General features: G+C 51.4%; 2 protein-coding genes across 8 annotated transcripts in view; both read right to left on the reverse strand.

Moving 5' to 3' along the window:
- Positions 1 to 21,257: 21,257 nt before the first annotated feature.
- Positions 21,258 to 45,243, reverse strand: TRAF1 (TNF receptor associated factor 1). Of its 7 annotated transcripts, XM_027550673.1 has the most exons (9): positions 44,809 to 44,859; positions 43,243 to 43,352; positions 41,132 to 41,537; positions 38,869 to 38,953; positions 29,964 to 30,029; positions 29,045 to 29,455; positions 27,208 to 27,385; positions 25,105 to 25,253; positions 21,258 to 22,559 (listed from the first exon to the last, which is right to left on the reverse strand). In XM_027550673.1, exons 3-9 carry the CDS (start codon positions 41,269 to 41,271, stop codon positions 22,341 to 22,343), a joined length of 1,248 nt encoding a protein of 415 aa, XP_027406474.1. In that variant the 5' UTR covers positions 41,272 to 41,537; positions 43,243 to 43,352; positions 44,809 to 44,859; the 3' UTR covers positions 21,258 to 22,340. The 7 variants fall into 7 exon arrangements, with proteins under 7 accessions (XP_027406474.1, XP_027406475.1, XP_027406473.1 ...); XM_027550674.1 differs by lacking the exons at positions 43,243 to 43,352; positions 44,809 to 44,859 and adding an exon at positions 45,033 to 45,243; XM_027550672.1 differs by lacking the exon at positions 43,243 to 43,352 and having other exon boundaries at positions 44,809 to 44,901.
- A 21,143-nt stretch (positions 45,244 to 66,386) lies between these two features.
- Positions 66,387 to 70,528, reverse strand: part of C5 (complement C5) — a 117,044-nt gene continuing 112,902 nt past the window's right edge. Inside the window, exons 40-41 of the mRNA XM_027550679.1 lie at positions 67,475 to 67,613; positions 66,387 to 66,913 (exon numbers count right to left, since the gene is read on the reverse strand). Of these exons, the coding sequence (XP_027406480.1) occupies positions 66,775 to 66,913; positions 67,475 to 67,613 (278 nt within the window). The 3' untranslated portion in view covers positions 66,387 to 66,774. The remainder of the gene's footprint in view (positions 66,914 to 67,474; positions 67,614 to 70,528) is intronic.

Consider the following 70,528-nt stretch of genomic DNA (forward strand, 5'->3'; position numbering starts at 1 on the left):
CCTTAGCCTCTTTCTTTACACTCTTGACCCTTAACAGGCTGCTGCTGCTGCGTCACTTCAGTCGTGTCCGACTCTGCGACCCCATAGACGGCAGCCTACCAGGCTCCCCCATCCCTGGAATTCTCCAGGCAAGAACACTGGAGTGGGGGCCCATTGCCTTCTCTGCTTAGCAGGCTAGAAGGACCCAGATGGGAATGGAATCCCATGGAAGAGCAAGCTTGGTGTCAGCTTGAAGGGCTGAGAGGTCTCAGAGTCACAGGAAGTCAGCCAAGGGAATACTGCAGACAGTCTGATCCAGGGTCCTTACTGAGGGTGATTTTGACCTCCAGGTGTCATTTCACCACTCACTCAAGAGTCAGTCCCAGGAGCGAATGTCTGGTTGGCGGAGGTTGTGTCTTTCACGCCCACTGTGCAGGCGGGAGGTGCTGGGGAGGCACTGGGCTTCGCTAGGCTTCTATGGCGATGGTGCAGCGGGACGTGGGTGCTACTTTTCTTCTGGCCTCACAATGGGGCGATTCCCTCAGAGGAGAGAAATCAGGTTCGAAAACAAGGGCAGATACTGGACAGATAAGTGGCAGCTAAACCTCTTAGAGCCGTCGTTCAACCTAAGCTGATAACGGTTGGATGGTGTTGCTTGGAAAGGGCAGGGAGAAGTGGACAGAATGTAGGTTCTGAATGTGGCTGTGCTGTGCTTAGTCACCCAGTGCCCAGTCACTCCTCGGTCCATGGGGATTCTCCAGGCCAAAATACTGGAGTGAGTTGCCATGCCCTCCTCCAGGGGATCTTCCCAACCAGGGATCGAACCCAGCGTCTGAGCTTCCAAGGAAGCCTGAATGCGTGTGACCCAAGGTCAAGTTCTACCGCATACTACTACTGTGACTCTGGGCAGGTTACCTAACCTCTACAAGTCCTCCTCTGAAAAAAATGGGAATAATAAGAGTACCTACAGCTCACAAAATTACACGTGAAAACACGTTCTAAATGACCGAGCGTTTTGAGCTCCAGAGGGCCCTGGGGATGGAGTAATTGTGCCTGAGGCACCTTCTGATCCTGGGGCCCTGCTCAAGTCTGGGTACCCAAAAAATACCCCCAGTGCTTGTTAAGTGAATGGATAAAGTGATCAAGGGATTAACATCATCTTCTGACCTGAGTCTCAGCTTTGCAGAAAAAACCAGGCAGATGCTGTTGGACTCCAATGTGGGTTGTGTGAGCTGAGCTGCATTTTATTTTTTTAACAACCTTTTGACATTTTCATTTTAATATGTGAAACCTGGCTACTTGTCTCAGGGAGAGTTTATGGAAAAAAAGCTTCCAGCTGGCTTTAGGATGGCCCATAAAAATGTACTGAAAACTTTGACCAGTTAGAAATTAGGAGCTGTTGGATGATAGAGCTCAGTGACGCCATAAACCCTGGTGAGGCCCACAGTATTTCAATAATTAGCTCTCTGGGCAAGAGGATGCGTTCTTCATTCCTTTCTGGTTCCTAGTCAAAGGATGGGGCCCAGAATCAGCTAAAGAGAAACCACAGCTTTCAAATAACCGACAAACACATCTTTAAACACAGACAGCTTGTGATTCAAACGGTTTCAAAGGCCATGGGGGAGGGAGGGTTTTGAAGAGATTTAACTGTAACAAGTTGATCAGAATAGGCACACCTCTCCTTCCCTGCCAGCTTTCCAAATCCTCCCCCTCCTTCAGTTCAAGTCTGACCTCCTCCAGGAAGCCCTCCTTGATAACCCCAGCCTATTATGGATTCGTTCATCCATATGCTGCCTGGACTTAAAACCCTGCAGAAGTTCCTCTGAGCCTCGGGGCCAAGTTCCCTCTCCTTAGCTTGGCATGCAAGGCCTTTTGTGATTTGGCCTCTTCCCGCCGCCGTGGTCTTGTCTCATATCCTTCCTACCCTTGTCTGGGCTGCGCCAGACCGCCTTCCCCTCTGTCTCCTCCCAGCCTCCCTTTGGGCCTCTCAGAGCCTTGGATTGTACCCTCACTTTGGCTGGGATGTTCCTTCTTCTTCTTTATGTGGCTGGATGGTATTTATTCCCCAAACTCAGCCCAGGCTTCTCCTCCGGAGGATGGGGTGGTGGAGGGTTTGAGTTCCCCAGCCTCGCTTAGTGGGTCTCTGGGGGATCCCAGAGAACATGTCGCATTTACCTGGATGATCCACCGACTTGCCTCCGCCCTCTCCTGTGTCCCGGGCGTCTTCCTCGCCTCAGCGTCTCTCCAGCCAGCAGCAGAGCTATCCTGGGGAAGTGCTCCTCTTTAAGCCAGGCCCCTCACACCTGACAAGCACCACTGTGGCTGACAGCACCTGACTCAGGACTAACCCCAGCGACTCAGAAGAGCATCTGCCAAGTTCATGATCTTGAACTCGCCGCCCCACTGCCTTCGCCAAAAGTTGAGTTGGAAAGAACACTACTCATCCTTTTATCTGGATTGGTGATGTTGAACAGCTGTACAACCGCCCTCGGGTGCCCCCCAGGCTTCCAGCTTCCCAGGAGAGGCCCCTGTACCTCGACGCCTGTCAGACTGTCTGAGCCTGCGCCCCGCACGCGCTCAGATCCCAGAAGCCCGGCCCGAGAGCCCCCACGGTAAACCGGTTACCGACTGCTTCCGACACGCACTGCAGGGACACAACTCAAAACACCCCAAACCTAGGCTGCAAGCTCCTGAAGACTTGTAAGCCAGGCAGGGACGTTGCAAACAAAAGGGCCTTCAGGGAACCATGGGGGCTCATTGGAAAACTACTCAGCTTGAGCCAGTTCTTATCCTCAGGGAATGTGGGCCCCGGGTAGTCAAATCCTTTTTTTTTCTTTCCAATCTGGCTTTTTAGGTGAAATTTCCTAACCATTTAAAGTTGACAACGAATCCAAATCATTTAAATATACTTCTCAAGCCAAACTAGAGCTTACCTGAGGACTGCGGGCAGCTAGTGGCATGCCAGTTTGTTCTAAATGTTTCCTATAAAGGCTGCAGGGGGATTAAACTGGAGGGTGGAGAGGGGCCGCCTCGCCCTGTGCTGTGATCTCTGCTCCGAGCCGCTCTGGGACCCGGGCCAGCACGGAGTGGGCAGAGGAAACAGCGCCCGGGGCCTGCGCTGTAGGAGCAGTAGGGACGCCGTTTGGGGACGTCGCTCCTGAGGGTCCATGGTGTGCTTTGCATGCCCGCACCCCAGGAGAAGGCCTCTCTGGTCTCAGGGCCCCAGGAAGGTCTTCCTTCGCGGTAGCCCCTGAGTCATGGGTATCTCACAAACACTGAACCTCGTGGATTCAGTTTTGGCTGCTGGAAAGCTCAGGACAATTTGGGGTCTGTCCCCCGTCACGCAGAGGACCCCGTGTGCCCCCTTCGGTCTGCCTGGCTCACTCCTGGATTCCTCAGACCTTCCCAGCTTCTGTTTCCATTTGCTCCTTGTCACATGACCACGCCTCTAAAATTTTATTCCCTTGTATATCAAGAAGTTATATTAAGTGTTTTCTGGAATAAGGCATGCTATAAATACAGAAGCCCTTACAGAAGAGTAGGTGCTCAATGAGAAAAAAAAAGAGCTTGCTGAATTGATAACTACTTGAATGATTCATCTACGGTCCCACCCAGGCCCGGCTCGGAGCAGGTGTTCAGGAAAGGCGGGGCAGGACAGTAGAGAGGAAAGCGACCGTTTAGAGATGGTGAGACAGGAGCCCCGTCATTTCCTAGCGACTAGGGTCTCGGCCAAGTTCTTTAAGCTCTCTCAGCCTCAGTTTCCTTGTCTGAAAAAAGGGGATAATCTCAGCACCCACGTTCTGGGAGTCATTAGGAGACCTGATTGAGGCTTTATATATAAAGTGCCTGGTACATAATAGACACACTAAATGGCAGTTGTGATGATTAATTATAAACCCCCTCATGTATCTGTGTCTTTATTTAATAGTCTAATTAAAATGTGTGCAGCACGGGTGGGGTACTCTCGCCCTGCTCAAGTCTGCTAGACTCTGAAAAAGAAGCCACAAGTATCCACTGGGGAAATAAAATGGAGTTTCCGAGAAACCCTCCATTTCCTCAACTCTCTGTCCCAGCTCTCTGCTGACCAGGGTACCCTGGTTTCAGCGGTGACACACTAGCTTCCTGTCCAGGTCAGCAGCTGCCCCATCACCTCTTCCTAGAATGCTCGGCCCCTGGCCTGCCTTCCCCATCACTCAACTCCCCAGCCCTACTCCTGCACATCCTTTCTTTTGAAAGCCTTGGGCAGTTTTCTCCAAGCCTTCCAGCTCTTGTTTGGCTCTGACTAGCCCGTCTCCCAGGGGTCACTTACAGAAGAAAATTCATCATCGACAATCACTTGTTCTATTGCTTGACGGGTGCACCCTCCCTTGGGAAAGTCTGTGTCCCCCAGCGTCCAGGAGGAGCGCTTAGAGAACTGCGTGTAGCGCCGTGTGTTGTGGGGGGTGCTCCCCAGAGGGCGAGACAGAACAGAATTCTCTAATATGGGTATAGGGATGGCAGCCCATCTCACTTCCAGTGGTGAATGTCAGGTCTCCCTAACCACTAAATGTGTATTCAGAGGGGGTGCCATAGTGTAGGCAGCGTTCCCAAAGTGTGTCCTAGACCAAGGGCATCGGCATTAACTGGGAACATGTGACAAATGTAAATTCTCTGGCCCCACTCCAGAAATACTGAGCTGAAAAAAAAAAAAAATCTGGGTGGACCAGCACTCCTTTCCCCTTTTTTGGCCCAGCTAAATGGCTTGTGGGATCGCAGGTCCCCAAGCAGGGATCGAACTTCAGCTCTGGTAGTGAAAGCATGGAGTCCTAACCTCTGGACTGCCAGGGAAGTCCCCCAGCACTCTGTTTTAACAAGCCCTCAACCTGGACTAGATGCGTGGCAGCTTGCTGACCTCTGGAGTGGAGGGAAGGATGGAGCCTGGATTCCAGTTCTGAGCCTCAGTTGTCTCCTCTGTAAATAGAGACCATGCCTAAAGCAGGGGCCATCTGTCAGGGAGATGAGATTGGCCTGGGACTCGTGGCCACACAAAGTTGGTGCTCAGCCATCCCTCACCCAGTCATTCATTAAACCAAGCCCTGAGGGTCAAGGATGAGCTGACATTGAATCAATGCCAGACCCCTAGAGTCCTGACTCTATCAAGGATGGGAAGGGAGACCTGCTTAGAAAGTTTGGGGGCACCCTACATGACCACTTCATGATTTTTATTTTATTTCCTTTTTAAAAATTGAAGTATATTTGATTTAAAATGTTGTGTTAAGTACTGCTGTGCAGCAAAGTAACTCAGTTATATGTCTGCAAAGTGACTCACTCATATACATATAAAGTGACTCATATATATATATATGTATAAATATGAAATATGAAAAATAAGATGAAAGAAAAATCTGGATATTCTTTTCCATTAGGGTTTATCACAGGATATTGAATAGAGTTCCCTGTGCTCTACCGTGGAACTTTTAATTGAAATATTTCTATTAATTTTCTGGGCTTCCCTGACGGTAAACAATCAACCTGCCAATGCCGGAGACTTGGGTTCGATCCCCGGGGCGGGAAGATCCCTTAGAGAAGGAAATGACAACCCACTCCAGTATTCTTGGGACTCCCATGGACCAAGGAGCCTGGCGGGCTACAGTTCGTGGGGTTGACTCAGTTATTCAACGTTACTTTCCTACAACAAAGCAACCCAGCGCTTTGGTTCCAGCGGCCCCTGGGGCCACTGGCCCTTTCTCTCCAGCCATCCCCCGGTCCCTGGTGGGGCTGTGGAGGGAAGAGACGGAGCATCAAGGACACCCCTCCCACCTCCCCCGCTGGCCTTGGCAGCGCTCTCGCTCTCGTGGAAGGCAGCCGCGGGAGGCCCTCTTATCAGGCGCTGAGGCCCTGGCTGCCTGCAGAAGGCCTGGTGAGGTCCAGGAAAAGGCGCCTGGGAGAGCCGAACCGCGCGTTTGGAATGCGCCAGCCGCTCAATGCATTCCATATGGGTGCGGGTGCGGGCGGGGCCGGACCTTGGCAGTCAGCTGCCCCCGCATTAGGCCCTTGCCAGCCCCGCCCTGCGGGGAGGCACGTTTATTTGTGCTCATTTACTGCCTGTCTCCCCTCCGCCCTGCGCTGGGATGTGGAGCCCTGATCACAGAGCCTAGCCCGGTGCCAGGAACACAGACGTTGGGAGGATTTGATGAGTGAACACCTAATAAACAGCTTCGTGGTAGAAGGCTTGAGGGATTCTTCCTCTTACGTAAACCCAGCACACAATCCCTCAGCACGCTCAGCTTCAGCTAACATTCCGGGGACTCTTCTGTGTTCCTGGACTTTCCATGTGTCATCCCAGCTGCCCCTCATAACCCGGCTGGTGGGGACTGTGCCACCCGGCTTTGCCCATGAGGATGGTGGAGCTCAGAGCTGGTGATGGGACTTGCCCGAGGTCTCACAACCAGCAAGGAGCTGGTCGGGATCTGCAAGCCAGTGAAAGAATTACAGTTCCAGGGCCCTTTCTGTCCAAACTCCAAAGGGAACGAAACTCCTTTGAAGATTTAAGGTGCTCTGACCTCCTGGGCTTTGTCCTCAGTCAGGTCCTAAGACCCCTGCAGGAAGGAACTAACACCTTAAGAAAACAAGACACGGAAACCTCCAGCAACCTTAAAAATTTTTTTTGTTTCAACTTTATTTATTGATGTATAAATAACAGACTTGTTAGAGGTTTTGAGCTTTCAGATTTAAGGTTGCCTTAAAGAGGAGTCTGCGGTTTTCGTGTTGCATTTATGTAACAGCTTTAGAGGCACCATTGCTTGATTAACAGGCTCTTTGGGTAAAACCCTGGAAGCTCTCCAGTCAAAATCAGGAATTTGATAGTGAATGAAACCCAATACCATTATTCAACATTGATCTGAAAGTTTTAGCCACTGCAGTAAGACGTGAAGCAAGCACTTAGCAAAAAGATTACCACTTCTTAAGGACTCTGAAATTGGAGTAAATATCTTATTTTACCGAAAACTCATAGCACCTTAACAAGATAGTTATTTTATATATTAGCATTATTTCCGTTTTTTTCCTTGTAAAGGAACTGAAGTAAGATAATCAGAAACTTTCTTATATTTATCCACCAAATGACCCTTGTGGCTATAGAGTGTTACTGCCATTGTAAAGGAGACAAATTATGCTGATTTAAAGAGGGTCTTTGTCCATCTTGAAAACCAAGAAAATTCACTGAAAAAGCTACTAGAATAAATAAGAGAATTCAGCAAGATGATTGGATATAAAAGACAGCCACTGTCCTGTATATCTATACCATCTACATACCAACATTACCAATTGGAAAACATAATTTTAAAAAAATGTCAGTCATAATACATCAATAACTAACCTTAACAAGAAATGTGAAAAGCTGAGAAGACAACAGCAAATCTTCTCTGAGAAACAAAATAAATTAAAAAATAAATGGGGCTCCATGGCTACTGTGGTCTTGGATGGGAAAACTGGATGTTGTAAAGATGTCAACTTTTCTCAGGGTAATTTGCAAGTTTCATGAGACTCCCATAAAAATCTCTGAAATATTTTTTATTGTGTTTGTTCCAACTGGAAGAATAAGAATTTTAACATGTTGAAGAATACGAGTAATAAAAAAGGGTTACTCTGATGCATGAAGGAAACTGGCACCCATCACGTCACATTATAAAATACACTTTGAAGCTGTAGTAATCAAAACAGCAAGGCAAGGGTATAAGGAATGGATAAGGCATCAGAATCCATTATCAATGTATCTGGTAATGCATCAACAAAAACGGCCCAGAAACAGTCCTTATCATTTATGGGCTTCAGTGTATAATAAAGGTGGTGCCCAAATCACCAGATAAAGGAGGGATGATTCGGCCTGAAGGCTAAGACAGTCGGCCAGCCATCTGGAAATTAAGAATTACATCAGCGTCTCACCTCTCACTTAATATCAAATAAATTACTGATGGAGGAAAGAATTTAAATATGAGTCCATAAACCTTAAACGAAAATCTAAATGAACATTTTTCAACTTAATTATTTTTAACCTTGTGTTTGGAAATAATTTAAGACTCCCATAGGGACTTTCCTGATGACTCAGTGGTTAAGACTCTGCACTCCCAGGGTAAGGAGTGAAGGTTCCATTTCTGGTCTGGGAACTAAGATCCCATATGCTGCATGGTGTGGCCAAAAAAAAAAAAATTAAGCTTCACATAATGTTGCAAAAATAGTACAGAATTCCTGTGCACGTCATCACATGGTTCCCCCTAATCATAACCTCTGACGTAACTATAGTACACTTTCAAAACAAAGGGACTGAAGGCAGTGTGACACTGTTAACCAACTATGTGCCTTATTTGGATGGGATCATTTTAAACAATAAGAAATATAACTCTATTCAAAAAATTAAAATCTTTAGTGTATTAAAAATCATGAAAGAAATCAGAAAACCAAATAGCAAAGTGAGAAAAATACAATAAGTATGACAGTTATTACCATGTTTGTGATAATAAAAAAATACTAACATGTATATAGAAATTTGGAAACAGGGCACGTGTAGACAATTCACATGAAGTGTAGATAGTTACTGACCGTATGAATCAGGTTTATCCTCCCCAGATACAAAGGCAATTGAAAATGCCATTTTGCATCTAGTATATTAACACATACAGCAACACTTGGATGAGATATATATACCTCAATACAATATAGTACTTGGGAAAATTTAAATTAATATATCATTTCTGGAAAACAATTTTCAGTGTGTAAAAAGAGCCCCCAAAAATAAAGTCTGCCACTGTTTCCCCATCTATTTGCCATTAAGTGAGGAACTAAAAAGCCTCTTGATGAAAGTGAAAGTAGAGACTGAAAAAGTTGGCTTAAAGCTCAGCATTCAGAAAACTAAGATCATGGCATCTGGTCCCATCACTTCATGGGAAATAGATGGGGAAATAGAGGAAACAGTGTCAGACTTTATTTTGGGGGACTCCAAAATCACTGCAGATGGTGACTGCAGCCATGAAATTAAAAGAAGCTTACTCTTTGGAAGGAAAGTTCTGACCAACCTAGATAGCATATTGAAAAGCAGAGACATTACTTTGCCAACAAAGGTCCATCTAGTCAAGGCTATGGTTTTTCCAGTGGTCATGTATGGATGTGAGAGTTGGACTGTGAAGAAGGCTGAGCACCGAAGAATTAATGCTTTTGAACTGTGGTGTTGGAGAAGACTCTTGAGAGTCCCTTGGACTGCAAGGAGATCCAACCAGTCCATTCTAAAGGAGATCAGTCCTGGGTGTTCTTTGGAAGGACTGATGCTAAAGCTGAAACTCCAATACATTGGCCACCTCATGGGAAGAGTTGACTCATTGGAAAAGACTCTGATGTTGGGAGGGATTGGGGGCAGGAGGAGAAGTGGAAGACAGAGGATGAGATGGCTGGATGGCATCACTGACTCGATGGACATGAGTTTGAGTGAACTCCGGGAGTTGGTGATGGACAGGGAGGCCTGGCGTGCTGCGATTCATGGGGCCACAAAAAGTCGGACACGACTGAGCGACTGAACTGAACTGAACTGAACTGATGGGACTGGATGCCATGATCTTCGTTTTCTGAATGTTGAGCTTTAAGCCAACTTTTTCAGTCTCCTCTTTCACTTTCATCAAGAGGCTTTTGAGTTCCTCTTCACTTTCTGCCATAAGGGTGGTGTCATCTGCATATCTGAGGTTATTGATATTTCTCCCGGCAATCTTGATTCCAGCTTGTGCTACTTCCAGCCCAGTGTTTCTCATGATGTACTCTGCATATAAGTTAAATAAGCAGGGTGACAATGTACAGCCTTGACGTACTCCTTTTCCTATTTGAAACTAGTCTGTTGTTCCATGTCCAGTTCTAACTGTTGCTTCCTGACCTGCATACAGATTTCTCAAGAGGCAGGTAGGGGATGGCTAAATTTCTTCTGTCCCCTCCATATAATGGAACACAACACTGTCATGATAATAATTTTTCATAGATCTTTAATGGTATGGAAAAATGTTAATAATAATAATAATATGAAATGGAAAATGAAAGATAAAGATTGGTATACACATATAATACCAATTTGAAGATTGTGTGTGTGTGTGTGTGTGTATTTGGTATATATTTATCTATCTGTATCTGGCAAGAAATGCACCACTAAGTGAATAGTATTTATTTCTGAGCAGTGAGACACTTTTCTCTATTTCTCTCTTCCATTTAAAAATAGTGAGCAAAAAAAAAAAAAAAGAATAAAAATAATGAGCAGCTATCACTTTTATATTATTATTTTAAATGGCTTTATTGAAGTATGACTTACTTCTCATAAAATGCACCCTATCTTTATATACTTTTAAATGATCATGTATTTTGTCCATTTAAAAACAAATTTATGTTTAGAGAACAGAACATTATTTAAAACTGAAAACAAGTCTTCTAGACTGTAGCTGTATCAGTTAGGGTTCCACCAAAGAAACAGAAAAAATATATATAAATGCCACTGAGTTGCACATTTAAGTGGGTGAGCTGTACGCTATGTGAGTTATATCTTAATTATACCTTCCTAGGACTGTTACCCAAAACTTCCTAGCTCTGCCCCTCACCAGCCGTGGCTTTGAAGACACCTCACCTCCCTCCGCCTCGGTCTCTTCCTCTGTTGAATGGGGATGATGAGAACAGTGACCTCACGAGCTGTGGGGTCTTTTGACACGAGGACTCTGAGCCCTGGGGAAATACTACCAGTAGCAAGTGTTTACCCAGGAGGGCTCCTGGGTGCCTGACCCAGGGCTGGGCACTTGCGCCCAGGACCTCACCGTGCCCTCTAACTCCCCGGGTTGCCGATGGCGCAGTGGAGGAGGGGGAGGAGGGCCCCAACAGATGGGCAGCAACGGAGCCCAGCTGTCCTGGGGGCCGGGCCTGAGTTCTAACCAGAAGGCCGCCCCGGGTTTCGAGCCGTGCTCCTTTCCCTGTGTGCTGGTCCTCTCAGGATCGGCTGTGTCAGGAGAGGTCAGCTGCACACCCTGGAGCGAGGCTTCATCCGCCTTCCTCCCTTCTTCCCTCCCTCTCCTTTTCGTTGGCTTAAAATACTTTCCAAGGTAGAAAATGCTCCAGAGAAAGGCCCCCTGAGAGGGGTGACTGCCCGCCTCCCTGGGCAGGTCTGGCCTTGGGGAGGGACACTCAGACTTGCCCTGCCCGCTCCCAGACTGGAGAGCCTCTGAGCTCGGCCTCATGACAGACAACATGAGAGGAAGACAGTCTTCATTTGCCAGAGATGCCGCTAGGCCAGCTTCTGTGCTCTGAGAGGCCCCCGCGCCAGGGAGTCAGCTTCTCCTGAGACCCCCGTTGGCGGGGAGAGGGCAGACCTGGGGCTGGCCCCCACCCAGCAAGCCTTGGAGCCAGCTGTGCAGAGGCAGTGAGTACAGCTGCTAAAAATAGAAGTCACGTCTAGCAGGGACATGGGCTGGCCCGGAGGCAGGGCTCAGCCCAGGCAGGTGGGAGTGGGGGGGGCGTGGCCGGGACTCTTGCCCACCACCAAGGTCCCCAGTCTGCAGTGTGTGTGTGTGTGTGGGCGGTGATTCCCTTACCCAGCGTAGGGCCCCATCCCCAGCTGCAACAGCGGGGTAGGGCCTGCCCCTCACCAGGGCAATGAGAAGAGCCTTCTAGGGATGCTCAGTAGACGTATCACGTGAGCGGCATGTATAATTTCTCAATATCCACACTAAACAAAGACCAGGATAAATTAATTTTAATAAATTTTATTTAATCTAATATAATGAAATGTTGATTGTTTCAACGTGTCATCAACATAAAAAATATTAAGGAGATCAATGAAATCCTCTCATCATACCAAGCCTTCGAAATGTGGTGTGTATTTTAGACTCGTGGTTCGTCTCAGTTTGGAGTTGTCAATGTCAAGTGCCTTATTAGTTTCCAATTAACACCTAATACTTTGAAACAGCACAAAGTCATTATCTTACAGTGCCGGAGGTTAGAAAGGTTTGGAAATGAGTCTCATGGGACGAAAGTTAAGATGTCATCAAGTGCTGTATTTCTTCCTGAGACTCCAGGGGAGAATTGGTTCCTTGTCTTCTCCAGACTGCCTTTCATCCATCCACCCACCCATCCATCCATCCATCCACCCACCCATCCATCCACCCATTCACCATCCACCCACCCATTCACCCATCCATCCATCCACCCACCCATCTATCCACCCACCCATCCATCCATCCATCCATCTACCCATCCATCTACCCATCCATCTATCCACCCATCCATCCATCCATCCATCTACCCATCCATCTACCCATCCATCTATCCACCCATCCATCCATCTATCCACCCACCCATCCACCCACCCATTCACCCATCCATCCATCCATCCACCCACCCATCCACCCACCCATTCACCCATCCATCCATCCATCCACCCACACATCCATCCATCCATCTGTCCACCCACCCATCCACCCACCCATCCATCCACCCATTCACCCATCCATCTATCCATCCACCCCCCCCATCCATCCATCCACCCACCCACCCATCCATTTATCCACCTATCTGCCGGGAGCCGGCATATTGCATATTGAGTGCATATTGCATATTGAGTGCAGCACTTTCCACAGCATCATCTTTCAGGATCTGGAATAGCTCAACTGGAATTCTATCACTGCCGGGAGCCAGTGTGAGGAACTCCGCCCATGACAAAGGTCATGAGGGAGGAGGCTCGGCATACGCAAAGGCGGGATCGAGCCTCAGGAGTCCCCCATCTATCTATCCACCCATCCGTCCATCCATCCATCCATCCTCCCATCCATCCATCCACCCATCTATCCATCCATCCATCCAGCCAACTATCCACCCTCCCACATACCCACCCACCCATCCATCCATCCATCCACCCTCCCATCCATCCATCTACCCATCCATCCATCCATCAACCCATCCATCCATCCATCCATCCATCCACTCACCCATCCAGCCAGCTATCCACCCACCCACCCATCCATCTACCCTCCCACCCACCCATCCACCCACCCATCCATCCATCTACCCATCCATCTATCCACCCATCCACCCATCCACCCACCCACCCATCAACCTATCAACCCACCCATCCATCCATCCACTCACCCATCTATCCATCCATCCATCCACCCACCCATCCATCCATCCACCCACCCATCCATCCACCCACTCATCCATCCATCCATCCACCCACTCACCCAACCATCCATCCATCCATCCATCCACCCACCCATCTATCCATCTATCCACCCACCCATCCATCCACTCACTCATCCATCCATCCATCCACCCACTCACCCATCCATCCATCCATCCATCCATCCACCCATCCACCCATCCACCCACCCTCCCATCCATCCGTCCACCCTCCCATCCATCCACCCATCCATCCATCCACCCACCCATCCATCCATCTACCCATCCATCTATCCACCCATCCACCCATCCACCCACCCACCCATCAACCTATCCACCCACCCATCCATCCATCCACCCACCCATCTATCCATCCATCCATCCACCCACCCATCCATCCATCTATCCACCCACCCATCCATCCACCCACTCATCCATCCATCCATCCACCCACTCACCCAACCATCCATCCATCCATCCATCCACCCACCCATCTATCCATCTATCCACCCACCCATCCATCCACCCACTCATCCATCCATCCATCCACCCACTCACCCATCCATCCATCCATCCATCCACCCACCCACCCATCCACCCATCCATCTATCCCTTTCTCCATCTTCAAAGTGCATAATCCAAACTCTGATTCTGTTGTCACATCTTCTTTCTCTTTGCTTTAGTTGTCTCTTTGCCTTCTCTGACTCTAAACCTCTCAACTCTCTCTTATGAGGACCCTTGGGATGATACTGAGTCCACTCAAAAATCCAGGATGACCTCCCCTATCTCAAGATCCTTAATCACACCTGCAAAGTCCCTTTTGCCATGTAAAGTAGTGTGCTAACAGATCCGAGGATTAGAATGTGGGCACCTGTGGAGGGCGTTATTCCGCCAGCCACACACACTTTACAGCCACATGTGCCAGTGGCTGCCGGACTGGACAGCACAGATCTAGGGAAGATGGGGGGAAATCTAGTTGGATCTCTTAGCTTCACACTCCATTTTAGCCACTGACTCCTGGTGGGATCTCAAGCAGTCTCCTCCTGCCCCTGGTTGCCTGTACTTGCCTTGTATGTAAAATGGGGTTGATAATAAGCCATGCTTGGAAAATGCCACAAGCTGGGAGGGACACAGGAGCTTATTCAGCTGTAGAGGCGTGGGGGCAGTCCAGTTAACAGGCTGTTGAGGGTTGTTGCCCTGCGGTGGGAGAATTGAATACTAGGAGGGTCCTCAGAGGCCATTGGGTTCAGCTGTCTCATTTTGCAGATGGGAAAACTGAGGCCCAGAGTGGAGAGGAGGCTTGCCAGAGCGCCCCATGAGTTGGCAGCTGAGCCAGGGAGGGGATCCAGTGGGACACTGTTCCCTGCCCACCCCCTGAGTTTCCTCAACTATAAAATGCAAATAATAATGACATGTTTTCAGGCTTTGTGGAGGTGAAAAGAACTCTCAGGTGTGAATATGCTCAAGAAGCAGCTAGAGGGTTGGGTAAAGGAAGGTCACATGACACCTGGGCACAGGTGATTATGGCCTCCCTCCAGGGCAGGGCTGGCTGCTCCCTCTACCTACCCGGCCTGCAAGGCTCTGGGCACCTTGGAGGGTGTCAGTCCTGTTTATCCGTCCTGGTTCTCACTTCTAGAAGCCAGCCTCCGACAGGCAGGAGGCAGGCTTTCTGCTGGCTGACTAGGGCCCACAGCCCTCTCCCGAAAAGTGACCTCCTGTGGGCATGGCCCTCCCTAAGCTCTGTTCCTCCTTGGGGGGAGGTGGGGGGTGGTGCTGTGCTCTGGTTGGGGCAGGGGGCCAGGTGAGCACTCTCGCAGGCCTGGATGGAGGAGCTCCACTCCCCTTTTGGCTGAGCAGCCTTTGCACGTTCCTGGCCTCCCTGTGTCCGATTGCATAGAGGGTGGGAGGGGACAGAGATGCCCACAGCCCCGCGAGCCTAGGATTCTGGGGCTTCCTTCACTGTCTTCACAGAAGCCGAAAGACAATCTATTCCTGACTCCAACTCCCAGCTGCACAGGTGAGCAGGGCTGGTGGGATGGCAGGGGCCCCGGGGAGAGGCAGGGTGAAGCAGGAACGCAGGGGGGCCTCCATCTGCGTCCAGCTCTCTCCTCCCACCAGCCTTCCGGCTCCAACCTGAACCAAGGCCGGGGGCAGCGGGCAGTGGGCAGGGGGTAGGGCTGTCCTGCGGAGCCGCAAAGAGGCCTCTGTGTCAGGAGGAGTGGGTGTCGGCATCAGTGGGGAGGTCTGAAAAAGCCTGACTAATGAATAGAATGCTAGATTGCTAATTTACAAAAATAGATATGCACCAAGCAACAAAGGTTTACTGCGTAGCACAGGGAACTATGGTCAATATCTTGTAATGACCCATAATGGAAAATAATTCAAAAATAATATATGCGTATATGCACAACTGAATCACACAAAATCAGAGTTCTGCTTTTTGAAATTTAGTCATGTTTATCTTTTTGCCAATTTTTCTAACTGTCCTATGGAAATCGAATAACAATGTATGAGCCACAAAATTTTAAATGTATTTGTGTAGACTATAAGATTAATATAAATTACTATAATTATAAATGTATTATATTTAAATTATCAGAGAAAGTTAATATGTCTCACTATGATTATATATATATATATTTTTCTTTCCCCTTATATTTCTTCTGATTTTTGCTTTATGTATCTTTGTTTCTTTGTTGTTAGGTATCTAGTGGTTTATGATGTCTATCTTCTTTGTGAATTGTACCTTTTATCATTAAGAATATTCATCTTTGTTTCATTTAAAAATAAAGAAAGGAAAAGAAAACACCTGACTGCAGCTGAGAACGGGTCTCTCCAGGTCTTAACAACCCATCTCGCTGTTTAGCGAAGTTCCACGCTGGAGGGAGTAGCGGGTGGGCATGCCCCGCCCCCCTGGGGTGCTGGAGACCCGGGACTTTGCAGAAACAGCCCCCGAGGGGCAAGGGCGCCTGGTCGGCGGATCTGTTCACTGTCGTCTCAGTGCCAGCTCGGCTCTGCGTCTTGGGACCCAGAGTGAAGACACCGTGGTTCCCGCCCTCTTACAGTCCGAGCGTCATTTTCTGGGCGGGGTCACCCAGGCCCCACGAGGGGAAGGGGCTGGCCCCAGCTCCGTCAGTGATCCGGAGGCAGCCAGGGCTAGTGGGAGGAGAGCTATACGGCCTTGACTTCTCGGGCCCGCGGTTCAGGACCCTGACGATGGCTGTAGCAGGCATGCTAGGTACTCCTCACCCTCGGAGCTCCATCCAAGTTCCTCCTATGTGTTGGTCTGCTTCATCCCCACCACACCCACATGAGGTAGGAATTTCGTATCTCCTTTTTACCCCTGGGGGAATGGGGGCACAGAGAAGTTAAATGACTTGCCCAAGGACACGCAGCTACTAAGTGACAGAACCAGGACTTGAACTGGACTGCCGGACTCCAACACCTGCTCCTGACCGAATGCACGCAGGTGTGAGGCTGGGGGTGCGGTCTGAAGTGACCTGCATGCCCTGACCCGTGCATGGGCATGCTTCTCCTGTGCCAGGGGAAGAGGACCTCCGTCGCTCTCTTTGTCCCAGAATCCCACATGGTCAGCCTTGCATCTTTCCCAACCACTCATCCACTGTGCGGATGGGAACGTGAGCTCAGAGGCAGCAAGTGACTGGCCCAAGGTCCCACAGCCAGAGCATGGAGTCCCCGGCTGGCGGGACACCGGGCACTTGATAGTCTAGGGGCTTGGGAGTGTCCTCAGGCCCCCACCCCGGCCCCAGGAGATGTCCACAGGGCAGGCAACCCTCCAGGGGGCACAGCAGCAGCAGAGAAGAGCTCTTCTCACTCAGCCCAGTCTCAGACGCCTGTGTCCCACGTGGATGCCCCTCCAGTGCTGGTCCTGGGCTTCCTGCACCAATGGGGCCATGCTTGTGAGGGACAGAAACCAGCTGTCCCATAAAGAGACTCTGCAGTATTGACATCACCACGTTAGGGGTGCAGCAGGGGTGTGTGTGGCAGAAGATGCCGGGGCTGGGCGGCTCTGCCTCTAGGCACCTGCTGCCCCAAGGGAGTCTCTCTTCTCTGAGCACCTTCTTTTCATTTGCACAAAGGTAGCCGGGGCCCTACTGCCAAAAGAATGGATCCGGCTGCCCAGAAGTTGGCAGGAGGGAGAGAGCAATGGACAGGGAGGGATGATGGCTCAGCTGACCTCTCCCCACCAGAGAGGAATCACAGGCCACCGCAGCTGAGCCCCTGACCCACTGGGTGACCTTCCTCCCGGCCTTACCAAGATCGGCTGGGGCGGCGATGATGACTTTAGCACCTGACACCCCAGGTTTTCTAAGGAGGAAAATGCCTTGAAGTGGGTAGGGCTTGAGGAAAGGACCAGAAAAGGGAGAGCTGGCATCACCCAGACGACTGTGACACCCCGGCCCCTCTGGAACGGTCCCTACCTCTGTGCCACCTAACTGTGCTTTGGTTAAAATGAACTCTCAGGTCCCAGACGCCGAGGCAGCAAAGGAGATCCAGCTACTGGCCCGCCAGTGGCCCCCCCACTTCGTCCTTCATCCCCGTGGCCTGTGTCAATCCCACCCAAAGGGGTCCCGCCAGGCTGAGCACTCCAGGCAGGGGCATCTCCCCTGGAGGAGAAGGGCTGACAGTCGGTCCAGAAGGGACATCACATCCATTTGACCTTCTCCTGCTCCCAAGGCACTGGAGAGGACCCCGCCATCCGGTAAAACCTCTGACGGTCACGGATAAAACAGAGGTCTGCCTGTTAGCTGTGTGACCTTGGGGAAGTGGCCTGACCTCTCTCAGCTTGTATCTTTATCTATAAAGTGGGGAAAACATGCCTTCCTCCCAGGTCAGTCACCAACTTAAGGGTGGTGCTCACGAGTGAAGCAAGTGCAGTGGGCGCTCAGTAAACGGGAGTTCTCATCATTTCATGGTTGTTTAAAAATGGACCTGCAGCCTGTGCAGAATTAAAAGCCATCTCATCTTTCTGTACTGTTTCCACAATATTACGCTGATGACATCAGGGGATTACGGGTCTGAATCTGGCATTTCGGTCTAAGTCCTGGCTTCCGGCCCTGGTGTGACCTTGGGTGAGTGATTTTTTACCCCTCAGAGCCTGGGTTTCCTCCTCTATAAAAGAGGACGATCATAATCCCACCTCCTCGTGGGGTTTTTTATGCAAGTTTCATGAAATGATGCCTGTGAGCGCTCAGCTTGGTGTCTGTCAGTTGGCCAGGCACTCCATCACTGTCTGGGATTCTTGTTTCTGTTATTACTAGACTGGGACCCCACAGGATACAAAGTGAGTGGTTTCCTGGACCCTGGCACCCTCAGAGCAACCCTGTGAGGCTAGGATTTTCACCTTCATGCCGAAGAGGAAACCAAGGCTCAGCAGGTCTCTGGTCTGGAGGTCCGTAGGGAGCAGGGGCCATGAGGGGTGGTGCAGGGCCTGTCTGCTCTCCTGGGGTACAGCTGCGGGAAGGCAGAGGACGTCTCTCTCCTGCTGCCCGGGCGGGCCCAGCATCCCACCCTCTGGCTCCTGCACACACCATCTCCTCCAGACCCAGAGGGCAGATCCTCTCCTGAGACTTCTCGGGGCCGGCAGAGAAGGGTCCAGGAGCCCCACAGTCACGTGGCCTCGAGTGACCTCCTCTTCTCGGGGCCTTGGTTTCTCCATCTGAGTGTGACTCACACCGGAAGAGTGAACCCTGACCCCACCACTGACCCGGACGGGGCTTGAACACATCACTTCCCTCTTCTTAGCTTCCGTGTCTTTGCCTACAAACAGGAGCCAACGGATGGGTGTGATAAGGGGGTGTTAAGTGAAAAAACGAGAGTAAAGCTGTAATTAGTATGATTTAAACGGATTTTTTTTTTAAGTCTCTCTCTGTGTGTGTCTGTGTATGTACTGTTTCAAAACGACAAAGAACATTTACTAAAATGTTCCCAGTAGCTCTCTCAGGACACTGGGCCCACGACTGGTTTTTTTTTTTTTTTTTTTTTACTTCCTTTTGTACATCACTTTTGTAGTTATCCAGTGTTTCTACCAGAGGATATGTCTCTTCCCATTAGAAATGGACAATTAAAGGCAGACCTAATAGCTGCCCCTATGGCTCAGGGTGGTCCGAGATGCCCTGCAGACCCCACTGAGCTGGCCTATGAGTGCCCAGTGAGAGTGAAGTTCCTGCGGTTGTGCCCACATGCCCCTCCTCACGGGCACCGTTGGGGTGACAGGGTGGTTCCCACAGGCTGGCCCTCAGGCTGGGAGCAGAGAGACCCATCTCCTCCCAAAGCCCCCCATGAAGATGTGACCTCATCTTGGCTGAAGACACAAAAGGAACGGAAATTCCTCGTTAGTCTAGAAGGAGAGCAATTAGAAGCCAGAGACCGGCTCCTAACTCCACTGCCTCCCTTGCTCCCACTTGACCTTAGGGAGGGCACCTGGTCTCCCTGCCTCAGGTTCCCAGTTTCTAAAAGGATATTCAGCTCTGCCTGCCTCATAGGGGTTTATGAGGAGCCAGCGAAAGAGTGGATTTGCCTGCGTCTTGCCTCCCTGCCCCTGAACCACCTGTAAGTGGTGGGGCCTCGGGGCACGGCGCATGTAACACAGGGCTCTGGTGGAAGATAAATGAGTGAAGGCTTAAAATCACCATCTCACCCTGCTGCCAACTGCCTGAAGGCCCACACACAGGTGATTGGAGGCCCTCCCACCCTGATAATGCCAGGCAGTTGGGACCACCTAGGATGCCTTCTACACTCCAGCCCATCCTACATTCTTGCCTCTTCCTCTTTGGTTCTGCCTTCCACACGTTACCTGAAGGCAAGACAGCATCCCATCTCTGGGCGTTTACTCTTCCCCACACCCCTATCCTCTGCATCTCCAAATATTTAAAGGCTGAGTTTACACGCCACCTCTTCCAGGGAGCCCTCCCTGCTTCAACCAATGGGTCTGGACTTCCCATGCTTTCTCCGAGCTTCTCTTATGTATCACTTTCATTGATCTTATGGATCTGTTTTGCCACTGAGCTAAGAGTTCCGTGAAGACAGAGTGCACCGCTTATCTTTCCCCGCCCACCAGGGTCCAGCACCGTAGGTCTCAATCACGCTCGGACGAAAGAATGGCTGCGGCTCACACTGTCAGAAGAGAGCGTGTCTCCTCCCATCAGACACAGGTGGTGAAAGGCACAGCGGGGCAGCTGTCTCTAGAAGTGCTCGTCCCACAGAGCCCTTATTAGCTCAGCGAGCAGGCATGGTTATTCCTTTGTCAGGACACCAGCTTTGAGACAAGTGTCCCCATCACTCGTCTCTGGTTTCCACACGCGTCAAGGAAGCAAGTCAGCCTCATGACAGGTTGTCAGCACTGGGGACGAGAAAAAGAAGTCCTGACGTGTTGGTAGCCTGTCGTGTTTGGCGAGATGCCACTACCCTGGAGCTCTGGCATTGTATTTCAGCCTCGTGAAAGCCCTGTGGGCGGGGCGGGGCCAGGCAGGGCCCTTCTCCGTTTGTAAGTGAACAGGCTGAGGCAAGATGGGATACCGGGTCTGTCCTGGGGGCTGGGCTCTTGGTTTTCTGATACACTGAGCCCACTGGGCCGTGCTGCCCCCTCACCTCCCAGGGAGGGCCAGCCTCAGAAACATCCGGCTGGAGAGGACAGGCAGGGCTGCTAACCCATTTCACAGATGAGAACACTGAGGGTCTGAGGAGTGATTCACAGCCTCAGCAGGTACAGGAGGAGTAAGCTGCAGAGAAGGCTGGAGGGGGAAAGGTGAGGGGGCTGCTCTGGAGCTCTGCATGGCAACATGAAGCCTCAGGGCTCTGGGAGGATGGGCCAGGGTCCTGCAGCAGGTTGCTTAGCAACCTCCAAGGTGAGAGGACAAGCGAGCCCTGGCCCAGCCAGCCAGGCAGCGTGCCCCCGCTTCTTGCCAGCCTCTCCTGTGTAGCATCTCCTCTGAGGTCAGCGAACTTGGTGAGTGAGGCAGGCGGGGCAGTTCCCCCGTTACAGACAGAGGACCAAGGAGGAGAAGCTTGGGTGCCACCTGCAAAACTAGTCCACCCAGAGCTCAAAAGTCACCACCAACTCTCACAACCCTTCATGAAAACTGCAAACGAGATTAAAGAACGGTTCTTTCTCTGGTTTTATACACACAAAAGGACAGCATCTGCGGGTGGCTCAGAGGTCCTGACCCGTCAACTAGAGATGTGGTTACCTGGGTTCAGCGGGTGACATAGGATTCTGTGGCCGAGGGTGGGACCCCCAGGCAGGAGCACAGGGAGTGTGGGTCCCTCTCCTTCTCCACGCTCCTACCGGCTGCTCCTGGGAGCTCAGAGCCCCGGTTTCACCTGGAGGAGGTGGAGGGGCCTTTGGCTGGGGGAGGCGCAGGACACAGGGCCTGCGTGTGGCTCTGTATAGAGGGGAAGCCAACTGCCAGGCCCAGGAGGGGCAGTGCCATGAGGGCCAGCTCGCCCACCTCGAGGTGCTGAAGGTGAGTCAGGACACTGGAGGGCATGGGGCTCCTGAACGCTGCAGCTCGTGGCCTCAGCTGGCCCAGGGGGCCAAGAGTTAGAGACTTTCTGGGCTTGGAAGGAACCATGAAGGTCTTCAAATCCACCCCCGTTTGATGCCCTCCCCAAAGCGTAGCCCTCTGCGGTTGCTTGTTCACCTCCAGTGCCGGGGAACTCAGTCCAGCCTGGGACAGACTGAATTACACTGGGCTCCATCCTTTCCACCCCTGGTTCCGGTTCTGACCCCCGAGCAGGAAGAGAGCAAGCACGGTCTCCACGGTGACCCGCAGAGGCCTCCCCATCCCTGGAGCCCTTGGCTGAGGTCCCGCATCTCCAGCTCAGCATCCACGCCCCAGCCTGGTCCCCACACCCTCCCGCTCTTGGCCAGAGTCCACCTCCACGTTCAGGGCTGGGGTGGCTCTCTGGCCTCCAGTTCTGCGTGGTGAGTGCTGGGGGTCAGTCCTGCACCACCTCCCTCTGGACCTTCTGCCTTCATGGGTCGGCCCCAGGGTCCCGCCACTAAGTTGACGGCGAGTCCCAGCCAATCTGTCAGCCGGGCTCAGGTGGTGCCAGCCCCGGCCCGTCATCATGCCCTGGGGTCCTGGGCACGGGGGCCGGGACCTCGGTCATCGTGCAGCCTCTTCTGAGCGGGTCTCCCGAGGACTCGGGCGTGGATGGCTCGGCCCGCCGCTCTAAGTGTTAGTGTCCACGACGCACTTGACGAACATGGTGTCGTCCTTCACGTAGGCGTGCTTGGGCGACTGCAGCTTGTTGAGGGGGAAGAAGAGCGGGCAGCCGCTGGCCACGTTGGTCTCGCTCTGGGGCCGCTGGAAGGAAGCGGAGTTCAGGTCGGGCCGGAAGGCGTCGATGGCGTGTTCACGGTTGTTCTGGTCCAGCAGCATGAAGGTGACCTGCCGGGCAGCGTGCTAGGTCAGGCCCGGGTCTCACCCTGCCGTCCCTCTGATGCTGAGCTCACACTGCTGTTGCTTTGATTTAGCTCCTCCGGACTCTTTTGCAACCCCATGGACGATAGCCAGCCAGGCTCCTCTGTCCACAGGATTTTCTGGGCCAGAATACTGGAGTGGGTAGCCATTCCCTTCTCCAGGGCATCTTCCCCACCCAGGGATCGAACCCACATCTCCTGTACTGAAGGTGGATTCCTTACCACTGTGCCACCGGGAAAGCCTGAGCTCACGCTGAGCAGAAGCCAAAGAAAGAAAGAAAAGCCACACGTGGCACGTGGTGAGAGCTTGAAAGTAGAAACTCCTGGTACCATGAGTAGGCTCCAGGGGTGTTCTACGATCAGGGCTCAGACGTTCTATCTGACAGGAAGGGGCAACTGTCAACTGTGGTTGGCTGTTAGGGGCTAAAGGCGAGACTGAGTCCTGACAAGGAGGCTGGACCCCTTAAGCCAAGATGCCCCTTTCTGCTTGGAGAGGTTGACCCTTCAACCGCAGCTGGATCCTCTGGGACAAGGCAGAGGGGTAAGAGCAGCCAGGCCTTCCACTGAGCAGATGTCAATTCCATCCTGAAACACAAACCCAGCTTCTGTTCTGCACAGGGGCCCTGTGTGTCCCCAGGAAGCCAGTGATCTTGAAGTGACATATATTCTCCCCTCCGGCCCACACCACTGAAATACCCGTCACCCCCGCCGCAATGGTTCTCAAACTCGGCTGCACTTTAGAATTCCCTGGGAAGGTCTGAAAATTCCCAGTGCCCAGGGCTCACCGTTTACGGTAGTGGGCCCAGTCATTAGAATTTTTAAAACTCCCCCAGAACGTATGGGAACCGGTTTTGACCTACTGACTCATACCCAGACCCTGTGGTGCCCCACCCCCAGCCGTTTGCTCTCCCTCATCCCCCTTCACCGCCGATGAGGTCTGGAGTCCACACTCTCCCCCACCCTCTTGCTGCTGCTGCTCACCTTCGGGGGAATGCCTGCCACACCTCCGCCTCCGGCTGCCCTTTGAAACATTCTTAACAAACTTTATTTTTTAGAGCAGTTTTAGGTGCATGGCAAAATTGAATGGAAAATACAGAGATTTCAAGCCTCGCCACACTGCCTCCTACACTGTCAACGTCCCCCACCCGAGAGGAACGTTGGCTGCAACTGATGAACCTGTGCTGAGACATCATATTCACCCGAAGTCCCTAGTTTACTTTAAGGTTCACGCCTGGTTTTGTACGTTCTCAGGTCTGGAAGGTGTATAAGGACAGGAATCTGTCATCATCATATCAGAGTGTCCAGGAGCGTAGTGTTAGTGGCTCAGTCGTGTCCAGCTCTTTGCAGTCTCATGGACCGGTGCCCTCCAGGCTCCTCTGTACATGGGAGTCTCCAGGCAAGAATACTGGAGTGGGTTGCCATGCCCTCCTCCAGGGGGTCTTCCTGATCCCAGGGACCGATCCCGGGTCTCCTGCACTGCAGGCGGATTCCTGACCGTCTGAGTTACAGGGAAGTCCCTCAGAGTATTTACACTGCCCTAAACCCTCTGCGTTCCACCTATTCATCTCTCCTCTCCTCCATGAAACCCTGGCAACCTTAGATTTTCTCACTGTCTTCACAGTTTGCCTCTTCCAGAATATCATATAATTGGAATCCTACCGTATGTGGGCTGCCGTCTATGGGGTCGCACAGAGTCGGACACCACTGAAGCGACTTAGCAGCAGCAGCAGCAGCAGCAGCAGTATGTAGCTTCTTCAGATTGACTTCTTTCACTCAGTTAACATGCATTTAAGGTTCCTCCATATCTTTTCGTGCTCCCTCGCTTATTTCTTTGGAGGCTAAATAATACTCTGTTGTCTAGATGGGCCGGTTTATCTACGCATTCACCTACTGAAGGACATCTTGGCTGCTTCCAAGTTTTGGCAGTCATGAACAAAGGTGCTATCGATATCTGTCTGCAGGGTTTTGGGTGGACTTAAGTTTTCAACTCATTTGAGTAAATGCCAAGGAGTCACATGGTAAGAGTATGTTCAGTTTTGTAAGAAACTGCAAACCGTCATCAAAGTGGCCGGACCATTTTACACTCCCACCAGCCGTGCGTGAGGGTCCCTGCTGCGCCACGCCCTTGCCAACACCTGGCGTTGCCAGCACTGGATTGTGGCCATTCTTAAAGGGATACGGTGGCATCTGCCTCTCGCCCTTTTTCTGAGAGTGCTGCTGGCAGGCTAGACCCACAGTACCTCCTATAGGAAGTTTTCTTTATTCACCCCGCTGTGTGAACTCCATCTCTACATGTCTTCCAGGGTGGCTGGTCCAGGCATTTCAGCTCCTGGACTCATGCAAGCAGCAGCCTTGGCTACTAGAGGGGAACTCATACTCTTGTTTCATAAGCAGGGAAACTGATAACACAGAGGGTGAAGGGCTCTCTGCACACAGATAAGCTCGTGGCTAACCCAGGAGCAGGACCCAGGTCTCCTCCACCCGAGGAAGCCCCTCGTTTCCCAGTCCCGTACCTTGTTCCTGAAAGGCCATGGCAGCAGAGCATCATACTCCCCTCTCATGATCACGATGAAGAGGGACAGGTGGGTCCTCTTCCCCGTCCCATCCCCATTCAGGTAGAGCCGCAGGCACAGCTTGTATCCGTACTTGGCGGTGTAGAAAGCTGAAATGCGGAAGCCAGAGTCATTGCCAGGGCAGCTGGCAAGTGCTAGACTTTGCAGATGAGGAAACTGGGGCTGGCAGTTAGGCAAGCCCAGGTCATGGCCCCAGACTGTGACATCTGGGATTGGAGCCGCTTCTCCACCAAAGAGCATCAGGGGGCTTCCCCAGTGGCTCAGCGGTAAAGAATCTGCCTGGAAGGCCGGAGACGTGGCTTCAAACCCTGGGTCAGGAAGATCCCCTGGAGAAGGAAATGGCAACCCTCTCCAGTGTTCTTGCCTGGGAAATCCCACAGACAGAGGAGCCTGGCGGGCTACAGTCCATGGGGTCGCAAAAGAGTTGAACATGACTTAGCGACTCAACAATAAACAAAAACATAGAGCATTAAATCTTGGAGACCACCTGAACCGCTGGATGTCAAGGGCCACCAGAATCGCAGACTGCCAGGACCCAGGCCTGGAGTTTCTGACTCAGCAGTGCAGGGTGAGGACTGAGAAACTTATGTTTCTGCCAGGGCACAGAGGCGCTGCTGGCCCCACCACACTCCCGATTTAACCGACGTGCACTTCGTAGTCAGGAGCTGGAGCCCAGCAAGGGGAAGTGACCGGCCCACAAAGTCACAGCGAGCTGGGGTCAGGGCCAGAGTGAGGGGCCCGGCCTCCTACGTCCCAACACGCAGCTCTTTCTGCAGCCCCAGGCTAAGCGGCTGGGGTCTCCTGGGGGCTGGGAGGGAGTGGGGAGACTCACAACCTGCCTCGGCACAGGCCCCTGGGATGAATCATCCCCTGGTGATTAGGTATAGGGCCTGTGGGCTCTCTCCTGGGCAGCTGAAAGAGCCATCTGAGTGTGGGCTCCAGCAGCTGTCCCCATGAGGGCCCGTCTGGGAGGGGCAGAGCGGGCACAGCTTGTGCAGGGCGGGAAGGCGCGGAGCGGGGACGGGCTGACGGTCTGACTCATCTCTGCCCTCTGTGCTTTGGTAGAACAGGAAGCCAGAGACACTGCTTGCTTTTTCCCTCTTTGGAAAGCAGCCAGGACAAAAAGCTTACGTGTAGAGGGCAAGGCCACCCCACGAAGGAGCTGCCCCGGTTCCTGAGGCAAGGCGCCTGGCTTGGGGGCCCACCTGCCCTGTGGGGTGGGGCAGACTCCCATGCCCCCTCTTAATCCTAGCGCTGTTGGGCTTGGGTGAGTCAGAGGAGCTGACGGACTGGAAAGGCATGAGGTTGGAGCAGACATGAGTGGGGCTTAACACTGCCTTCAGCAGAAATCCTCCTTAACAACCCACCCATTTTCCTTAGACGCACACGAGGGAGGCAAGCGGGAAAGCACAAGGTCTGAGCACAGACACACACAGCGTCACATAAGCAGGTCTCAGCTGAGGAAGAGCAGCACCGACCGGGTAACTGCCTGCTTTACGCACGATGGTGTGCCAGGCCCCGGGATCCCAGGAATGAGTAAGAACTGCCCTGATTTACACAATACTCACTCACATGCTCCCCACAATTGTACACAGATGCCTGTGGTTTTACCTAGATCTCCCCTTGTCTGATTTCAGGTCACTGGGTCTCGGAGGGCTGGGGCACCTGTGAAAGCCATCCTCCACTCCCCTCGAGTCTGCACAGACTCGGGTTCACAGCGCACTCCCTTTCAAAACCGGTATCCACACAAATGACTGAGGCGACTTATTCCTAGTTGCAGAATGTAACCGGTGTTCAGGGAGGCAGAAGGCCAGCCTGGTGCCCACAGCCCCTGCTCCACACGGCGGGGTGGGGAGGAGCCCACCACCTCCACGGGCCTGGCAGGGCCGGGCCTCTGAACGGCCGCAGGCCTAACCGTATGCAGCACGGCTGTCAGAGCGGACCACCCCCTACCCCCGGCTTGTCTCCTGGGCCCCGTGGGGCCTGCCTCCCCTGCAGGTGCCGGTACCGGCCGCCCCGCGCTTGCCTTCCGGGAGGAGTTACCTGGGGAGAAGAGGCTGACGGTCCTGCCACAGGCCGACTCATGGCATCGGCGGGTGACGTTGGTGATCTTCCAGAGGAAGGTGCCGTCGTAGGAGGCCTCCTCCACGAGGCGCAGGCTCTGCTCCAGCTTGCCCAAGGCCTGGTCCTTCTGGGCCAGGGTCTGCTGCAACTCCAACACCTGAGGCGGGGGAACCCATTTAGCCAGAGGCACAGAACCCAGCCTGAGCGTGAGGTACGGATGGCGGGATGTAGAGACAGACACAGCTGTTCCCCAGATGGCCTTCCTGACCTTGCCTCCCTCAGCTGCAGGCGTCTCTCTCTGCATATGCTGCCCTCCTGCCTGGAATTCCTCTCCCTCCCTTCCCCACTGGCCAACTCCTATTCATCCGTCAGGAACCCGGCTCACATAGCCCTTCCTCTGGGAAGTCTTCGACCACTGCCCTAGTTCCGCTGGTTTCCCTCTTCCCTCTCTGTTCTTACAAGTGTCTGCGATATATTTTTCTGCTTTTCCTACAGGATAGATGGTCTCCCCTATCAAGGGCTGGGCCCATGCTCATTTTATCTGTGGCCGTTTGGCTCAGATGGTAAAGAATGTGCCTGCAACACAGGAGATGCAGGTTTGATCCTTGGGTTGGGAAGACCCCTGGAGAAGGGAGTGGCAACCTACTCCAGTATTCTTGCCTGGAGAATTCCATGGACAGAGGTGCCTGGCGGGCTACAGTCCATGGGGTTCCAAGGAGTTGGACGTGACTGAGTGGCTTCCACATGAGTTGCATAGTGCCTGGCATGTAAGGGTTGAGCCACAAATCTTGTCAAGGAACTGAAGACATGGTCACTGCCCTTGTGGGGAGCGGGCAGGCACTGCCTTCCAACGAGGGCAAGAGTTGCATAAATCAATCCTTCACTCTGTCCCTCAAAGCCCGTGTTGGGCTCTTCTAGTAGTTCCTCCATTGACATTTGAAAAAAAATACAAATTTATTCCCAGGGATATTCAGGTAGGGAAGTCAGGAATGGAAGTGAGCATCCTTAAAGAAAATCAAATCCCTAATTTTACAGATGAAAAAGTCACAGTCCTGTGACTTGCTCAGATCTACATAGCAAGTGAATGGTGGGCCTGGAACCAAAATCCAGGCTGAGCTCAACATAAGATGGTGATGTAATATTGTTGCCCCACAAGAAGCAACACAGCATTGTGACTGGTCATATTAAGAGAAGTATAAGCTCTGCAACAAAGGAGGTTACAGTCTGACTCAACCAAGAACTGTCAGATAAGTGAATTATCTGGTGGTGTGGTACCATCATGCTGAAGGGTGGAATTCTTTAGAGACTGAGCCAGAACACAAGAAACACAGTCCTCTGAAGAAGTGTGGACACTGGGGGTGTTTAGCCTAAAGAAGGAAACACTCAGCCAGGGCATTATTACTGACTTCTCATCTCCGAAGAACTTCCATGGGGGCTAGAAGTCAGATGTTTTGTGGGCCCCAAGGAGCAGGGAAGACAGAGGGACTAATTTTGGCTTAGTATGAGGGAGAGCTTTCTAAGCGTGAAAAGTGTCCGACAGTGGAATGAGGTGCTTGGGGTGGGAATAGTCTACTGCAGAAGAATTGACGCAAACAAAAGGAAGAGCTGGATGGGGGGTTGAACTATCACTTCTGCTTCAGTCCTCTTCCTAGAAGGTCTCAGGACACAGGAGAGAGATTTTTGATGAGGGCATGGCTGGTCTGTACAGGGAGGAGGCATAGGAGGAAGGCTGGTCCATTTGCTCTGGAGACCAGATGGGGCAAGGGGTAGGGGGGCCCTGAGCTGCCTTGAAGGTGAACTTGCCTCCCAGGCTCACCCTCTGCTCCAGGCTCAGGATGTGTTCGCGGTCCAGCTGGCTCTGGTGAATGGAGGCGGCCAGGGCCAGGTGGGAGGCCTCCACCTCCTTGTTGAGGACAGCGACAATGTTCTCGAACACACACAGCTTCCCTTCCAGCTCGTTCAGGAGCTTCTCCTTCATGAAGTGATGCAGGGCCAGCTCGTCCTGGCTCTCGGAGCAGGGGGCCCGGTAGCAGTCCACCTCCAGGTCCCCGGCCACCTCCACGGCCCCCTGCAGCTGCAGGTCTGACAGGTTCCGTTCCAGGGCCATGGGCCCGTACCCCAGGCCAGAGCCCAGCTGGGCCTTCCACTGCTTCATGAACCCCAACAGCAGGTTCAGGTGGGCGGCCTGGGAGGTGACCTCATGCTCCTCCATGAACTTTGGGCTTCCCTGCCGAAAGAGTGGGGCTGATCAGTGAAAACAGAGGAGGAGGAGGAGGAGGGAGCACCAAGGAGCCAAGGAGAGTCCTGCCATCACAGGTTACCAAGGGATGTCATATCCATTCACCCAGCAACGGGAAGTACACAGCGAGAGGGATGTGGAGAAGGGCCCTGGCATTAGACACGCCCGTGCTGAGCCGTGTGCACTCCAGCTTCCAGAGCAGCCGTTCTGTCCTGCCCTCAGCACAGTGATGATTCAGGACCATGGAGAGAGGCACAGGGGTTGGGGGTAGTGGGGAGGGGAGGGTCATTTTTGTGATGCTACTACAATGCTCAGGTGAGACTTTAAGAAGAACTCCCCTGAATACAAAGATGATTTACTAGTGATTTTTTGGCTTGTGAGCCACGTAAGGTACATCCAGAGCAGCAGCTAGATGTTGGGGGAAAACCCGAGGGGCTGAGCAAGGAGGTCTGAGACTGCAGTGTACAGACCTCCTTTCTCACACCTAGATACTTACCTTGAAGGAGCAGCCGACACCTGCAAAGGGGCACCCAACTCCAGCCTCAGCCACCTCGGGGTGATCCTGGAAATAAGAACCACGTCACTGGATGTTGTGGGTGCCGGTGGCACGGGCGCTGTCTGTGAAGCACCAGCATCCGCCAGGCAGGGGCTGGGCTGGGCCACGAAACTTTGCACATGCTGTTCATTCTGCCTGGCTGATTTCTTTCCACCCTTCAAGCTTCAGCCCTTCTGTGACCCTCCTTCAAAATGAGATCAGAGCTCCTGCTGTGATCCTGGGAAGCACTGCCGCCCCTCTTGCTGGGACAGGTTCCACCCAACTCACTCTTTGGTTGCCCCCACTGGTCTGGGAGCTCCCCGAGGGTCCCAAACAAGCAACCTGGCAATACCGTTAACCTACGCATAGGTCTGAGGAGTTTGGAAAATGGCTTTCATGGTCATAGTTCTTCTGAGGGCCCCAAACAACACTCTGGGATGGCAGGGTAGGTTTTCTGTTCCCATTTGATTGATGAAGAAACTGAGGCTCACAGAGCAGAAGGGATTTACTCAAGGAGGAACAGCTAGGAGGCTGCACAGCTCCAGGACTCTTCCCACCACATATCTCTTGTTGTCGTTCAGCCGCTAAGTTGTGTCGGTCTCTTTTTGACCCCATGCACTGCAGCACTCCGGGCTTCCCTGTCCTTCACTATCTCCCAGAATTTGCTCAAGCTCATGTCCATTGAGTTGGTGATGCCATCTCTGTCTCTTACCAAAAGCAAACCCAAGAGAGACTGGGAGGACTTTTTTCCCCCCCAAAACATACACCTATAAAGGCCTTAAATACAGAATATATAAAGAACTCTTACAATTCAGTAATAAGACAGAGAGCCTAACACAAAATGAGTAAAACACTGAACAGATACTTCATAAAAGGAGACACATAAATGACAAGCCTATGAAAGTAGGGTCATCATCACCAGCTGTCAGAGAAACGCAGATTATTATAAAATGCCATTGTCTGCTCACTAAATGGCTAAAATTTAAAAAGAATGGCAATACCAAGCTTTGGGGAGAATGTGGAAGAACTGGAAAATACTTGCAGGTTGCTAGTGGGAATAAAAGTTATGACCAACCTAGATAGCATATTCAAAAGCAGAGATATTACTTTGCCAACAAAGGTCGGTCTAGTCAAGGCTATGGTTTTCCTGTGGTTATGTATGGATGTGAGAGTTCAACTGTGAAGAAGGCTGAGCGCCAAAGAATTGATGCTTTTGAACTGTGGTGTTGGAGAAGACTCTTAAGAGTCCCTTGGACTGCAAGGAGATCCAACCAGTCCATTCTAAAGGAGATCAGCCCTGGGTGTTCTTTGGAAGGACTGATGCTAAAGCTGAAACTCCAGTACTTTGGCCACATCATGCGAAGAGTTGACTCACTGGAAAAGACTCTGATGCTGGGAGGGATTGGGGGCAGGAGAAGAAGGGGATGACAGAGGATGAGATGGCTGGATGGCATCACTGACTCAATGGACGTGAGTCTGAGTGAACTCTGGGAGTTGGTGATGGACAGGGAGGCCTGGCGTGCTGCGATTCATGGGGTCGCAAAGAGTCGGACACAACTGAGCGACTGAACTGAGCTGAGTGGGAATGCAAAATGGTGCAGCTGCTTTGGGACAAACTATGGCATCATCTCATAAAGTTAAATCATAAAGGAACCTACAGATCATGCTTACCAAGCTAGCAGATAACCCACACATTCCACTCCTAGGGATTTACCCAGGAGAAACTGAAAATGTTTCCATGTGTTATGTAAACGTTCCACAGCTTTACTCGTAACAGGCCCACACTGGAGGCTGTCCGAGTTTTCATCTGCTGGTAGATGGGTGAACAAAGTGTGGGGTGTTCATACCCAAGGACACTCACCACTCAGCAACTGGATGGACTAAATTACTAACGTGTGCAGTAACAGAGCGACCTCAAAACATTCTGCTGAATGAAGAGTCAAACACGGAACACCGCATACTAGAATTCTATTCCAAGTTAATTTTTTCTTCTGATAATAAAAAAAAATTGTTTTGGCTTCACCATGCAGCATGTGGGATCTCAGACGCCTGACCAGGGATCAAACCTGTGCCCACTGCTTTGAAAGTGCGGAGTCTGAACCACTGGACCGCCAGGGAAGTCCCTAGGATTTCATTCTCATGAGATTCTAGAAAAGGCAAAACCGTAAACAGAAAGCAGATCGGTGGCTGCCTGGGGCTGTAGCTGGGGGAGACTGACTAGCCAGGGGCGCAAGAAAGTTTTATCTGGTGCAGAAGCACTCATGTTCTTAACTGCAGGTCACATGATTGCAGGTATTTACCGGCATCCATCGATCTGTACACTTAAAATGAGTGAATTTTATTACACATAAATAATATACTGACTTTCCAAGAGCTTTGTTGCTGTTTTTAATAAGCTCACGGGGCGATGTGAGGGGAGATCTGGACGGGATGACAGAAGTCTTTGGGCAAATATAAAGTCATACTAGTCGTCCTTCCGTACAAGTTAAACAAGAGAGAGCGGTGGGCTTCACGAGGCAGTTGACTGGAACACAGAGCACAGCCCAGCAGAGGGCCGCCCCACGGGGCCCCACTGCCTCAGGCTTCGGGCACAAGATGTTCCCAATAAGGAACAGAAAACAGATGTTTTCTGGGAGGGAGGCAGCCTTGGCAGGGAGACCAGGCGGGCTCCGCAAAGTACCCCGCAATGCAGCTTCTCCCAGCAGGTAGCTTCCTGATGTGCAGGGAGGGCGGAAGACCCGAGGCCGATGGGGACCTGGTGATGGATGAGGGGTGACTGCTCAGGCCCTGAAACTGCCTCCAAGCCCGCGATTCGAATCCTCTGCGGCTCGAAGTGAGAGGCAGAGGGAGGTAAGAAGGTGCAAGTGAGAAGACTGATGGTGTGGTCCCAGAGTCGCACATGGATGGGGGCAGGCGTCCCTCTGGCAGCTGAGCCTCGTGGCGTTGTGCTGTGCATGAGAGCCCAGGCGGACCGGCAAGCGCTGCGTGCGCGGAGCAGGCATCCTGGTTACCACGTGTGGCAGAGGAGCCTGGGGCCGGCCGCTCATGCAGGCAGAGCAGAGGCTGCTGGGGGCCGGCCAGACTGCCACCGCCAGCCACTGCCTCTCGCTCCCTGGGGTGCCTACAGGGGGTGGCTCTGGAGCCGCCCCGTTGGGGTGCAAAGCACGTTTCTGTCAGTTCACACACTTAGCTGTGTGGTCCTGGGGGACTTATTAACTCCCCCACGTCTCAGTTTCCCAATCTGGAAAATGGAGACAATAATAGAACCCCCCCACCCCATGGAGTTATGGTGAGGATTAAATGCCACAATACACATAAATTCTGATACGAGTGACCTATTCTGTTATAATAACATACCACAAATTTAATGGCTTAAACAGCCCACATTTATTATCTTACGGTTCTGGAAATCATAAGTGCTAACATCAAGGCGTCAGCAGGACTGTGTTCCTTCTGGAGACCAGAGGGGAGAACCTGTTTTCTGATCTCTTCCAGCTTCCAGAGGCTGCCTGCATTCCTTGGCTCATGGTCCCTCCCTCCAGAGTCAGAGGCAGCAGCAGAGCATCTTCCAGCTTCCCTCTGATTCTGCCTCTCTTGTCTTCCTCTTTTGAGGACCATTGTGATTACAGTGAGCTCACCAAATAACCGAGTCATCTCCCCATCACAAGATCCTTAAGACCCTTTTGCCATTGCCATGGGCTGAGTAGCGTCTGTGCGTACTAAGTCGCTTTAGCAGTGTCTGTCTGTTTGTGACCCTATGAACTGCAGCCCCCCAGGCTCCTCTGACCACAGGATTCTCTAGGCAAGAATGCCGGAGTGGGTTGCCATGCCCTCCTCCAGGGGATCTTCCCAACCCAGGGATTGAACCTGTGCCTCCTGCATTTGAAGCTCAGAGTCTTAACCACTGGACCACCTGGGAAGTCCCTGGAGACATGGTCTTTAACGAGGTGATTAAGTTAGAATGAGGTCATTAGGATGGGCCCTGCTCCAGTGTGACTGGTGTCCTTATAAGAAGAGGAAGCGAGGACACAGACATTCAGAGGGAAGAGGATGCGAAGATGCTGGGAGAAGACGGCATCCACAAGCCAAGGAGAGAGGCCTCAGGAGAAGCTGACCCTGCCTGAACTTCTTGCCTCCAGAACTTCGAAGAAATCCATCTCTACTGTTCCCACCACCCAGTCTGTGGTCCTTTGTCACGGCAGCCCGAGCAGAAGCCAACGTATTCACAGGTTCCCGGGATTAACACGTGGACAGCTCTGGGGAGCATCATTCTGCCTGACACATACTTGGTTTAGCCCTGATGAGCAGGGGCAGACCTGCTATTAGGATAATTATTCGTGTGGATGAAGCACTGCCCGTGGGACATCTTTCTCCTCCCCCTTCATGGCTGTCACACACGCACCTGTTTAATCTTCACACCTCAAAGTTGCAGGAATTCTGTAAAACCCTGTTTCCCCATTGGATTTCTCAGGGGCTGGTCGAGGCGAGGAGCATCCCTACATGCACGTGTATTTCTAGAGAACCAAAGCATTTTTGCAAGCCACCTCCTAGGATCCCTGCAGTCATCCTTCAAGGCAGGCAGGGTGGAGTTGGTTTCACCTCAGTACACGTGGGAGACCTGGGTGAGTGGCTCAGCCTGGGTCATGCGGAGCTTGTACTAGAGAGGGGCCCAGTGTCCCGCAGGCACAAGCCCTTCCGGGGCCTCGGCTTTCTCCACCCCCGTGTGAGCACAGCCCTGTTGGGCCTCCCAGGACCACCCAGAGGAGGTCGGGGCTCTGAAGTTCTGCTTCTCTTCATGGAGGTGACGAAACTGAAGCTCAGGGAAAGCTGCTGACTTACAGGAGACGATGCAAGTTTGGGGCAAAGCTGTGGTGGAGGCCAGGCGCCTGGGATCCACGTCCAGGGCCCTTCCTCCCCACTGGGGAAAGAGGGGTAGCTCATCTGAAGGCAGGGCACCCAGGGCACTAGAGAGGCAAGCGGGCTGGGGCCACGGAGGAAGAAGAGGGCATCCGTCCTGGGCCAAGCCTGTGCCACAAGCGGCCCCTGTGTGAGCGGCCTCATGGCTGGCAAACCGCTAAAAATAAAACTTGCGGTGGAATTTCCTCTGAGGAGGAAACAGAGAAAACACAATCCCAGCCCTGAGCGAACACTTGTCCTTCTGTCCACGTCCGAGAAGTCAGGGGGCGTGGTGTTCCCGGCTGCCTACTGACCCAGGCCCTTTGGGACGGGGTCAGCAGAGGGCTGTTGGGGGGCCTCCACTTGAGGACCCGGGGGCCTCTGATAATGTGGGTGTTAAGAGGATACTGGGGGCACGAGAGAAGCCTCCGTGAAGCCACCGCACGGAAGAGAGGGCCTGCAATGTGCCGGGCACTGCCCACACTGCTGTGCTGGGCACAGAGGCTGGCCAAGGTCTTTGAGGGCTGGACGGGGTGTTTTTGCTTACATCTCAGCTAGCGCTGAGGGAGAGGCTTTCTACCAGGACAGGGTGGGCCTGGTCCACCCGCCAGGTCCTGCCCTCCTCTGCATCTGAGCCAGTTTCCTTTCTGGCAACCTCTGCTTGGCTCAAGTGCCACCTCCTCCAGGAAGTCCTGCTTGATTCTCCTGGTTGAAAGGAGTCTTGCCCATTCCTGTTTTCCCAGTACTTGCTGGATTCCAGCACTTAAGACTGACTAGGTATTTAAACCTGTGTAAACAAAACACTTGGGGTGATTCCCCCCTCTGGAGGCAGTAGAGAGGTGCCAGGAGGCCCGGGGGCAGGAAGAAGGAGGCTGGCTCTGCTTCCCCTTTGCGCTAAGACTGGTGCAGGCACACCTCTTCCCTGAGCCTCCATATGTCACCCACTGGTATCGCCACAGCCCATGACGTAGGATGTCATGGGACAGATGAGGTCACAGATGCAACTGCCAAGCTCAGAAGTGTGAGGGGCCTCATTTCCAGGGGCTGGATTTCAACAGACACAATCAGCATGGAGGCCGAAGACGGATTCGAGAGGGAAGCAGTCAGCGTCCTCACACAGACGCAGGACGGCCTCGGGGTGCAGGAGGCTGACCGCCTTGCCTTTTGCGGCCCCGAGGGAGACACGTCAGCTCAGTACAAAGGGAGAAGAAAATGCACGGCAGTTAGCTCTTCACGGTGGACACGGTGCTTTTGTGCAGCGATGAGCTGCCCGTCACTGCAGGGACACCAAGCCACTTGGCAGGAATCCAGTACAGAACGGAAATGGGACTAGACGGCTCGATCTCTGATGGTTCTCAGATTCTAGGATAATTTGAGGCATTCTTGTAAGCCACTGGCAGCAGAGGCCAGCCTGCTTTCGATCTTTTCGAGTGGCCTCAGAGGGAAGAGACAAGAGCAACAATCCCGTCCCCAGGGTCTCCCGCAGCCAGGACTGATTGCTATTTCCCAGGCTGTCCCGCCAGGCAGTCCCGACTTCACGGTCACTCCTGGAGGAAGGTCATTCCAGCCAGAACCAAGTCTCTAACTGGCTCAACAACCATCCTTTAACGTCTGCTTCTTACAGGAGCTAATCAGTCCAGGGCTCTGAGCGCTTCTCGAAGGGAAGTGACCCTTAACAAAGCCGGAGGAGGAGGACAGACTGAGGAGCGCAGAGAGGGCTCAGCTCAGCCGGCTTCCGGCCCCGCCCCTCCGCCCCACCCACCTCCACTCCCAGGTTTCCTCAGACACGTGTGCAAAGTGTTGCTTTATCATCCGCTGCTTTCCTTTGGTCAAAAGTCCCCCCAAAGTTCCCATCGGGCCAGGAGCTGGCAGAGTCCCTGGTCTTTCCACTGTGGCTTTGTGCAGGTGTCAGACCACTGGCTCACGCCGCCCCCCAGCTTTCCACGGGGTGCACCCCCCACCCCCTGCGCTGTAGCCTGCTGAGAGCCTGTAATTCCATCAGTGGAGCCACTCCACTGGGTCAAAGGCATCAGGTTTCACACTGCACCCTGCAGGGCCCTAGGAATCCACAGTCTCCGGGGGCTGGGGCAGGAGAAGGAAGAGGGGTGACCGCAGGGCCAGGGGTCCAGGCTCCCCTTCTACTTCCATCTGATTTCACACTAACAAGGATGAAAAAATTAGAACTACTGAATTGGGAGATATTAAAATATCTCTGCTTTATGTTAGCTAGGATTTACACAATGAATCTGGATTCATTCCGTTAAGAGGCAAGACTAAAGCAAACCAGAAACAATCGTCCTGATGCCTTCAGGCAGGTAGTTGCCTTTGGAGGGTGCGGCACAAAGGGTGGAGGCCCACTGAGCACAAAGATGCCCTAGAGGGAGGTTTGGGAAGTTATTCCAGGGTGTTAATCCTATCGGCTCTCACCAGTGGTAGAGAATAAAGTTCCGGGAAAATGCATTAGATCCTTACTGTGATTCCCTTGAGGGTCTGTGGGGCAGAGGGCTGCTGAAGAGAAGAGAGGAAAGCCCTCAAAACCAGCCCTGGTGGGACAGGCGTCCCCCCAACTTTCTGGAGGAGAGGGGGCCGGAGTGGGGAAGGGGGAAGGAGGCATGGAGACCTGGACAGCAGGAGGGAGAGCGCCCCGCCAGCCAGTGACTGGCAGTGGGACATCGCGGGCACTGAAGAGGCCGTGTCCAAGGCAGCGTCTTCATTTCACAGGGAGACAAACAGGAGCCATCTCAGCCGTGCGCTGAATTATATAGCCATCCTTGACACCAGGCTCCTGATGTCCCCTACCCCCACCCAGGGCCACAGTTTGGCCAAGGGAAGAGCTTTGGTCCAAAGGACCCGGGTGCCTGGCAGTGTGGACAGCTCGGGTGGCTGGGCTGGTGAGACCTTGGTCACCAGGGAGCTTTGCAATGAGAATCCCCAGTGGGTGTCGGGGCCCCACATGTAAGAAAAGGGGGTTAGATTTAGAGCCGGGGTTAAAAGCTCTGGATTCACAGACCAGTACCAGTTTTGTTTGCTTTTTAAATTAGGAGATCAACATAAAGATTGCCGCTTTTTAATTTTACCCCAAAAAAGGCTTTACCCCCAATTCCATCATCTGTCACGATCATTTCCTTTATACAAAGACAAGCACAGGAAGGGCATCGTCTCAGAGTAAAGGGTGATTCTATAAATGCAAAGAACTTAGTTTTGTAAGAAAAAGTCATGGCAATTTCCTTTCTTTTTTCTTTTTTTACCTTTTTTGTCATGAACTGGTTTGGGAATGAACCAGGGTGGGTTGCCATGTGGGCACCTCTGGGCTGGACAGATGACCCGCAAGGGTCTTTCCAGCTCAGAAGGGTCGGGGTTCTAAAATGGTGCCTGAGGATATCTCTTTGGCCCCTCTTACTCCTTCCACACAGCTTGGGGAAGCCGGAGTAGTGAGCTGAGGCTGGCCTGACCCTGTCAGAGAGCAAACAGGGTCAGAAAGAGCTGTCTGCACCAAGAGTTGGCAAACTCTTTCCGGAAAGAGCCAGAGAGTGAATATTTGGGAGCTGGAAGGCCTCTGTTACAACTATTCACCTCTGCCTTCTCAGGGCCAAAGCGGCCACAAGACATACATGACTGAGCTGTGGCTGTGACCCAATCCAACTCTATTTAGGGATCTGGAAGCTTGAAGGCTGGATCATTTTCATGCGTCACAAAATCTCATTCCCCTGTTGACTTTTGAAAACCCTTTACGTGTAAAAACCATTCTCAGCCCGTGACTGTGTACAAACAGGGGGCAGGCCGGGCTGGGCCCAAAGGCCGTGGTGTGTGGATCCCCGAACAGACTCCCACTCTCACCCTGAACCTGTGGGTCAGCCAGGAGGCGTGGGACAAGGGGCTTTCCCGCTGTGAACAGTCTAGACTCAGGACAAGCAGGGAGGTGCCTGCCAGCGCAGACAATGGACAATCTTTCCCGGCAGCACCAGCTTACCTTCTCCTGAGACAGAAGGCTTCCTGGACTTTCAGATGGGGTGTCATCCCCTTTGCATTTGGGACAGATCCGATCCTCGTCATTCCTGGGAACACGAGAACGAATGCCACTGAGCAAGGCCTTCAAGACTCCATGACACCAACCTCCATCCCCAGAGCCCCAGAGGCCTGGGCCTTGCCCAGCATGGCAGCTGATACCCATGAGCATATAGCTCCATCCCAGACCCACCATTCCCACACCTCAAAAACACTGGGCACCCAACGTCTTCCCATAGCTTGCAGTGAGCTTCTCTGGCAGCCGAACCTGATTTGAACTGACTAGGCTGTTAAAGCCCTTCTTATCCCACTTAGTATGAATATTTACGTTTGCAGAAATATCACAGCTTGATGCTTGAACATAAGGCATGTCCCCAGTCCCTGCCGGGAGAATGGCAGAGTAATGTACTGACTGGCTTTTCAAAAATCTGAAAAACTTCTTCGTTTTTTTCTTCAATACATCTGAGCCCAGGGGTTTGGTTAAGGGATTGTGGGTGTGTACTATATACCTTCTTTGCAGGTTCCTCTATTTTATTCTGGTCTCTTATTTTTAGTAATTACAGATGACTCCGGCCTTTCAGAATAAGAAGGGGCCTCCGAGAACGCCCAGCCTGGGATTCCTACCCAGGAGTGGGTGTCAGATTCTGGATGCGATGACACATGGGCCTACATGCTTTTGTAAAGTGATCTGTTGCCCAGCAAGCGCCCCCGGTCAGGCCCATTTCACAGGGAGGAGAACGAGGCCTCAGAGGACGTAGGGGTGGGCCGAGGTAGAGAGATGCAGGGCAGACCTGGAACCCTTCCCCGCCCCACCACGTTTTGGAAGAAAAGGGAAGGAAACCAAGAAACCCACTGCCAAAGCCTGAGACGAGCCCAGGATGGTAAGACCAGTCAGGCTCTGCTCCCCGCCCCATCTGCCCTTGCCAGCATCACCACCTCTCTTGTCTTTCTCTTAGCCTTGTCCTTTGTCAAAGCATTTGAACTTCTCAAGTTTGCCTCAGAAGTTTCCCACCTCCCTAACCTGTAAAGTCCCCAGCAAAGGTCACGCTGGGGGCGCATGGCCATTTAAGAATACCTCTGCCAGGAAACTGACCTCATCTCTCCATTAGGCCTTGCTGTCCTCTTATAACAGTGTCCACCTTTCCAAGGCTCTTCTGAGGAGTGTTTGGCACACAGTTGGTACATAATAGTTGCATAATAAGGTGGGATACTGATGATCATATTGATGTCGCACCTCTTTGAATTATTTATAATATACACATTTTAATATATATGGTGTATATTGTATATTTTTATACATATGCCAAATGCATGTATTATATATAAAGATGCGTTCACTGCTCAATTGCATCTGACTCTTTGCAACCCCATGACCATAGCCCGCCAGGCTCCTCCGTCCATGGGATTCTCCAGGCAAGAATATTGGAGTGAGTCACCATTCCCTTCTCCAAGGGATCTTCCTGACCTAGGGATCGAACCCAGGTCTCCTGCACTGCAGGTAGATTCTTTACCATTTGAGCCACCAGGGAAATATAAAGATATTTGTATACAATATAAAATATAAAGACATTTATGTACAAATATATAGGAGATGGTGAAGGACAGGGAAGCCTGGCGTGGTGCAGTCCATGGGGTTGCAAAGAGTTGGACATGACTTAGCAACTGAACAAAGACAATATACACATATATAAATCTGTAATACATGAACATACAACAGTGTACTAGATACTTCTGTCCCCTTTGGAAGAGTTCTCAACACAGTCTGAGGTGACGGGTGATACTGTGGCAGGAGACACATCTGTCCAGTGGTTTGTCATTTACCCAGGAGTTTATAGATAAATTCCCTATTATAAGAATCTTTTGAAATGTTACTGATTGGGCCTTGTAACAATCCTGGGAGGTAGAAAATCACTTTACGGGCATTTTATTGACAAGGGGGCTGAGGTTTTGGGACATTAAGCCATGCGCACAGGCCATATAGTAAGTAAGTAGCCCAGCTGGGCTCAGAGGCTCTGCCACCCTTGACGGCCTTCAGCAGAGGGAGCTGAGGGCTTTCTGTGGCCCCTTCTCCTTCCACCAGAAGTCAGATGGGGTGGTATCGGGGAAGCCGAGGCCAGAGAGATGCAGTCACCTGCCTGAGAGCCAGGGGTCCGCTCGCCCTCGCCTCCCATCAGGAGTCCCTCCCTGGCGCCTCCTCCCCAACCTCCCCTTCTCCTCCGACCCCTCACCTCACTTTCTCAGAGAGACAGACGGCGCAGCAGACAGGGCCGGGCTCTGGGGGGTCCTGGCAGGCAGTGGGGGGGCACCCAAAGGGGAACTCGTTCTCATCGGGGGCCGGGCGGGGGCTGCTGGCTGAGCCAGAGGCCATCCCGGGGTCCCAGGCGGGCCGGGGGTGCGGGGCCTGGTCAAAGCTCCTCGGGGCAGGGGCCCAGCCCTGCGAAGTCTGTGCTGGAGAAGTGCTCTCTGCTGGGCCACCGGCTCTGATATGCGGGCGGCTGATGCCTTTATCTTCTCGCTGGCTTGTATGGTTTGACGTCACAGCTGAGTCACAGCAGGGAAGAGACAGGAATTACCCTTGGTGGTGCAAAAAATCCCCTGGATGGTAACTGCAGGCTTCAGGAGTGTCCAGTCATTCTTTCGAGTGAGAGGGAGGTGAAGAGCAAGTCAGACAGAGAGAAGAACCACGTCACGGACTTTCAGGGACGGCAGTTCAGAGTTTCCCCTGTCGGGGGACCTCAGGCTGCCACTGGCTTCCTCCACCTCCTCCCCAGGGACAGGGGCAGAGAGAGCTCCGGTCCCTGACTTGTCTGTGTTCCCTGGGCCCTCCAAGCAGTCTGGGATTCTCAGTGGGGGTGATCACCACTCCAATGGAAATCCCCAGGGTTCTGGAGGCAGGTCCAAAAATGAAAGTTCCCTGCGTACGAGCTCTGCCTCATCCAGAGGTGAAACTCACTTCCTCACAGTGGGTCTCAGTTACCCCATCTGTAAAAAACTAAAAAAGGAATTGCAACAGGGCGTCTCCAAGCCTTCTGTGGGCACTAAAATTCCAGGACCCCATGGCCAAGGTAACCAGGGGCAGCAGGAAGGCCCCTGATGGCCCAGCCCTGCCCAGGGCATTCTTTATCAGCACGGTGATGACACCATGGACTGCTCAGGGCCCTACCCCCACGGCCCCACTAAGGAAATCATAGGTGGCCACAGACTCGGGTCAGCCACCACCACTTCCTGGCACTGAGGAGAACAAAGGTCTAAATAAATACAAGGTCACGGAGACTTGGTCTCAGCAACCCAGTGGGAGGCAGACCCATGGCAGTGTGGGAAGCATGGCTCCTGGCATACCTCCTGTGCCCCGGGCAACATTTTCCTTCCTATTCCTTAGAGCAAGCTGCTGGGAATTCCGCAGGTGCACAGAGGCACAGAGAAGCCTGGTCTGGAGTCACACAGCAGCCGGTGGCAGAGCGCGACTAGGAATTCCGCAGGTGCAAAGAGGCACAGAGGAGCCAGATGCCTGGTCTGGAGTCACACAGAGCCGGTGGCCGAGCGCGACTCGTGCCAGGTCTGTGTGGCTCCAAGCTCTGTGCTCCTTCTCCCGCTCGAGAGGAGACAGCAAGGCAGCGTGGAGCCTGCAGGGCCCAGGACGGAGGGCCAAGCTGCTAGCCTCTGTTTTCTATCAAGTGGAAAAGACGGGCTTCCCTGGAGGCTCAGATGGTTAAGAATCCACCTGCAATATGGGAGACCTGGGTTGGATCCCTGGGTTGGATCCCTGGGTTGGGAGGATCCCCTGGAGGAGGGCATGGCAACCTACTCCAGCATTCTTGCCTGGGAGAATCCCCATGGACAGAGGAGCCTGGTGGCCTGCAGTCCATGGGGTCACAAAGAGTTGGACACGGCCTTCCCTGGTGGCTCAGACGGTAAAACGTCTGCCTACAACGCGGAAGACTTGGGTTCGATCCCTGGGTCGGAAAGATCCCCTGGAGAAGGAAATGGCAACCCACTCCAGTATTCTTGCCTGGAAAATCCCATGGATGGAGGAGCTTGGTTGGCTGCTGTCCATGGGGTAGCAAAGAGTCGGACACGACTGAGCGACTTCACTATCACTATCAAGCGACTGAGCACAGCACAAATGGAAAAGGCAATCAACCCCTCCACATCTTTCTGTCCTGCTGGGCTGCCGTTACGGGGTAATGCAAACTTTCACAGCAGTTTCAAATCATGGGCTTTGAGTTGGGGTCCTGAGTTCATCACTCACTAGCTCTGGGTCCTGGGGCAAGGTCAGTAACTTCTCTGCATCTCAGTTTTTGCATCTGCAAAATGGGGATAATATTAATACCTGCCTCACCTGACTGTCGGAGTAACCAGATGAGACTGTGGGTGAAAGTGTGGCATGGTGCACAGCCCAAGTGAAGTGCTCAGAAGGCTTTGATATTGATGGCACAGCCCTTCCAGCTCCTCAAGATCAGGAAAAAAGATTAAAATGGTAAATTATGCTTATAGTGTTTTCACATTCATTAACTTTAGTGGAGCCTCACAAGTGGGCAAGGTAGGTCAGATGTTATCCTCTGAGTCTAGTAAATTCAACTGCCCACCTTCCCTGGAACGATGCTGAGTCTGCCAGGGGTTGCTGGCAAAAAGGGCATGACATCCTACGCTACTGCTGCAGTGGAAATCAGGTTCTCCAGCTTCACCCGGGCCAGCCCTGGCCTGGCCCTTTCAGCAAATGATTTTGAAGGTTGCTTCATGGAAAGACTGTCCAAAAGCCACTCACTTAACCATACACCCCAAACCTGCCAACTTTTCTGCATCCCCAACTGTTCCCTCCTTCCTTGGTTCGGCATCCCAGATTTCTCTCTCTGTCCAAGTTCTTGGGTCCCGTTCTCTCTCCTCTGCCTTCACCGCCTCCCAGCTCCTTCCTATCAGCCTCGACATGTGTCCAAGCTGCTCTAATGATTAAAAGCGAAAAGTAGCAGGTGCCGTGTTAAGTGCTTTTACAGGCACATCTCATCTCATCTTCACGGGAACCCTAGGAGGCAGGTATTGTCATCTTCAACCCCATTTTACTGAGGCTCTAAGAAGTTCAGTGACTTGCCTAAGGGCTCACAGATAGTGAATGGGGACTCCGGATCCCTGTGTTCTAACCACACGCGGTGCTTTAAAACGCATTACACATTCCTCTCCAGCATCTATCTACACGCTCTCCTCAGTTGAACAGAACTTTTAGAACACACTGTCTACAAAGGCGCTCCGCTTCCTCACTCCAGTCGAGGCTGCCCCAGGCCCGCGGCTTGCCCCAGTTTCTATCCACCTGGCCCTGTGGCCAGCCCATGCCACGCCTCCGGGCGCCTCCTAATTCCCTTCCCTGCTGGGGCTCCCCACCCCCACCCTCGCACTTCTCCTTGACCCCTTTCTCTTCCGAGGATTCTCGGCGCCGCGCACTCGCGTCTGCCCGGCCTTCCCTTCGTCTCTCGGGCCGCAGCTGGACCAGACCACTTCCCCCCGGGAGTCCCCGTGGGCTGCCCCAGGGATGGGTGGACTCCTGGCTCTGCGATCCCACTGCACCCCGCCACCGGAGCCCAGTCCCCCGCCTCCTGGCTCCGTGAGGCCAGAGGGCCTGTTCGAGCTCCCCAGCCCGGTTCGTGCGTCCCCCCGAGGGCGGCCGGCACCCCCCGCCGCATCTCCAGATGCGCGCGCAGCGCTGCGAGCAGAGCCGGGCCCGGGCTAGTCAAGGATGAGCGACCGCAGCGCGGCCGCCGGGGGAAGGGCAGGGGGCAGCGAGTCCGGGGCAGGGCTCGGCAGCCCGGACTCCAGGTCCCAGAGGCGCGGGGAGGCTAGCACCTGGGGAGCCCAACGGGGAGCGGGGGTCCCCGGAGTCCCGGGGCAGGCGGGGGGCGGGGTGCGCTGCACCCACCTCGCTGCCGCCGCCTCCTCCCGGCGGCCCGGCCGGAGCTTCCGGTGGCGGGAGGACTTGGCCCCGGCGGCGGAAGCCGGGGAGGGCGGGCCCGGGGCCGGTTCCTGCAGCCCGAGCCGCCTCCCGAGGCGGCCCCGGGGCGGGGCGAGCGCTCCCCGCTGGGGAAACTGAGGCTCGGGGCGGGACCCATGGTGTGGCGGTCTGTTTTTGCACCGAAAACCCACCTGCTTCCGTTCCCCTTCTCCCGGCGCGAGTTCATGGCACACGTGTGGGACTCAGTATGAAGTATTCGCGGGGTAAACGAATGCAGACTTGGGACTCGAACTATCCCGGCCCCTGCCTGCCTGCAGCCCCTTGCGGGGTGGGGCGAGCAGTAGTAACACCCGCGTCTTAGCCCTCTTGGGTTCCGGCAGAGATCCTAGCTCAGCGCTTACTGAGTTGGACGCAATCAGCAAAGAGATGTACAAAGCGGTTCCGAGCGCTTGGCGCTTCCACAAAACTCGGTGTTTTCAGGAACTGAGACTAGTTTTGTCTAAATACACGCGCGCGCGCGAACGATCACTTATTCCCTATGAATTTTGTGTATATCAATTAAAATAATTGTACTTAGCGTTGGGATAGAATTTTTGTTTAAATATACAACTTTATTTTTGCGAATTTGATGAAGGCTCCTCCATCAATATCTGCAAGACTGTTAGCTAAGGACCAAGGGAGCCTGCCTTCTTTGCTGGTTTTGATTTCGTTACTCGGAGCCACCCATTACATTCTCTACGTGTTAGGATCTCATTTTTCTGTCCTGACACCCAACTGGAGTTGGGAACTGTGTGTTACTTCTTGTTTGGTTTGGTTTTAACCTGGGATGTGTTTAAGCCTCTAGCTCACCTGGGGCGGAACTCCCACCTTCTGCTGATGCTGCAGGACAGTCCTCCTGGAGAAAGGAGGGCCCCCAGTCTGTCCTGGAGGGGAGACACCTGCCTGCAGACAAGCTGAGGGTCTAAGGGGCCTCCCGGCTGGCAATCTGTGAGACATTGACCAGAGGTGGCTTCTGTGGTCACTCTCAACTCTAAGAGAAAAGGATTTAGAGCTTAGAGTCTCTGATTTAAAAACTCCTTGGTTCTCAGTGCAATTCGTGAAGGCTTTGGGACCTCTAACAGCCATTCTCTGGTCCCATCTCTGTCCCACCCACCCCTTCCTCTCTACCCCAAGCCAGCCTAAGTGAGCAGTCAACCTGACCTTAGTCTCTTCATGTGCCACATCCTGTTTTCAGATTAATGAGCTCATTTGGTGGAAATTTACCAAGGGAAATAGTTTAATTTTGGAAAGTACCAAAAACTCATCTGTAGTCACTCGACTTATTTTGGGGGGCTCTTGAAATAGAGGGGGCATCACCAGGGGACCTCTGAGCCATCAGGGAGCAGCATATTGAAAGCAGAGCCCAATGAGGCTGAACGTGACTCAAAAAGGAATCAAAACCTTTTGGAGACCACTCATCTCTACCCAGTAGAAAAAAAAATTGCAAAAATAAGTTGAAGAAGAAAAGTAGTGCATGTGGCCAAGGCCTAAGATCTGGTGGTATGAGCCTGGGCCACGACTGGGAACGAGAAAGCTCACACAGGGAAGTAAGGGGGTGTTTGAGCCTCAGCGTGCCTCTCACATCCCTGTCTGCTCTCCTTGTTCTAAGAGGCACCAGAGGGTTTCTGTTTTCCAGCCTTCCCCCAGTCCTTTAGCTGTCAGACTCTTGACCTTGAGGTTGCCTGCTAGCCTTGTAGCCTTTTAAGATTGTGGCTCCTGCAGGGAGCTAAGGATTGAGTAGTTAGGAGGACTCTGGAAAATTAAAGTTTTTTGTGCCGTTCTGCATTGAAGATGGTAGAGCATGGGGGACCAGCCCCTAAGTGTCTGATCGCCTCCTTGGCCTGCCCTGTTTCCTAGAGGAGAGACTTTTCATCCCTTCTAAGAGGCAGAATAGAAAAATGGTGAAAATTGACAAGGCGCTGACAGTTTAGTACTGAAGTGAAATTGTGTCTTCCTTCTCTCTGCCCCGCCTCCCCCCAGCTGAAACCTGTATAGATATTTTGGAGGATATATGTATATTTTGGAATGAGCACTGGACTAGGAGGCAGGACATTTGTGTGTTTTTTTTCCTCCCTGTCACTAAAGCAGTTTTGGGGGAGAGTAGATGAATAAATGAGTGCTCAATAGTTCAACAAATTATAGTCCATAGTGTTGTTTTTGTTTTCTAAGTGGAAAATGACCTGGGTGGAATGCCGTGGGTTATCTCAAAATTTGTATTAGCTGTGAGACTGTCTTCAAATGCTTTTTCACCTAGAGCCCAAGGATGCATGCTAAGTCGCTTCAGTCGTGTCCAACTCTCTGGAGACCCCATGGACTGTAGCGTGCCAGGCTCCTGTGTCCATGGGCTTCCCCAGGCAAGAATACCGGAGTGAGTTGCCATGCCCTCCTCCAGGGAGCCTTCCTATCCCGGGGGTCAAGTCTATGCCTCTTGTGTCTCCTGCACTGCAGGCCAGTTCTTCACCGCTGGTGCCACCTGGGAAGCCCAGAGCCCGAGCCTACCAACCAGCTAGAAGCATGGATTTTCTGTTCAGCAAGGAAGACAGCTAGGAGTCTGTGCCTTGGGCTTCTTTGCTCCCCATCCTGACCTCTAGGCTCTACGAACATGGTTTAAAAATGGTGGATATAACGAGTACTCCCAGATCCCAGAGGTGGACACTGGGATTCTCTCCTGAGCTGGCTTGCCTCTGCTGTCCCAACTGTTCAAACTTTTTTTCCCAAGAACTGAGCCTTTCTAGGTGTTATAGTCCTATGGGCATCGGAGGAGGAAGAGATTGCACTGCCAGGGTCATTAGCCTTCCAGAGGGTGGGGGGCAGGACGAGACTGGAGCCTAAGCATTTGGAGGACTGAGGCTGGTGGTCCTGGTAAAAATAGCAGTGAAAATATCAGTGGTTACACTTGATTTCGTAGCAGTTACTGTGACGCTGCTCTCACCTGAGCACGTCACATGCCTCGCTCATTTACTGGTATCATCGAGAAGAGGTGAGAAAACTATTTTCTCCTCTCTAAAAGCCAGGCCCCAGATTATAGCAGTAAGTGAAGCAGACGGGGCTGCTGGTCTCACAGCCGCTGGCTCCTAGAGGTGAATGCACGAGGTGTGTCCACTCTCCTGATGCCAGTCGTCCATGCTGCTTCTGTTTGTGCGTGCGTGTGTGTGTGCGCGCGCGGGGGGGTGGGGGTGGGGGGGGCGGGGGCCTGGGGGTCGGGGCTCAGTCGTGTCCAGCTTTTTGCCACCACATGGACTGCAGCCTGCCAAGCTTCTTTGTCCACGGAATTTTCCAGGCAAGAATACTGGAGTGGGTTGCCATTTCCTACTCCAGAGGATCTTCCTGACTTAGGGATCGAACCTGCATCTCGTGTGTTTCCTGCAACGACAGGCAGATTCTTTATCACCGTGGCACTTGGGAAGCAGCAGAGTTGGAGGTGACTGAACATATTAAGTATATGCTGACTCCCTGACTAGGAATCAGACCTGTGCCCCCTGCAGTGGAAACGGAGTCTTCACCCCGGCCTGCTAGGGACGGTCCTGTTTCTGTCTGTCAGCTCTTAAGCGGGGCCCAGAATGGGCTACTGCCTCCTCTACTCATAAACGCCAGACATTCCCCTCTTTGCCCCTATATTCCTTCTTTCCACTGCCAGCTGCAGGCTTTGTCCCTGTCTCTGTCTTTAGTAAAAACAATTAGTGAACAGCTTTCCTGCGAACATCATCTATATCTCCTCTGAAAACTTCTGATTCCTGGGCCAGGAAATTTAATTAGACAGATGATTACATGTTATCAGACATCTAGTATTGATAGATTAGAAGAGCAAATGGTCCTGAGTTCCTCAGCCCAAGTTAAGCACCTCCCCATGGTGACTTATACACAGCTGATATCAACAATGAGACAGTCTACCCAATGATCTGGTAAAACCTTTAGCCTATAAGACACATTCTTTGCTTTGATGTGATGATTTAAAATGTCCCAAGCTTCCTTCTGTTACTCTCCATCTTGTTCTTTCTATACTTGTTATAAGTGGCAATTTAAAAACTATGCTTGTTTACAGGTTTTTTTTCCTGTGTCACTAGAATTTGTGAATTATATGAATATAAGGAATTAAAGGTGTTAAAGTAAAGCTGTGTCTGATTTCTTTGTTATCTTTTCCCCTGACTCAGCACAGAGGCAATCAATAAACATTTGTTCAATCAATGGCTAATACTCAAGACACCATCCATAATCATTTTTACTTGAGGTAATGATCATTAATGATGATCTCACCATCGTCACAAAATATTATGTATCTTTGGCGTGATTTTTTAGGGTGTTATGAAATTAGAAATAGCATTCTAGTGAAAATTTGATAAGAAATTTGGGGTTCTTCTCTGAAAGGAGTTTCTATGCCTAGTGATTTTTCATATCTCAACAGACTTCCAGATTTTAAGGAAAGAAACAAATCACTTCAGAAGTTCTTTGAATTGTAGGCTCCAGAGCTGTCCCTAGGGGTTTTCCAACAATTTGTGGGACTGGCCACTTTGAGAGTGCCATGGAGATTCCAGTTTGTGGTGCGGGTACCAATGACGCTCACGGGGATCGTGATGTGGTCCAGGCAAAGAGCTTGGCAGATAGCCCTTTGATATCGACAAGCTCTTACGAGGCCAATGATGAGGAAGGCAGACAACTTTGGGTCTGTAATAGTCCACCTGCTGCTTCTCTTCACCACCTCTGGCCACCTGGGTGCCTTGTTCTACAAATTTGGTTTCTATACGTGTCAAATCCGTTCTTTCAGGGACTCTTGACAATTACAAATGCTTCTGAAGGTGGATGCCCAGCTCTCCAAGGGCTTTTGCTGGGCTACAGAATGATTGCTCTTCCCTCATACTTTTGAGAGGGTGGGTTTCGCAGGCTCTTGGCTCGAGTGGAACAGGGATGACTCGATGTCCTAGCTGCAAAGCAGTCGACATCTGCCTGAGGAGGGATAAGCCTGGGCATCCTTCTCTCACTTTGTCCTGACGACTCAACCTGAGAGAGAAAAATCAGTGTGTGAGCAGAGCTCACACTCAGGAGTCAGGAGACCGGCCTCTGACATTGATCTCAGGACAGTGGGGAGCTCTGTTGCACTTTTGGACCTCATTTTTCCCATCTGCAAAGTGGGCGAATGACCTCAGAGCAATCCTTCAGGACAAGTTCCTTAGCCGTTCAAACCTGGTTCTGGGGAAGGGGTGCAACTCTCCCACCTGTTAAGGGGCTGCTCCCCACCTGGACCAGGCATATCTATAATGGATGCTAGAAGCTTCCACCAGATGCCTGGTCTTTTTGGACTCCAGACATATTTTTGGACTCCAGACACAATTTTTTTTCAAGACAAAGCAATATGAAAAACCTGATGAGTTTCTTTCAGAGCTCAAGCTAGATTAATTTCCAGTTTCTTTCAGAGCTCAAGCTAGATTAATTTACAGCACAAGAATATGGGGCAGGGAGTAACGGGCTACGAACCAGGGCTGCGACCTGTGTTCCCTCAAAGGATACCCAAGCTCGGGGCTCGGATTGTGAACACGTGGAATTGATGCTTACTCATCTCTTCTGAGCTTCTTGTCTAAAAAGGGGAAACGGGGGCTCAGGTTGGGGAAAGAGCTTGCACAGTAAGTCAGAGTTTCGAGGCATCTTCCTCTATGTTCTGGTGTCTTTTGTCCCCAGATGTCTCAGTTATACCCCCGTCCTCTCTTGTTTCTGCATTCATTTCTCTTTGGCTGTCTCTCCACAAAACTGAGTTTCCCGAGGGCCAGAGAGCAGGGTGTATCCATCTTTGTAGGCCCCTCGTGTTCAGCCTGTCTCACACCCTAGTAAATGTCTATTAAGAGAGACTGATTAGCCATCTTAAGAGGATCCAGGAATGTTAGGAGAATATCCATCCTGTCTCTCACATCTGTGGGCTCCGCAAATGTAATTAAAAGTTTTCACTTCTACCAAAAATCTATTTGCTCCTTTTTATTTTTTTATTTTTTATTTTATTTTATTTTTAAACTTTACATAATTACATAATTGTATTAGTTTTGTATTTGCTCCTTTTTAGAAGAGCCATAGTATAGACATTTAGCCACATTTTCTGTGGAGATCATTGCCTCAAGCGTTTTGGAGCTAGAATGCAGGAATTTTTTAAATGCAAAATCAAATAATACACAAGAAAAGCTAGTCTGTCTGGCTCCCATCCTTGGTTGCTCTCTTCTGTAACCAGCATCCGGCTATACAGACAGAGGGCCGTGGGGAGGGCCCTTGGGCCTCTCCAGCCCCTCTGATTACTGAAACCGGAGCCGCCTGGGGAGGCCAGGGCCTGGCAGCAGCTCTCGCAGGGTCCTGCCTCTCCGTTCACAGAGAACGTGTCTGCGCACGAGCGCTCCCAAGCCACCCTGGAGTCCCTCCAAGGACAGGCCTGGAGGCTGGCCAAGGGGAGGGTGCTCCTGGAAAGGACACATCTCTGGGAAGCAGAACCATGGCATACAGGCACACACACACAGATGCTCACAGGATGGCCAGATCTTCCAAGGTTTCTAGAGAAATTGTAAATCTGGATTTTTACGTGTAATAGCTTAAATTTTAGAACGCTCCCGAAAGCCAAGCCCTAACCAAACGAGCATCCTCACAAACCGTCTCTGAGGGCCACGATATGCAGCCTCTGGTAGAGCCCAGCACATCGCACACACGGCCTAAGCAGGTGAGCTACCAGCCTGCACGAAGCTCATTGGGCTGCACATGCCGCGTGTGCTTATCCAGGTGCACATCTTGTGCACGATCGACAGGAGTCACCCGACATTTGCACACGGGGGGACGGGGGCGCCTGGCGGGCTGCCGTCCATGGGGTCACACAGAGTCGGACACGACTGAAGCAACTTAGCAGCAGCAGCTGTCTCCTAGGACGTCCACTTTCCAGCTAAGGAGACTGAGTGTCAGCGGTCTCCAGGGCCACGTCGCTGGTGGCTGCCTGGTGTTGGCTGCCCACTCACCTCCGGGATGTCTGCGTGCTCAGTTGTGTGCAAATCTGCAGCCAGGCTCCTCCATCCATGGGACTCTCCAGCAAGAATACTGGAGCGGGTTTCATTTCCTTCTCCAGGGGATCGTCCCGACCCACGGATCGAACCCCACGTCTTCTGTGTCTCCTGCATTGCAGGTGGGTTTTTACCTGCTGAGCCATCAGGGAAGCCTGAACTGGAATGCCGGCTACTCTGCACCCTCCTAAACTCGGCTCTGAGTTCAGGGCTGTGTTCTATTTGTTGTTGCATCCTCATCACCCAACAGACTGTACAAGGTGTTTAATAAACACTTGTGGGATTGCCTACAGGCGCACAAATGCATATGGACGCCAGCGGATGTAAACCCACAGAGTCACGCCCCCCCGCCCCCAGCACCGCCCAGGAAGAGCTTACCGCTGCGGAGCGCTCCCAGAGGCACATGCCCACCCCAGCTCCCACCTCCCAAAACAGGCCTCCCCAGTCCCCCAGCTTTGCCCAAAGCCTTCGCATATTGTTTCCTGGAAATCTTGAGGCGGCTGTGGTGTTCTTTTCCCCTAACTCAGGAGACAACTCAGCAGTTCTGTTTTTCAAAGTCTGGGACTCATAAACCTGGAATCCTTTCTTCGATTTTTCCACTAGAATTTTCCTTGGCTGGGTGCCTCTCCCCAGGGCCCCGGCCAGGAGGTCACACTCAGAGCGCCCTCTGCTGGGCACCGTCCTCCCAACCTAGTGGGCACTTCCAGAGCGGGTACCTGTCCAGTTACAACTGCTTTCCAGATGGGGACACTGAGTCAGGTGGGAGCACTGCGGAGAGGTGCTGGGGGGGTGGGGCTGTGGACTCCCTCTAAGCACGTGCCAGGGCGTGCTACTACTAAGCGCTTTGTGATTTTTTTTTTTTTTGGAAAATAATAGAAGAAAGAGCTCCCAGAGCTCAGACATGGCAGAGAAAGGCCCTCCGCTCTCCCCGGGGCCTGCATGTGGAGCAGATGGCAGAGGTTGGGAACCTGTTCAGATTCAACTTCCTCCTTGAGTCCCCACCGTGTTTGGTAGGCGAGGAAATCGAGACACAGAGAGATGCTGGGGGGAGGAGGGGGCAGATTTCTTGAGCATCTGCTGCGTGCTAGCTGTGCTAACAACCTCTCGTTTAATCTTCCCAGCAACCTTGTGAGGTAGGTGGTGGTGCTTCCATTTTACAGATGAAGACATAGAGCTGAGTGAGGTCTCAAGATCAGAAAAGAAGGGGAGAGCTGGGATTGTATCCAAGCCCACTGTTTTTTTGGCCGTGCAGCCTTCTGGATTTTTCCCATTTGGCTCCCGAGGGCCCAAGGCGGGGCCTCTGTGGCTGGGCTCATCAAGGCAAGGTTTCCGTGGCCCTTCTGCTCGTGGAGGGAAGCCCTTCTCCTCAGCCCCTTCCAGAGGGCAGTGTTGGGCACCCTGGGGAGATGGGTTGACCGGCCCCATCAGGCTTCAAGCTGAGAATTCCAGGGCTTGGAGGAGGGTGCTGGCAGCTGTGCCAAGGCCCCTTAACTAACAGGGAAAACAGGATTGGATGTCTTTATAAACTGAACTTGTGAGAGGTTCCAAAGGGTAAGGGTTTTCCTGGAAAAGAAAGCAGGTCCTGGAAGGTTTTTGTTTTGTTTTTCTTCTTAATGGGGCCCTAGTTAATGACTCAAGGAAATGAAGAACACATTTCACCGGGAATTAGTCACTGCCCTTCCCAACCCTCCATCCTGCTGCCCTTTCCAAAGCTTCCAAAACTTCTCACTTCCGGCAGGAAAAAAGCCAGACCCCTTGTTTTGTTCATCTTTGGTCCAGCTTGGCCTTAACCTCTGTGTGTCGCGCTGAAGGAAGCCGCCCAGGGGTCTCTGTGCACTCTTCCTTCCGTTTCCCTGCTCGGCATTTGCTCTCATTACTAAGACTGCATTTTGGCTCGTCCTGATCTCAGCCATTCTTTAAGAGCCAACTAAGAAGCTGCCTTCTTCATGGAGCCTTCTCCACTGTGCCCAGGGGGAACCATCTTGCCTTGTGCTAACGGATGCCGGCAGTAGCCCTCCTAACCATCCGAGACCCTGGGAAAGCGTTGGATTCACCTTTGACCCCCTATTTGGGCACACGTGAATGTGTGCTGGGGGGGCGGTGCACCGCCCGGAGGCAGGGAGCTGTAGAAAGAGCCCTGAGATTCTTTATTCTCTCATCGTGTCTGACTCTGCAACCCCAGGGACTGTAGTCTGCCAGGCTCCTCTGTCCATGGGATTCTTCAGGTATGAATACTGGAGTTGGTTGCCATGCCTTTCTCCAGAGGACCTTCCCAACCCAGGGATCGTCTCATGCATTGGCAGGTGGGTTCTTTACCACTAGCGCCATCTGGGAGGCCCGTAGAAAGATCCCTGAGACCTCCTAGTCTTTCATTAGGAGATTACGAATGTGTTGAAGACAGCTGCTTCTCAAGTCAACAGAAAAGAACTTTACGCAGTCTACTTGTAGAGTGTGAGACGTATCTACAGGGGTTTGAGATGCGGAGGCACATGGACTCATCTGACACCCACCGGAGACATTGAGGAGATGAGAGATGAAAGTTGTATCAGACAAGACAAGACAAGGAAGAGACACTGCTGCTCAGATCAGCCTGAAATCCCAAAGTCAGTGTATGCACAGGATGCCACTCCTGTTGACTAGACAAGGGACAGGCACAGGAAGGACTGACGAGAAGGCCTCTCTGGCCTGTCCAACAGGGGGACGGGTACCATTGATTCTTAGGGCTTCAGAAGGGCTCACCCGTGGGATACAAGATCATGTGGTACTTGTGTAAGGCTGAGAGGTCCTCAGGGCTTGGATGTGCCCACATGAAAGTCAGCTTTAACGCCAGCTTAAGACAGGGCCTTCCCTGGTGGTCCAGGGGTTAATAATACGTCTTTCGATGCCGGAGACACGGGTCTATCACTGGTCAGGGAACTAAGATCCCGCACGTTTCAGGTCAACTAAACCCGTGCGCTGCAGCTGCTGAGCCTGCTCGCTCTAGAGCCGTGGGCCACGCGACAGACACCGGCGCGCTGCGACGAAGACAGTGCAGCCAGAGAGAGCCGTCTCACCACAGGACTGTCCAGGACGTCTCTCCTGCTCCCCTTACTCTCCTCTTCTCACTGCCGACCTTAGCCCTGGAGAGGTCAGAGGTCAGCTCGCAAACTGGGGAGCGCAGTCTGGAGAAGGGGAAGCGGCGGTCCATGCCCCCATTCCCAGCTATAGTGGTCCCAGCTGCAGCAAGCCCTGACTGGGAGAAAAGACTGGACTTTAAATCAAGTTTGGATTTTGCTTTTGCATGGGACTGATTCAGAGAAGGCGATGGCACCCCACTCCAGTACTTTGCCTGGAAAATCCCATGGACGGAGGAGCCTGGTAGGCTGCAGTCCATGGGGTCGCTAAGAGTCGGACATGACTAAGCGACTTCACTTTCACTTTTCACTTTCCTGCATTGGAGAAGGAAATGGCAACCCACTCCAGTGTTCTTGCCTGGAGAATCCCAGGGACCGGGGAGCCTGGTGGGCTGCCGTCTACGGGGTCGCACAGAGACGGACACGGCTGACGCGACTTAGCAGCAGCCTCGTGGGACTGATTTTCAGAGTTTGTTGAGTGACTGAAGGGACCACAGGAGTTTCTTATGTCCTGAGAATGAGCAGATGATCAGAAAAGTTGTAGGATGTGTGAATTTTTATCAAAGGTCAGGAAAAGGGCTTCTCTCCCTTCCCTCTGAACACATGTATAGCGCGGGGTGGGAGACAAAGGGAAGTTGATTATGATTACGAACTTCAAGCCTTGTTCACTGTGGGTGTTGATCACATTTGCCGTTATAAATGGGTTGTTGTCTTCCATCGTGTTTTTCTAATTGGTGGTATTTTCTCTATCGCTTCCAAACAACAAAGTCCCTGTGCGCCCCTCAGGTGAAGCCACTTAACCATTGCCTGAACGTTCAGCTGTGTCTCAGGCTTCACATCCTGACCTAGCGGAGATCTGACGGCGCCTCACAGCCACAGGTGGAGGGACTCAGTATCCAAGCACCTTTCCTGCTAGTCACTATGCCTGCCAGTCAAGCTCTGCACACGGCTGGCTTCCTTCTAGAGTCTGGGTTTCCCTCTCTGTGTGTCTCTGTCTTCTTTTAAGGACCGCAGTCACATTACAGGAGAGACCCACCCTCCTCCAGTATGACCTCATCTTACTGGGACTAATGACCCCTGCAACAATCCTATCTCCAACCCTATTTCCACTCTGAGGTGCTAGGTGGGGGAGGATGCCGACGGATCTTTTAGGGGAGACACAGTTCAACCCACCACATCTTTCTTTCTCATTTTCCTAAGTTTGCATTTTCTCCTGCCTCCCCCAGGTGTGTAAACGGCGCCTGCAGCAGCCTGAGCCAAGAACCCCGAGTGAAGCTCGAGTCCTCTGCGCTCAGCAACCCCGTCCCAACACCTTCAGCAAGCTCTTTCAGCCCTAGCTCCAAAAATATCCCGGACCCATCCGCGGCTCTTCATCTCCACCATTCTGGTTGAAGCTGCTTGCACTTCTTGCCAAGACAGCTGCAGTCGCCTGAGCAGGTCTCCCTCCCTGCCCCCTTTTGTCTGACGTGGTCTTAGCCGCTTTGTTTACTGCTCCCTACTGACAAATCCAAACACCTCACTCATGCTTACAAAACCCCACTGATCTGCTCCCTCCATCCTCCGACCTCATTTCCCGTCGCTCGCTTGCTTTGATCCGTAGCCTGCTTGCAGTTCCCTGGGTCACCGGCCTCCTTTCTGGAACGATCTCCTCTAGGTCTTTGTGAGACCACCCCTTCTTGTCTGAGACGCTCAGCTTAAACGTCATCTTATTTAGTGACGTCTAAGAGAACTTCCCCAACCGCCCCATCATCAAACCAGTCAATCCAAAAGAAAATCAACCCGGAATATTCACTGAAAGGACTGACGATGAAGCTGAAGCTCCAATCCTTTGGCCACCTGATGCGAAGAACTGACTCATTGGAAAAGATCCTGATGCTGGGAAAGATTGAGGGCAGGAAGAGAAGAGGGTGACAGAGGATGAGATGGTTGGATGGCATCACCGACTCGATGGACATGAGGCTCCAGGAGATGGTGGAGGACAGGGAAGCTGGCGTGCTGCAGTCCCTGGGGTCGCAGAGTCAGACACAACTTAGCGGCTGGACAGTGACCACAAAGAGAACCCCGACCACCCCATCGAGAGCAGTCACTTGGTTTTTCTCCATTGCTGACCTTTAATTCCCTGCAGAGAATTTAGTAAATAGATTATTTTTCTCATTTATGTGGATATTTATTGTCCTTCTCCCCAGAATTCCTAGGAAAGCAGGGACCTTGTTTATCTTGATTACACCATCTAGAACTGTGTCTGGCACATAGAAATAACTCCGTAAATATTTACTGAATAAATAATCCTGCATAGACGATCTTTGTGTATGAACTTTTTTCTCCCCCTACTTTTGGGAATTTATATAAATAATCCAGCAGGAGGAAGATTACTGGATCAAGGGATGTAAACATATCTTGGCTCTTGGAATGTATCGTCAAATAGGTTTGCCAAGATGTTGGGTCAGTGTTCATTTGTTAGGCATCCTTCTGAATCCCCAGTGCCAAGGCAGTGATTTCTGGTATGCGGGGGAGGCAGGGAGAGAGGGCATGTGCCAGAAATGGGGGTGGGGGCAAGTCGGAGCTGGGGTCGGGGCCTTCGGCGGCCGCAGCAGCAGTGATCAGCCAGCCGGCCGGCCCCTCCCCAGCGCCTGTGTGCAGGGGTGACCGCCTGGCCTTTGCAGGCCAGCCTGGGGCGGGCAGGGCTTTCGGCTGTGTGAATGTGGGTCTTGTGTGGGAGCCATGGTGGGCAGAAGGTACCCCTGCCCTTCAGGGAGGCAGGCCTGGGGAGCTGTGAGGGGTGAGAAGCTGAGGACGCAGAGCGGGGCTCGGACTCAGTTCTGGAGGCCCCTTTGCCTAGGCTATTCCTGGGCTGGAGCTTTCCTGCTCGGGACACTGAACACCAGGAAATACGAGTCGCTCTACTAAACACCCGCCTACAGGGACACAGACACCTGTCTCAGGACTTTCACGCTCAGCCAGGCCCGTGCGTTTGTGCCTTGCCCGGTCTGGAAGAATTGCTACAGGAGCTAAAGCAGCAGTTGTCTGTAAGACTCTCGAAATACAGGACCAGACGGGCATCATCCAGGCTGGGCCGTTATCAGGCCTCGTCCATATTCCTCATGGGACTGTAAGCTTCCTGAGGGCAGAGACCAAACTTGAGGCAGAATTAGTGCTAATGAGTCAGCCTGTCTGAGTTCTAAATCCCTGCTCCACCACTTACTGGACCAAGCTATTTAACCTCTTTGTCCTTGGTTTATTCCTCTGTACCAAACTCAGGGGGTTGTTTGTGGATTCATTAAGCGGATGAATGTGACCAACACCTCCCAGTCCCTAACACAGCAGGCTCTTGGTGGTAAAAGGGTTAATTGAGGCCCAGACCTGCTCGGGCCACATTCTACAAAGGCGATTTAGTTTTCTTTTAGCATTCCCTACCTCCTCTTTTTTCTCAAGCCCTCTTTCTCTTTGAAGCTCTGTGTTTCTCTTGTCCCCAGAATCCCTCGGAGTTTTCTGCAAGGCCTTGGGTACAATGGTTCTCAACTAAAGTGCTGGCTGATAACAGTTGCTTCTGTTCATGCGGGAATCCCTAACTTTATGGAACAATCTGGAACCGTGTTAGGTCCAAGAACCAGCGCCACAGGCATCACCTGGGGGAGACAGAGTCTCCGGCCACCCCAGACCTACAAAATGAAACTCTGCATTTCACGAGCTCTAGAACAACACTTCTTTAATTTTAATGTACCTATGATATTTTCCTGAAGATGTTTAAAATATAGATTTCGGTACTCCCTTCTAGGGTTTCTGATTCAGTCGGTCTGAGGTGGTGACTGAGAATGCGTATTTCAGCACTTTGAAAATCCTGCTGTAAGACTGCCAGCCTGCAGAGCCAAAGGAATGAAGCTCTAACAGGGAAATCTGACAGACTGGGGACGATGGCGGTAGCAGACCCTCTTTCAGTCTTTCAGAAGCTCGCCAGGCAGTCTTTGCCGGTGGTATCTTCACACAAAGATGCTTTTGATTGTTAATGCCATTACCACGTTTGTTCAAAATTCTACGGCTTAAAAGTTCTCTAACTTGTCTGATCTAATTTCATCCTGCAACAACCCTGTCCATTGGGCCGGCTGAAATGAGAACCTCACTTCCAAAACAGAACAGACGCACAGGAAGCTGTGTGACTTAGAGACCGCAGCCAGCTGGCCCCCACAGGGCAGCTTTTACTTCTTCCCCATGGTAACCACTTCTTTCTCTGTGTCCATCTCTTACACACACACACACACACACACACACACGCTGTAGTCACATGGAACAGGCTGTTGCTTTAGCTGTGTCTGACTCTTTGTGACCCTATGGGTGGTAGCCCGCCAGGCTCCTCTGTGCATGGGATTGTTCAGGCAAGAATACTGGAGTGGGTTGCCATGCCCGCTCCCGACCCAGGGATAGAACCCGCGTCTCTGAAGTCTCCTGCATTAGCAGGTGGGTTCTTTACCACTAGCGCCACCTGGGAAGCCCAGTCAAACGGAGAGGCTGCTGTGATTTCCACACCCAACATCTAATTACGGAGCAAGCCACAATTTGACCTCTGCCTTTAGAGTTGGTAGGAGCTGGCAAGAGGAGGAGAAATGACCACCAACCCTGTCCCCTGGCCACAGCTCCTTTCTCTATTCTCAGAAACGAGGGTTCAGTCCTGACTCTAATTTCCGAAAGCTTCTATGTTTGGAAAAAAGTTTATTAAGCCATATAATTCTTTCCTCAGCTCCGATTTCCTTGTCTTAGTCAGCTTCAACCCCCCTTTCCACCCACCCCCAGCAGTGTCAAAACACTCACACACGTAGACACACACATCTCCAGCCAAATGAAAATTACTCTTTCCAGGACAGTTCTGGTTCCTCTCATCTCATCTGCTAGCGATGTGAGCCCTGGACCCCAGCCCCTGGCTCCGGACTCTGCCCTCCTGCCCCTTCGGCCCAGCCGGTGGGAACAGACCCCAGGTGCTGGTATGGGGAAGCGGAGCCTGGCACTCTGGTCCGGCCCTGATTCCCTCGTGGGAAGAGGGAGAGTCCCTGCTCTTCCCTGGCTTGTTTCCTCCTCTGTGAAACGGGGAGAGCTTGATTAGATGATCTCTAGGGAGGCTTTAACTTTAGGACTTTATGATTCTGTGTAGGAAGCTCACAAAGGAAAAAGCGTCACCTCTACTGGTAACTTAAATTCCTTGAGGCAACGTAGGAGGACCTGCCAATCCAGAGTTCTGCCAGCTGTGTTTTCTCCGCGTGGAAGCTGATTCCAGGATCCATTTTACAAAGCTCTGACGTGTTCCCACTGCCCCAGGACCCTGTACCCAGAGCCCTCATCTGCCTCACCTGCGGTCCCAGCACAGGGACGGCTCGGAGCCTCCAATGAACACACATCGCTGAGGCCCAGGGAGGCAGAAGCTTTGCCAGGATTACACAGTGACCACGCTACTCTCCCTTCCTGTGTGGGAAAACGCAGTCAGCTCAGAGGCTAGAAGCAGGGTCCCTGGAGCCCCAGAGATGCACATCTGAGCCGTGGCCCTGCCACTTGTAAAGGTATGAGACCCGGGGCCAATTACTCAGCCTCCTGTGGCCGCAGCTGTTTCCTTCCTAAAGATGATGACAATCCTCACACGATGGGTGTGAGACGTTGAGAGGATACTCCACGAAATGCAATCGGCAGGATGCCAGGCAAGAACCTTGCTGGTTCATCCCTTGTCGTGGGCCAGGGCTGTATTATCAGCAACTGCAAGTTACACTGAGTGTGCCAGGCCCCGTGCCCATCACTCCATGTGCAAGCTCTGTGTTACCTCACTTACGTCTCACAGAAAGCCTCTCAAGGGGGAACTGTTTTCGGATGTGAACACGGGGGCTTGAGGAAGGAAAGCAGATGTTTTCCTTTGTATCAACGGTCTCTCAGAGCCGCAGGGACGTTGGACATCACTGGGGCCAGCCTCCTACTTTGAATGCTTCTGCGGCATCCCTGGACGGCGGAACTGATGGGGAGCCTGGTCCCCCCTGGAGAGCCTAGTTTATGTTTGAACAGCTCTGGCTCCAAGAAAACGCTTCCTTACAGAGAGCCCCACTCGACTTCTCCGTAACCTCCGCACGTCTGCACCGTGGGAACAACGCTGAGCAGAGTCAGAGGCCTCGGGCTTGTGCCTCAGCCCTCGGGCTGAGCAGCGCCGTGACCACGGCAGCCGCTCTTCTGGGCCCGTTTCCCAGGTGAGAATGAAGGAAGTGGAGGAGGTAAGCTCTAGGTCCTTCCTATTTTGGACATTTTAGGATCCTATAACTCCTGATGGTGTAGGTAATAGACAATGTGTCTGATTATAATGACGGAACCAGTGAAGGAGGGGACACCAAGCTCCAAGGAGCAGATCAGCTTCTGCCAACATGTCTGTCAGGGTGGGCACCGCGCCAGCTGAGAAGAATCCAGAAGGTTCTTAGAAACGGAGCTCTCAACTTATCCTCCTGTCCTTAAAACCCTGTCCCTCTTCCCTCCCATCTCTTCCTACCCGCCACCCTCTCTGCTTCATTTTTTCCTTTCTTCCTCCTAACTTCCCTTCTTTCTGAGTCAGAGGCATAAAGGGATAATTGAATCTCAACTCAAAGTTAAAAAGATCAGGCCACTGGTGACAAGGTACTCACATCACATTAAACCCACAGAATCCATCTGATTTCAGGACTAGGAAAACCCTAGGATGCAGAGTTGCTTTGTATCTCTGAGAACCTTCCAGATTTGGCTGCTAAATTTCCAGCTCTGAGACAGAGGTTTTCAGTCACGAGGTCAATGCATGGACTTGCAGGGGCCTCAGAAATAGCATGCGGATTTGTGTACTATGCGTACACATGCATCTTAAAGAAATTGTTTTTGGCTGCACCTTGCCGCATGCGTGATCTTAGTTCCCAGTCCAGGGATCAAACCCATGCCCCCTGCAGTGGAAGGTGAAATCCTACCCACTGGACTGCCAGGGAGCCTGCGTGTGCATTTTCTAGGAAGAAGGGTCTGAAAGGGAAGAGCCGCCCTGACAGCTGGGCCCTGGTGTCCTTTGGACCCGGCCTGGTCCTCAGAGTCTGATGTCACAGAACATCAGCATCAGACCAAATGAATCTTCACACAAAAAAAGACTGCTCCTAATCATGTTTGAGCAGAGGATAAAACAAGCACGTAATCCAAATCACGAAAAGTGACCAAATATCCCCCTTTCCCGTCTTACATAAGGGTGACTGCTCCTTCTTTTCCTCCTAATTAGACAACAACCAGTGCCCCCCAATCACAGGATTACCCCTGCTTGCCGGCGGCATCCAACCCGGAGCCAAGTCCCTGAGCCCTCCCCAAATAATCCAGCACAAGCCCAAATCCTAGAACAAGCTCTTTCTAACATCTTTTGAGAAGCTCTGGAAACTCAGCTTTGTTTAATCACCATCAGCTTCTGCCTGGTTTTCAGCAGTAGCCTAGCTGGTCAGTTTTTACCATCGCCTCATTTTCAATGCTGCAGTTACCGTTGTCCTTCTAACAGATAAGACAGACCACGTCACTGCTCTGCTCCAAACCCTGCCCTCTGCGTAGGATTAGCAGCACCCCATCCGTGACCAGCATGCTCTTGTCCCTGTGACCTCTCTGACCTCAGCTCCACCAGCCTCACCTCTGCCTCATCTGCTCCTGCTACGTTGGCCTCCCTGCTCTCCCCGGAGCACCCCGGCCGAGCTCCTGCCTCAGGCTCGGGCATGTTCCCTCTGCCTGGAACACTCAGTCTTCAGATCACCACGTGGCTCCCTCTTTCACCTTGCTTGAGTCTCACTGCTCACTGAAGCCCACCCTGACCTCACTGCTCTACTACGACGCAGCCCCTCTCTCCACCACTCCCAGGCTCCTTTGCTCTGCTCTGCTTTTTCTTTTTCTCACAGCTCTTTTATCACCTGATATTCAAACTCAGTCCCCTAATGACTGATCATTATTTACCATGCACCTCCTCTCATTGGAATCCAAGTTCCACAAGGGCAAGGATCTAGGGAGCTGGAGCCCAACCTTCGACGACCAGTCAGTACATATTTTTCTGGATGTTGCTGAATAAATTAGCATCACAAGGGCTGGAAAGTAAAACTGAGCATGACTTTGGCTTAGATCCCTCCCCGGGAAATCAGGAGTCAGGCTGCCCGCTTTAAGCTTGGCGGGTTGTCAATTCCACATATTTTCTTAAGACAGGGTTTCCTAAACTTCAAGTGTATGCATGCCAACCTCATGATTTTTGCCCTAGGAACAACCTAGACTTTTATTTACTTAAAAACTTTTCCTTAAATAGACTTTTTGACAAATACATTTATTTTCAAAGAAAATTTTATATCATGGCTTTGATGTGCTAGTTGTATATTTTTTTCTAACACATGTTAAAATAAGCATATAGCTGTTTACCACCTAAATTGTCTTGCCTACCCCTAGTGGAAGACTGCCTTATGCTTTTTCCTTTAACCAGAAAAGTCCCCCATGTCTCTCCATGTGCCGTATGCTCTGTCGTGTCTGACTCTTTGTGACCCCGTGGACTGTAGACCTTCAGGCTCCTCTGTGGAATTTTCCAGGCAAGAATACTGCAGTGGGTCGCCATTTCCTTCTCCAGGGGATCTTTCTGACTCAGGGATCAAACTCATATCTCCTGTGTCTCCTGCATTGCAGGTGGATTCTTTATCTGCTGAGCCATTGGGGTATTCTTGCCTGGGAAATCCCACAGACAGAGGAGCCTGGCAGGCTGCAGTCCATGCGGTTGCAAAGAGTTGAACATGACGTAGCAGCAAAACAGCAGCATACCTCTTCAGTTCAGTTCAGTTCAGTCGCTCAGTCGTGTCCGACTCTTTGCGACCCCATGAATCGCAGCATGCCAGGCCTCCCTGTCCATCACCAACTCCCAGAGTTCACTCAGACTCACGTCCATCAAGTCAGTGATGCCATCCAGCCATCTCATCCTCTGTCGTCCCCTTCTCCTCCTGCCTCCAATCCCTCCCAGCATCAGGGTCTTTTCCAATGAGTCAACTCTTCGCATGAGGTGGCCAAAGTACTGGAGTTTCAGCTTCAGCATCATTCCTTCCAAAGAACACCCAGGACTGATCTTCAGAATGGACTGGTTGGATCTCCTTGCAGTCCAAGGGACTCACAAGAGCCTTCTCCAACACCACAGTTCAAAAGCATCAATTCTTTGGTGCTCAGCCTTCTTCACAGTCCAACTCTCACATCCATACATGACCACAGGAAAAACCATAGCCTTGACTAGATGGACCTTTGTTGGCAAAGTAATGTCTCTGCTTTTGAATATGCTATCTAGGTTGGTCATAACTTTCCTTCCAAGGAGTAAGCGTCTTTTAATTTCATGGCTGCAGTCACCATCTGCAGTGATTTTGGAGCCCAGAAAAATAACGTCTGACACTGTTTCCCCATCTATTTCCCATGCATACCTCTTACCAGCTTCTAATACACTATGTCTCTCTCTACCTTTCCAAAAGTCCTCCAGAAAGCCTCTGGAAGCTCCTCCAACTCATATGCTCACTCACTTCTCTGAGCTCCCTTTACATTTACAGGAAGACATACATGCCTGACATGTGGACGCTGACATGCCATGAAGTCTTGTCTTCCGTTTCATAACAAAAGATGATAGCGTTTCTTCTTGGGGCTCTAGATAAAAGAGGCATTAAGGTGTTTGACTCCCCTGATGCACAGGCCATCCAAAAGATGAAGAGGCTTCTCCCAAACCCCTGCCAGGGTTAGAATCCGCCAGCACTTGTTGCAGAGAAGGCAATGGCACCCCACTCCAGTGTTCTTGCCTGGAGAATCCCAGGGACGGGGGAGCCCGGTGGGCTGCCGTCTCTGGGGTCGCACAGAGTCGGACACGACTGAAGCGACTGAGCAGCAGCAGCAGCAGCAGCTGTTGAGTCCCTGGAATGTGTTGGCGGTAAGCCAGGCACGGGACACAGCAGGAGAGAGAGGACCCAGACTTTGCCCACCTGGAGCTAACAGCGAGGCCAGGAGGCTGGCTGCACACCGAGCAAGCAAATAACTGCAAGAGCCTGAGAAGAGGAGTACAGGGTTGAGGAGGGGCCCCAGCTGTGAGAAGGGCCACAAAAGCCTCCAACAGGACGTATGTCTAAGTCCTTAGGAGTTTGCTGAAGAGGGGCTGGTGGGTTCTTCAGCGGAGCCAGGCTCACTCACAAAGGCCTGCTTTGAAGTTTGGAAGTTCAGCTGCTTTGTGAGTTAATTAGGCTGCCGTGGCCGACCTACTTGAAACAGTGCTCAAGGAGAAGGCGGAGATGCTGGGGCCGCGGGGAGGTTACTGCAGAGGTCCTGACGCCCGGCCTTCAGCAAGAAGGTGACCGGAGGCGCCGCAGACCTGCTCTGGGGGCCCCTCACCCCTTGTTGGCAGCGAGTTGGGGCATATTGGACACAAGGGTTGTTTTTGCCAAGGGAGTGCCTTCAACGTGAGTTCTGACATTTACAAAAATAAATCCTTAGTTCCTTGAAGCTGGAAAATCTTAGTTTAACTTACGAGGCACAGTGCAAGGCCTTGTGTAGCTTCGTGAGGCTAACTGGTAAGGCGCGGGTTTCTCAAAAACGGGATGCATTTCAGTCACTGCTGCCATTCCATCCAGGGTTTGTTTCCTTGTGACACTTCAGCGGGGCTGGTTAAACTATAGCTAAGGAAGAAAGACACTCCACCTGCGTCCTGCCTTGCTCTTAGGAAATCAAACCTGACAAGCGATGGGATGGGGCAGTGAAGTGGAAGAGGGAGGTGTTTGGACTGTGAGCAAGCCTTGGGGTTTGGTCTCCCACTCTCGCCCTTACTAGGCTGGGCAAATTGCTTCCTTTTCTGAGCCTCAAATTCCTCATCCTCAAAGCCCTTTGGGTCCTTAGCCTCCAAGTCTTCGTGGAATGGGGGCAATAATAATTCTCGTACTCCATGAGATTCTGGAGACATTAAATGGGAATAAATATGAGCACTCTTCCATAAGATCTAAAGTGCTGTAGAGTATCACTTACAAACGAGCCTGCTGTTAGAAATCCTCATTAATAAATCCGGAAGGGAGGCTCAGAGACCTGGCTGGAGCAAGAGCAGAGGTGTCTGGATTTCCACTAGGTTTCTCCTCAACAGGTGGCTGCCCGGGGGCCTGCCTTCCAGGAGAGCAAGTTCCAGGGGGAAGGAGTAGGCGCTGGGAGGGTGGGGAGGGGAGTAGGGCATCCGCATGGGGGTACAGAGAGGCAACAGGAAGGGAGGCGGCCAGGACAAGGCTCCTACCTTCTCAGGTTGCTGAGGGCTTTGAGGGGCGGCCTTCTGCACCTTTCTCAATTTGCCTGTCTTTGTGCAGCTGCTGCTGACCTAGCATAAAATAACACGCTTTTTCGCACATTTTGAAAGCAAAGTCAGGCTTTAATGATCGGTTTTCTGTTCCGTGGTATTTTCTTTCAAGCAAAGGCCATGTTTTTGTAAGAAACTACATTTCAGTGGGGCTATTCTTTGTCCCCGGCAAGCATTCCTGAGCGGTAGGTTTCAGGAGGGTTCCGATTTATTGCTTCTGGTGTCCAGTAACCTTGGAAAGAGTGTCTGTCTCCAGGCCCCCTGAAGGACATGCTGTTTCGGAGAGTTACTGCTCTTAAATTGTTCTCTAATAAAAGCAAGTGTCCCCCATTCTAAATAGAATGAACTTTCCAAATAAGACCAGCTGTGAATGTTGGGGGAAAAAAAGAAGAAACTTCAACAACAGGAGTCCATAGTGCAAACTGGATGCAGCTGACCTTTAGGCGTTTTCACAGCCATTTAAAAAGATGTCTTCAGTAAACTCATCTAGATTCGCTAAAAATCTCTGGCACGATGGACACCTGGAGTCTGTAGGCCAATATTCAATCCAGGTCGAGGAATCTAACGGGTAGACGTACCTGCCGAGGAATAATGCAAATGAATCACTTGTGATGGTGGCCACAGATAGAGAAGAGCTGAGTTCAATTGAGCCAAGCTGCTCAGGTGCCCAGGGGTCAGGCTTTTGGCCAAACTCCTCTGAACTGGCATCTCCTTGGGAAGGTCCACAAACCCTGGAGATCATGAGCTGCTCGGGGCTCCCATGGTTAAAGGCATGAACAACATCTGTTTCAATGTCTATTTTTCAAAAAACAGATAATAAAACATGTATCCAAACACTGTCCTCCTTACAAACAGAACAGTCTGAGGACTGAGAGGGCAGATGCGGTAAAGGGGGAGTCGATGAGTGAGCCCAGATTAATCGTCAGACCTGGGCACTCAGTTGGTTTATCGTCAGCGAGACCTCAGCTACCCTGGTGGTTTTGAGGCGTTCTTTGTTTTAAGCTCACATTATTACATGTAGGCTCCTAATGGTCTGTTGGTTAACAGCAGGGCACGAAAGAAACATGTAGCGGGTTTAAGAATAAATTGCACTCAGTTTTGGATGGAAGATCAGAGACTCCAAAGTACAGGTGGCTTACTTGAAACGGAAGTTGTGTTTTATCTGCAGGGCCTCTTTACCCATGATTAAGTACTGTTTTCTTTTTTCCAGACTGGCGCTGGAGCAGCTTGTCTTTTTAATGAAGGTGATTTCAGCGTCTCTCTCAGCAGCAGCTTCTCCTGAGAGACACACAGCAAGGTTATCACATGTCACAGTTTTCAACTCATTTGAGCATTCCTGTTCCTCGTGGCTATTCATTATTCAGTGTAAATTTCCATCAACAGGCTAATGGCTATTGGCACTGTCCCTGTGGTTAAGACTTCAGACTCTGGGATCAGGCTCCCCAAGCTAAACCCCGGCTCTGCCACTTCCTAGCTGTGTACCTGAACAAATGAGGCTCAGATTCTTCATCCCCAAAATGGGCTTCACAGTAAAACCTACCCTGCAGAACTGCTGTGAGGTTTATTAAAGTGCTTGTCATTATTTCATTGGAACCAGGAATTAGCAGAACCTTTCCAGAGTTGAGGGGCTTCCCTAGTGGCTCAGCTGGTAAAGAACCCGCCTGCAATGTGGTAGACCTGGGTTTGATCCCTGGCTTGAGAAGATCCCCTGGGGAAGGGAACGGCTACCCACTCCAGTATTCTGGCCTGGAGAATCCCATGAACTATTCCATGGGGTCGCAAAAAGTCAGACACGACTGAGCGATTTTCACTTTCTTTCTTTCAGCCACCTCTAAAGACGTCTTCAATCCTCCCAGTATTCAGGAAATATTCCCTGATGCTCTGTGTCCTAAGTACATATTTTCTCCTCATCCCCATTACACTTGAGTTTCTATCGTCATGTTTCCCTCCACATGCCTGACTTCTCTGCTAGGCTGGAAACTTCTTGAGGCCAGGCCAGGGCATTCATTGCTATATATTCAGGACTGGTATCCAGTTATTAAACTCTGGCTGAGTCATCCTAATTATTAAATCCTGAAAAACTTCTGAAACTGTTGCTAAATAGCACATAATAGAAACTGCACGAGTGGTAAACTTTAATTAGTAAAATAAATTACAGTGTACCCACATTAGTTCAAGCTAATGTTCTGAGGCTCTGCTGGGGACCCTGCATACATGACTTCCCACTGCAGCAACATTCAAGCAAGCTTCCCAGCACTATCTGCCAAGTCAGCCCCTGTCACGGTAAGCTGTGTTACTGTGGGGCGTCTTATTATTTTTAAAAACCTTTTGTTATGGAAAATGTCAAGCATATTCAGAAGGGAGAATAATTAACCTCAGTTTCAACAATCACTCATCTTTTTTTCATTTATATCCTCACCTGTGTTTTAGGAGAAACACCGGTCACAGGATAATAACATCATTATCCTTGAACTACATAGTTGCCCTTGATTCAAAGTAGTTTAGTTCTTATTTTGGCTTCTTTTTAGCGGCACTTCTTGTGTAAGTGGTAAATGTGTGGTGTTTTGCTATTTTATATAAATTAAAAATCTATATATGTTAAAAATGAAGAGCCAGAATGAAAAGATAACAAACTATGCAAAACTTTCTTAACATTTCCTTTTAAATGTCATAAACATGAGTCTTCTGAACGGACAGAACAGAGAAGAAATGATAGCGATAAAGAACTACAGCTTGGGAATCATGATTCTGCACGAAGTTCAGAACAGTCTGGAATATCTTTTGATACTAGGCAATAATTGATACAAAATAAGTAATTTGTATTTCTGGAATGAAAAAAACTTGATTATTTTGGTAAAAATAGGAATGTCTTATTGCTTATGATACGTATGTCAGTTGCAAAAGTGCTTGAAAATTGGGTTGTGAAAAGATCAGAGTGCTAAGCGTGCTTACCTATTTTGTCAAAATGGCAAAATCACGTTACAAATAAAGAACACTTGTGATCATCAGTGAGCCACCGTCACAAATCAACTTCACACAGTGAAACATTTGGAATAGTAAAAGTCAGAAAAAACTGTCAGAGTGTCGATCAAGCAAAGAAAAATTTGGAAAGTATTACTAGAATTTTAAACTCTAGTGTATGATTAAAAATAAACACTTTCAGATTTGAAATACTTGATAGCATTTCAAAAGGAAAAAAGGAATGAGCCGAGCACCACGGCTTAGAGTTAGGGCCCCACTTACAGCGGAATTTCTTACCTGCTGAAATGAGAACACAGCTTTTGAGAAATATACATGAGGTAGTAAAAGTTCAATCATTTCCTAGAAAATCAACTATTGAATATAAAACATGTTTTAAATAACTTAAAAAATTAGAGGCTCTGAAGATGGCTTCATGGGTTGTGTTGAACTCAAAGCACAGAAAGGACAACATATCAAACTGAGAAAAAAGGTGTCAATGAGAAATATTTATAAGAACACCTTATTGGTACAAATGTAATGTCAGGGAGAAATCTGGGACTTTAGCAAAAATCCTGAAATTTACAGCTGTTTCAGTTTGGCACCTTCTGAGTCAAGCATCTCCGGATAATGCGATGAAAGAAACAAGGCAAACAAGAATCACTTTAAATATTGTTTTCATAAATTTGATATTTACTACCATATACCTAATATACACTAGACGGAATAAAGAAATAGTGTGGAGACTTCAAAAATTGCAATAATAAAAATTGGAAAAATACTGGCATTTTGAAAGGCAGCCAACAGTGCTAAAACTGCAACGGTAGTTTATAAACCACATCGTCTGATAGTCACAGACACAGGAGTAAACACTTAGAAAGTGTGTATATATATACAAACATACACACATACATATATATACATTAGTGATTTGTGTATGATATTCTAGCAATTATGTCAATATTTAGATATTCAAGACAAAATATCTCAGCCTTAATAAGCTGAAAGATTAATGAATGGCAAAACTGATCATATAAAAATAAGTAAAGGAAATATGAAAATAAAGCAAGAGTTGTTACAAAGTGAAGAATGGTATGCCATTTGACATAAAACAAAATGTCCACAGAAAAGCTGATTGTATGAAAGTGTTTTTGTTTTTAGTGACAAAAGCAAAAATGGATGAACTTTTAAGGTTTTTAAAACGTGAATCCTGAAACTTCATCAAGTATGTTTTG

This window comes from Bos indicus x Bos taurus, chromosome 8 (assembly GCF_003369695.1).
Source record: "Bos indicus x Bos taurus breed Angus x Brahman F1 hybrid chromosome 8, Bos_hybrid_MaternalHap_v2.0, whole genome shotgun sequence".
Classification (NCBI taxonomy): Eukaryota; Metazoa; Chordata; class Mammalia; order Artiodactyla; family Bovidae; genus Bos; species Bos indicus x Bos taurus.

Coding starts and splice junctions, on each gene's coding strand:
- TRAF1 (XM_027550674.1), bottom strand. CDS start 41,271: ATGGCCTCTGGCTCAGCCAGCAGCCCCCGCCCGGCCCCCGATGAGAAC. Junction 38,954..41,131: donor TGTCTCTCTGAGAAAGTGAG/GTGAGGGGTCGG, acceptor TCGTGTTCCCAG/GAATGACGAGGATCGGATCT. Junction 22,560..25,104: donor CATGGCCTTTCAGGAACAAG/GTACGGGACTGG, acceptor GCTGCCCGGCAG/GTCACCTTCATGCTGCTGGA.